Here is a 72,089-nt window from a genome sequence, read left to right on the forward strand (position 1 = left end):
TATCTATAGGGTTAAGTCACTTTCAGAACCCCCAAGTTATCCTTTAGATCTTCAAGTAGATACCATGACGCCAACTTAAAAGGTGACATAATTCTTAAGTATTCCTGACACTCTATATAATTCAATATAAACTTGCGCCAAGTTAGATATAGTTTTTTCCCTAATACTTCCTTCTGTTGCAATGCCTCAAGCCATTCTAGATGGAATATGTGTTTGAGCTGTGCAACAACCATAGAGACAGAAGGGAACTGTGGCTGTAGCCATAACTTCAGTGAACACTTTTTGGCCGCTAATAGAATTTTATGTCCCAATGGAAATATAGATGTTGTTAAATAATCATTTGACTGATCATTTCTGATAACCTGGACATGCAATATTGCCATTGCAGAGGTAATATCTGCCTCCTTTCCACCGCACTTTTTCATAAGGATACTGAGGTCACTCCAATAATCCCCAATCTTCGGCAACTCCATAGTCCATGGAACAAGTCCGACTTCGGTATTTTGGGCATGCAGTCAACCTATCCTGATTTGAGCAGGATCTAGGGATGTCAAACCCGTAAATAGCATGGTGTAAGATCTTTAAATGGGTTTCCCGCCAGTATTCGTTTGGCATGGATTTATGTAAAGCCTCTATCCCTGCGGATATAGGTTTATGTATTCCTTTGATCTCTAAGACTGCCTCCCACCTTTGGAACATTGTCCTAGGATCTATCCTCTCCAACCGTTCCCTAAGAGATTGGTAAATAAGTGAGATCGACGGTCTAGTTTTAACTTTCAGAGGCAAGTCAAATTAATTTGATCCCCATTCTTTGGACAGATCCTTGACCAGGCTTCTACCGTATGTCACAAGCTGGAGATACGGGAAAAAGGTTGACCCCATCAGATTCCACTTCTCCATCAATTCTGCCTGTGCTTAAAGGGAGTCTGTCACCAACCTGACCGGTTTTAAACCGATCACATAGTTCAGTGGGACACAAAGACATGACACAGATGTTACCTTTGTTTCGTTTTTCAGATCATCCAAATCGCCCAAAAAGTAGTTTTTATGATTTGTGGTCGGGGCTATGTGTGAAAGAACCTACCCCCTAATGTACGCCCCAACAGAACTAGCGGCTTGAGTTGTGCCATAACCGCTTCCGTCGAGAGTACACCTGAAAGAGGGCATACCCTGTGGGAGAGTGAAAGGAAAAGGGCGGGCTGGGAGGGGAACACTGCTGCCGTCCGTCCCCTCTGGAGAAAGGTGCGTGCCAGATATAGGGCATGGCGCCCCTCCCACAAATGCAGGCCAATTAATCGGCCTTAATACTTGTGGTCGGGGCTATGTGTGAAAGAACCTACCCCCTAATGTACGCCCCAACAGAACTAGCGGCTTGAGTTGTGCCATAACCGCTTCCGTCGAGAGTACACCTGAAAGAGGCCAAAAACCGAGCATGAAAATACAAAGCGTGTTCATTGACGTATTACAACGCCAAATTCTGAAAGGCACAAGAAATCTCGCTAACGGGGTTCGGAACATAACGGCTGTAACAAGACGAGCGCCACCGGCCCAACTTACGGATAATGTGTGCTGGCACCTGATTCCTGAAGCGGCCGAGGCTGCCCCAATCCTGAACGAATGCCCTGACACCGTGAGGGGGGCAAAACCTAGATTGACCGCCAGTATACGCGCATGCGCTATGAATTGGGAGGTGGACAACGCTGCTGTCCTGAAGGGTAACAGTGGGGTGTTAGTGCCGCGACCGGCCAGTGCCCCTGACAATCCCTGCAGGACGTGGATCGGACCCCATTTGTGAGACGTGGGGGAAGAATTTGACCTGGGTAGGGGGACCTGACTGGGAGGTCTTGGTCATTTAGACCACAGTACGGCCTGTCCAATGGTTACCCTAAACATGCGCTGCTGCCACCACGGGATACAGGTCCTTAGCCTCCGTTGACTGGAAATTCCCGTGGCCTCGCAAAACTCCTCCGGCCACGCCCCATTCAGCCAATGGGGGCCAAAAATAGCAGCGAAACCAGTGCTGACCCCGCTGTTGGAAAATATGACGGGGGAATTGTGGGAGACCGCCGGGACAAACATGGACAGTGGGAATAACCGAGACACGGCTGGATGACAGCCATGACAGTGGGAATAACCGAGACACGGCTGGATGATAGCCATGACAGTGGGAATAACTGAGACATGGCTGGATGATAGCTATGACAGTGGGAATAACTGAGACACGGCTGGATGATAGCTATGACAGTGGGAATAACTGAGACACGGCTGGATGATAGCTATGACAGTGGGAATAACTGAGACACGGCTGGATGACAGCTATGACAGTGGGAACAACAGAGACACGGCTGGATGATAGCCATGACAGTGGGAATAACTGAGACATGGCTGGATGATAGCCATGACAGTGGGAATAACTGAGACACGGCTGGATGATAGCCATGACAGTGGGAATAACTGAGACACGGCTGGATGATAGCCATGACAGTGGGAATAACTGAGACACGGCTGGATGATAGCTATGACAGTGGGAACAACTGAGACACGGCTGGATGATAGCTATGACAGTGGGAATAACTGAGACATGGCTGGATGATAGCTATGACAGTGGGAATAACTGAGACACGGCTGGATGATAGCTATGACAGTGGGAATAACTGAGACACGGCTGGATGATGGCTATGACAGGGGGAATAACTGAGACACGGCTGGATGATGGCTATGACAGGGGGAATAACTGAGACACGGCTGGATGATAGCTATGACAGTGGGAATAACTGAGACACGGCTGGATGATAGCTATGACAGTGGGAATAACTGAGACACGGCTGGATGATAGCTATGACAGTGGGAATAACTGAGACACGGCTGGATGATAGCTATGACAGTGGGAATAACTGAGACACGGCTGGATGATAGCTATGACAGTGGGAGTGGTAACAATCTGGCTACGAAAACCTACCCTGAGGAATGACGCGCATCGCAAAATTTATATGCCTAACAACGACTGCAGTTCCACCTTGGTGGTGACCCTACCAGTGATGAAACTGTGAATGGCTGCGCGGACCCTAACCAACTTGTCTTCCGGCAACCTAGCTGACATGCTCTCTGTGATTGTAAAACAAGCAAAAAGACGGACCGTCACTACCACTGTTTAGCAACAATTTGACTACCACCCGTGCCTTGACACCACCACCGCCACTGCAGAAACCATCATGCAAAGGTAACTGACCCTGGTGACCACCTGACAGCTGAGGTACGGAGAAAGAGGAGACGTGTGACAGTGGAAAATAAATTGGAGACAAAGAAGGAGGACCTTACCAGAAACCGGACACGATGCTGATATGAGAAGAACACAAGGAACCAACCGTGGAAATAGACCTATCCGCATGAATTAAGCAGAATAAGTATTATTATTATTTTTTTTTTTAACAACGCTTGCGCCTGCGTTCAGGTGACCCGAAGCTGGGTGACGAGACACGATTGTCAGATTGCCGGGGTTCTCACGGAGTTGGCTGAACGGCTGACGTGCATATGCCAAAAATAAAACACAGCTATCTATGTAGCAAGCAAATTGCGACAAGTGTATAAAGACAGGCAAATGAGAAACCTGCCCATCTGAAACAGAACAATGAAATAAAATGCCATACAATGTGAAGGGTCTGGCGTGCCCCTGCTGGCCTACGTCTAGGGGCGCCTGTTACTGGGGGTACTACCCCCAACAACTCATCACCATCACGCTGTATGGCATTAACCCCCTACCTAACTGACAGCACGGCGGCCCGTGCCAGACTTTGCCCCCCATATAACAGTCATGGTGAATATACAAAATTCGTCTTGACAGAAAAGTTAAAAACAGCTAGGCTGTGATTAATCAGGCAGATTGAAACTCCGCCCTCAAAGACTAGCCTTCTCATTGACATTCCCCCCCCTCCCCCCGTCCTTACTCCCTTACAAGCCTCCCCCAATGCAGAAAGATAGAGCCTAATGCGAGTAGCCCCAGCAAATATACGAACAGAGTCCCGCTGACTCCTGCTACCTGCGTGCAAGTCACGTGGGAGCGGGGCGTGCTGCCAGACTGCCGTTCCGGTGTGGGGATGTCCCTCTCATACTTTAGAGGGACCGACCCCACCGACCGGACTAAGGAGCCGACACTGCGCTGAGGCAGCAGCTACTCACGCGCCGCACGAGGAGGAACAGGACGCCGGACTGCAGGAGGAAGCGCCGACCGGAAGTGACGCTCTGTCGCCTAGGAGATGCTGACGCCGCCGGCTGTAACAGGAACACTGCTGCCGTCCGTCCCCTCTGGAGAAAGGTGCGTGCCAGATATAGGGCATGGCGCCCCTCCCACAAATGCAGGCCAATTAATCGGCCTTAATACATGCTAATGAGTTGTCGCAAGTGCCCAGGGGCGGAGAGTTTGCTGAAAGTGCCCAAGTTCCCCTGCCTCATTCGCGCCTAACTCCGCCCCTCAGTAAACTCTGGTTAATAAAAAAAAATTTAAATTTAAAAACCTCGAATATACTCTATATTTCACCATCCTCCAGTCCACAGAGTCACACTATAACTCCATTTTCTTTTTACCGCTACTCATTCAGAAACCTCTTAATGCAGCAAGCTGAGTGGGAGTAAGCCTTACAATACAATCTTACAAAACCCAGGGATGGATAAAATACTGGAGAATTCGGTAACCAGTTAGACCACCCTGGGACATTTTCGGTGGACAAGCAATAAACATATTAATATACATCAATAGCAAAGAGAGCCAAAAAAGTTAAACGTCAGCCAGAAGAATGTCTTGTCGGGTCATTCACAGTGTGAAATAGACAACGAATAGCTTTGGAAATCCTCAGAGAAAAAATATATACATTTAATGTATAAACCAATGCAGCTGAAATAAAAATACATATGTCATGTAACCACTGATAAGGAAGCCTTTAGATGTAGAAAATATTTTGCTGTTAAAGGGTTTCTGTCACCAGAATTAACCCTATTAAACTGGCTGACATTAGATGTCCTAATGTCAGCAGACCCTAACTCTCCTAATCTTATGCTTATAGATGCCCCCGTTACTGCACAATTTTAACTTTGATGATATGCTAATTAGGAGCGTGGGGCGTTGCTCCTGCTCCTAGAGGCTCCATTCGCCCACCTCAAGTCACGCCATGCCGTCCTTGATTTGAGGTGGGCGAACTGAGCCTCTAGGAGCAGGAGCAACGCCCCACGCTCCTAATTAGCATATCATCAAAGTTAAAATTGTGCAGTAACGGGGGCATCTATAAGCATAAGATTAGGAGAGTTAGGGTCTGCTGACATTAGCACATCTAATGTCAGCCAGTTTAATAAAGTTAATTCTGGTGACAGAAACCCTTTAAGAGCAGCAAAATGAATATATAAAAATGCACTAAACATATTTGAAGACATTGCAGGAGACTGATTTCCACCATCCCACAATATTACGCACACGTCTTTCTTTGGTAAGTAGTATCATGATTCTTCCTTACTGGCAGCATCTGTAATACCCATTGTTTAAGAGCTCTTGCTTTGACCATTTTTGTTTCGCACCACTGCATCAAAATGTCGTTTTCCATCCAAATACAACATTGACTCTGTAAAATGCAGACAAAATGCAGATCAGCAACTTGGTATAGATCCAGATGATAAAATACAGTCTCATAGAGCGCCATGATAAAGGACTAGGTGCAATCAAGTACGGACCAGATTCTACTCGTACCAAAACTCTTCTGCACCTGCGCTGGGCAGGTTAACGGTACTGGCTATTTACTAATTTACTGGGACACACTATCTGTATGGTTCAATGTGGCTGGGACTTCGTGATGAGGGCTACTTGCAGCTAATACATGGCCTGGTCAACCTGAATTAACAAAAGGAGAGTTAATTGAAAGATCTAAACATTGGTGCCTTGGTTGATCATCATAAATTAGGAACATCCTCCAGCAGCACATGACCCCCAATGATGCTAATGACAGTGTGAAACGAGATATTATGAATTAAAGGGGTTTTCCAGGCTTTTAATATTGATGGCCTATCCTCAGGATAGGTCATCAATATCAGATCGGCAGGGGTCCGACACCCCCGCTGATCAGCTGTATGAGGAGAAGGCACGCACCATGTGCACGCAGCCATCTCCTGTCTCTCTTCCTGCTCGCTGCTGCTATGTCTGTGGCAAGCAGGAAGAGAGACAGGAGACGGCACGCGCACATGGCGCGCGCCTTCCATTATACAGTTGATCGTCGGGAGTGCTTGGTATCGGACCCCACCAATCTGATATTGATGACCGATCCTGAGGATAGGTCATCAATAGTAAAAGCCTGGAAAACCCCTTTAAGTACGCTATTGTACAGCAATGTACTGTATAATAATGCAGTTGGAGAGTTATGAAGATGCTCAGATAACATCTTAGAAGTCTCTCAAGTCAATGATCAGCAAGTTATTGGAGAGATGTAGTGAGTGAATTATATCCATAGACTTGAATGTAATCTTTGCTGCTTGGCAAATAGCTAGGAGACAGGCAGAGATGGCGGATGCAACCATTGTGCACCAGGATTGTATTGTGCCAGCTTGTCGTTTGGTTTTTATGAAACTTTGTAGCGCACAGTCTCACTGCAGCGTTGTCTCTTCTCCCCGCCTGTTGACATAAGTCTCTCCAGTATGAGGAAGCCTATGCAGTCTTACAGCAGGCATATAAGCTACAGTAGAACGCACCTGTCAGACCAGTTTTAATCTATTGTTTTTTTTAATAAGAAGGATAGGATAATTTCTTATAACAAATGATTGCCTCATACTCACCTCCGTACGTCTGTGGAACAACCTGTGGCACTTCTTGATCTGACATGTATGTAAAGTGGAAGATGTTAGTTGTGTGGTGTTCCCGAGTGATAGGATCGGAAACCTCGGTGTGCACTCTGATCTGGATGTAGTTGTTCTCTGTGTAACACACCTGTATGGAATAGCAAGACACTCAGGATGCATGGAAGGAAATAATAATATCCATCAGTTGGCATTATACTTTACAGCAACTTTTTTTCCTCCATAAATCCATAAACAGACGGCTCTATGAGGCTCTCAGTACTGGGAAGCACACCGATCGGCAATAAGCCATCACTTAGATGCAGAGCTCCCTGAAATGAACAGAGCGGCAGGTCAAGCATGCCCTCTGCCGCTCTATTCATCGGTCTTGGACTTGATGGAAATAGCCCAGTGCCAGTAGCCATATTTGGCTATTTCCAACAGTCCTATAGAGATAAATGGATCAGCAGTGCACGTGCTTGACCTGCTGCTCCATTCATTTCAGTGGGCTTTTGGGGTACAGAGCCCCCATTCTCATGATTGGGGGGGGTTCCCAGTGGTGGGATCCCACCAATTTAATAGTTATCCTGTGGAAAGGGATAACCAGATATTGTAATATTGTATAAGTCTTATTTGACAACGGTACATTATGAACACAGTCTGTACATATGAATTCTATATTACATTGTATCCCGGCAAATCACTAAGAGCAATGGTTCCGATTGTTTAGATCATGATGACCGTGCTGCCGGTCTCATTACAGTCCACTATAATTTGCAGGTCGCCCATTATTGATGTAGACTCCAGCCCCTTACTATACATTTACTACATGTAAGAGAATGTATTGCTTGTAATAGGTGTGCCCTCTGCTGGCCAAAATATGAAAGAAAGGTCCTACCTGAGAGGAAAGGAATAGCAATGACCCAATCTCCACTGGTCTCTGGAACATGATGTCATCAACAGCTACAACATACGGCCTTGTACCACTGCAAAGGAAGGTTCTGCTTGAAACCAAAGATCACAATAATCCTGGAAATTAATTCATTTGTATTTTTAATAACTCAGCTGTTCTGTAAAATGGAATCTATGATGTGCTTGATCAGTTTTGCAGTCAGTATTCTGAAAGGGATTTCTCTGAGGTGATGAAAAATCTTGGACAAACAGCCTAATTGGCTAAAATTAAATATGATGTTATACTCCCTGCACCGCCTGTTCACTCCTCCTGCTACCGCTTGTTTACAAACTGCATCGCTGATGTGTCGGTATACGGTTGTTTTGGGTATCGAATTTTCAATACCCAATCAATACTTTTGCCTGGTATCGACCTCAATACCAGGTTTTGCCTTTTTTCGATACTAGGCTTCGCTATTGTGCAGTCTAGTATGAGAGAACAAGGAGCGCGCTGCACTCCGTGTTCTCCTCAGCAGCACAGGGGAGAAGGAAGCAGTCTCTCCCTCCCCACTGTGCCGCTGCCACCATTGAGGAGAGAGGGGCGGGCGCACTGAGCCACTAATGAAAGTAAATGTTTAATACAAATCCCCGAGGCGGGTGCTGGCGGGGAGCTGCGATTAGCAGCAGTTAACACCTAAGGTGCAACCGCCTCCTGTATTAAATGTTAATTATATTATCATTGGTGGCGCAGTGCGCCCTCCCCCCAGTATAAAAATCATTGGTGGCGCAGTGCGCCCCCTCCATCCTCCCCAGTATTAAAATCATTGGTGGCGCAGTGCGCCCCCCTTCCCCAGTAGAGCTCTATCAGGGTGAACAGGACAAAGGATTAAAAGATCCCAGGTTCTGGCCCCTAAGGGGGAAAATAGTTATTAAATAAAAAGTAAAAAAATAAATAAAATATGTAAAAAAAAGAATCTAAAAATTAAGTATAAATCACCCCCTTTCCCAATTTTACATATAACATATATAAACAATAAATAAATAAAACATATCGCCACGTCTGAAAAGTTCAAACTATTAAAATATTTTTTTTAAATGTCCTATGCGGTGAGCGCCAAAACACAAAAAAATAAATAAAAGCGGCGCGATTCACAATTTTTTTAAGTCACCTTGATCCCCCAAAAATAGAGTCGGACTGTTCTATCATGGGCCGGACGTTCTATAAAATGCGGAATGCACGCGGCTTTTGTTGGTGTTTTATTTTTTTCGCGTGGTATCGAATAGTATCGAGTATTGCAATACTTTTTTATGGTATCAAAATGGAATAAAAATTTTGGCATCGAAACAACCCTAATGTGACCAATGCATATTCTTGTGTTGTATCTGTTGTACCCACAAATCAATGTGCACTTCACGATATTTACCTTTTTATTTTTATGTCAAGGGAGTTGTATAAGGGGTTGTTTTTTGCAATTTAAGTGGTACCATTCTGGGCTTTTTTGGGAAGCTGAATGATACATTTTATTTTGGTTCCATATGGGACACAGCCAGTTTACACAGTCAAATTTTCCAAATTTTCCAAATCTGACATGTGCTACTATGTGGTAATAACTTTGGAATTCTTTTACTGGTCTGTTTTTTGTGACACATTGTACTTTATGTTAGTGGTAAATTTGGGTCGATAGGCTTTATCCTTATTTATAAAAAAAAATCTAAATTTACAGAAAATTTGAAAAAAATAATTTTCAAAATTTGCATTTTTCTGCTTTTAAGACAGTGATACCTCAAAAATTGTTATTAATTAACATTCACCATATATCTACTTTATGTCGTTATCATTTTGTATTTTTTTCACAAGTTAGAAAGCTGAAAATTTTAGAAGCAACTTTTCAAAAATTCTCAAGAACATTTCCAAAACCAACTTTTTAAGGACCACTTCCAGACCGGGCCATTTGCCCCCTTCCTGACCAGTCTTAATTTTGCAAATCTGACATATGTCACTTTATGTGGTAATAACTTTGGAATGCTTTAACTTATCCAAGCCATTTAGAGATTGTTTTCTTGTGACACATTGTACATCATGTTAGAGGTAAATTTGAGTCAATATATTTCACCTTTATTTATAAAAAAAATTCAAACATTAACAAAAATTCACTGTTTTCATCATTTGAATCTCTCTGCTTTTAAGACAGATAGTGATTTTCTATTTTAATATTTTTTTTTTCTGTAACACATCAAGGGTTAACAACAAAAGAAACCTCAATATTTATTACCCTGATTATGCAGTTTACAGAAACACCCAATACGTGGTCGTATACCGCTGTATGGGCACACGGCATGGCTCAGAAGGCAAGGAGCACCATATGGAGGGTAGATTTTGCTGGAATGGTCTTAGGGCGCTATGTTGCATTTGAAGAGACCCTGAGGTACCCCACAGTGAAAACCCCCAAAAGGTGACCACATTTTGTAAACTACACCACCCAAGGAATTTGTAAGGGGTGTAGCGAGCACTTTGACCCAACAGGCGTTTCATAGAATTTATAACCCTTGGCTGTCAAAATGAAAAATTACATTCATTTTTTGCAAGAAAATGGTGCTTTAGGCCCAAACTTTCTTTTTCACAAAAGATAACAGGAGAATATCCCCCCCCCCCCACAATTTGCTACCCATTCTCTCCTAAATACAGTAACACCCCAATAGTGGTCGTAAACTGTTATTTGGGGATATGCCAGGGCTCAGAAGAGAAGGAGCCGCATCTGGATTTTCTAACATGGAATTTTCTGTCATTGTTTTTAAGAGCGATAACTTTTTTATTTTTTTGTTGACTGAGCTGCGTGAGGGAATCCTTTTTTGCGGGACAAGCTGTAGTTTTTATTGTCACAATTTTGGGGTACATTTGGCTTTCTGGTAGCTTTTTATCTCATTTTTTGGGAGGTGAACTCACAAAAAAAGCTGTTTGGTGTCATTTTTCTATATATTTTTTTTTACACCATTCACTTAGGGTAGATCATGTGATATTTTTGTAGATCTGGTCATTACGAATGCAACAATACCAAATATGTCTAGTTGAGCGCTGTGTATACAATGATCTAGAAGGCAGGGACACCCAGGAACGGTCCCTGCCTTCTCTCTGGGGTCCCTGACAGCGGGCCCCCCGCTCGGCAGCTGTACGATTAGCGTGCAGCTGCCTACTCTGAAAGGACGTTTCAGAACGTCCATTCAGAGATAAACCCGACTCCCCAGGATGTTTATAGTCAATGGGCGGTCAGGAAGTGGTTAAGGGGATTACGTAAGAGAAAACATCCATAAATGACTCCATTTTAGAAACTACACCGCTCAAATTATTCAAAACTGAATTTAGAAAGGTTAACCCTTTAGGTCTTCCACAGGAGTTAAAGCAAAATAAGGGTGAAATTTTAAAAAATTTTTTTTTTCAGATTTTGCATTTTAATGTTTTCTTGTAACACAGCAAGGGTTAACAGCAAAACAAATCTCAATATTTATTACTCTTAGTCTGCAGTTTACAGAAACATCCCATATACGGTCATAAACTTATGTATGGGCAAACGGCACATCTCAGAAGAGAAGGAGTGCCTTATGGCTTTTATAGGGCAGATTTTGCTGGAATGGCAAAAAAAAGCCCTCATATGTCTATGTGAACATAAAAATTAAAAAGGTTATGGCTTCAGAAAGGGGCCGAGTGAGCATTTTTACACCACAGGTACTTTTCAGATATTAATGCACAACGGACCATGCAAAGTGAAAATTGTAGGTAGATATAGCATTTGAGTGCACAGTATGTTGTTCCCAGCTTGTGCCATCTGAGACTCAGGGTTCAGAAAGGAAAGATCACATTTTGGCTTTTGCAGCGCAGATTTTGATGCATTGATTTATGGGCACCATGTTGCTTTTGACCAGCCTCTGGGGACCAGTACAGCCATTTTATGAGACCCATACGTTTATTTTTCTCTCAACAGAGCTTTGTGAGGGCTTATTTTTTGTGGGATAAGTTGCCATTATCATTAGTGTTATTTTGAGGTACATACAACTTTTTGATTGCTTTTTATTTTGCTTTGTGGGAAGCAGGATGAAGAAAATGCAGCAATTCTGCCATTGCTTTTTGGATTTTGTTTTTACGGGGCACATCCTGATAGAAAAATGACATGTTAACTTTATTCTGCTGGTCAGTATAATTACAGAGACACCAATGTTTATATATATATATATATATATATATATATTATTTTTTTGTACTTTTACAAAAGCCATATTTTTTTTACATTTTACGTTTTTGCAGACCTTAAAAAAAAATGGTCGTGTGCATGAGGCCTAAATCTGATGGTCAGCAATATATATACATAAGCTAAGCGAGTTTTAGGCAAAAAAAATTATATTTACTCATGTACCTAGTTCTGTTCTTGCCTTTTGTTTACATGCAGATGCAGAGCTGAGGGAGCGTGTAACAACAATCTCTGAGGTTTTTCTCGTAAATATTTGTGGGTGTCAACAAAGACTGCCTTTCCCCTCCCCCTACACTGCAAAGTGAATAAAAGTGCTGCCCTGTCTGCAATCTAACTGCTGGGATACTCATGTTGTATGTGTAGGACTATAAGTCCCAGCTGTACAGGAAAATGACATTGCTGATACACACAGGATCTTCCAACTACCAGTTCTTGTGCAATACTCTGCAGACAATTCCACACAGCAGGCAGAAGAGTACAGAGGAGAGAACTCCGCCGGTCTTTGTCAGCAATGTGTTTGCAGGCTGAGAAGAGGAATAAGAGGAAACCCTGCAGCTGCTCAGTACCTGAGGCAGAGCCGCCAACCCTGAGTCTGTGCTGCTGATGGAAGAAGGAGTTAAACTTTGCTACAGAATTTAGTAGGAGGGGAGACACAGGGCAGATCGGCCGTGCAGGGGTGTGTGGCTTGTTACGCCAACCAATACAGCCTTCTCAGTGACGTTCCTTGCACAGAGGCAGACCTGCTTCTCCTGCTCCCTCAGGCTTGTGCACAGGAAAGAAGCTGACATCACAGGTCATGTGACATCATCTAACTAGGAGAATGGGGCCACTGTGGATGAAGTCAGTGAACTGAAAGTCCCTTACATTTTCTTAGTTAGAAACATACAAAGAACAAAAATAAATAAATAACTTGGACACCCCTTTTAATGACTGCTGATTTTGTAGTATTAACCTCTTGGGGACACATGACGTACCGGTACGTCATGTGTAGTTCCGATCACCGCCGCACGGCTGGCGGTGATCGGAATAAGGGGACCGCTCAAATCATTGAGCAGGCACCCTGGGACAATGCGCGAGGGGGTCCCGTGACCCCCCCCGACCCCCCCCACCCCTCCCCGTGTCGGCGATCGCCACAAACCGCAGGTCAATTCAGACCTGTGGTTTGTGGCTTTTACGGGAGTTGCGGCGGGCGGTCGGAGGTGCCATTGGGTCCCTGTGCGGCTGTAAGGGGGACCCGATGACATGGAAGGCAGCGCGATGCTTTCCTTAGGCATCGGCGCTGACTTTCGGTGACGAGCCTGTGAGATCCAGCCCCCTGGATCTCACAGTCAGGAAGATGTATGAGTAATACACACTGTATTACTCATACAGCCAATGCATTCCAATACAGAAGTATTGGAATGCATTGTAAAGGGGATTAGACCCAAAAAAAGTTGAAGTCCCAAAGTGGGACAAAAAATAAAGTGAAAAAAAAAGTTGAAAAATTTAAGTTTTCCCCCCAAAAAATTAAAAGTTTCAAGTAAAAATAAACAAAAACGTCATTTTCCACAAATAAAGTAAAAAAAAAAAATTGGAAAAGAATAGGGGGAAAAAAGTAGACATATTAGGTATCACTGCGTCCGTATCGACCGGCTCTATAAACATATCACATGACCTAACCCCTCAGATGAACACCGTAAAAAATAAAAACTGTGCTAAATAAAAAAAAAATTGTCACCTTACATCACAAAAAGTACAACAGCAAGCGATCAAAAAGGCGTATGCCCACCAAAATAGTACCAATCTAACAGTCACCTCATCTGGCAAAAAATAAGCCCCTACCTGACACAATTGCTCAAAAAATAAAAAAACTATGGCTCAGAATATGGAGACACTAAAACATTATTTTTTGGTTTAAAAAAAGCTGCTATGGTGTAAAACTTAAGTAAATATAAAAAGTATACATATTAGGTATCGACGCGTCCATAATAACTTGCTCTATAAAATTATCACATGACCTAACCCCTCAGGTGAATAAAAAAATAAATAAAAATGGTGTAAAAAAAAAAAGCCATTTTTTGTCACCTTACATCACAAAAAGTGTAATGGCAAGCGATCAAAAAGTCATACACACCCCAAAATAGTGCCAATCAAACCGTCATCTCATCCCGCAAAAATCATACCCTACCCAAACTGAAAAAACTATGGCTCTCAGACTATGGAGACATTAAAATATGATATTTTTTGTTTCAAAAATGAAATCATTGTGTAAAACTTACATAAAAAAAAAAATTGTATACATATTAGGTATTGCCGCGTCCGTGACAACCTGGTCTATAAAAATACCACATGATCTAACCTGTCAGATGAATGTTGTAAATAACAAAAAATAAAAACGCTGCCAAAACAGCTATTTCTTGTTACCTTGCCTCACAAAAAGTGTAATATAGAGCAACCAAAAATCATATGTACCCTAAACTAGTACCAACAAAACTGCCACCCTATCCCGTAGTTTCTAAAATGGGGTCACTTTTTTGGAGTTTTTACTCTAGGGGTGCATCAGGGGGGCTTCAAATGGGACATGGTGTAAAAAAAAACAGTCCAGCAAAATCTGCCTTCCAAAAACCGTATGGCATTCCTTTCCTTCTGCGCCCTGCCGTGTGCCCGTACAGCGGTTTACGAGCACATATGGAGAGTTTCTGTAAACTACAGAATCAGAGCCATAAATATTGAGTTTTGTTTGGCTGTTAACCCTTGGTTTGTAACTGGAAAAAAATTATTAAAATGGAAAATCTGCCCAAAAAGTGAAATTTTGAAATTGTATCTCTTTTTTTCATTAATTCTTGTGGAACACCTAAAGGGTTAACAAAGTTTATAAAATCAGTTTTGAATACCTTGAGGGGTGTAGTTTCTAGAATGGTGTCATTTTTGGGTGGTTTCTATTATGTAAGCCTCACAAAGTGACTTCAGACCTGAACTGGTCCTCAAAAAGTGGGATTTGCTTCTAAACTTTTAAGCCTTGTAACATGTCCAAAAAATAAAATGGCATTCCCAAAATGATCCAGACATGAAGTAGACATATGGGGAATGTAAATTAATAACTACTTTTAGAGGTATTACTATGTATTATAGAAGTAGAGAAATTGAAACATGGAAATTTGCTAATTTTTCCAAATTTTTGGTAAATTTGGTATTTTCTTATAAATAAAAATGAATTTTTTTTACTCTATTTTACCAGTGTCATGAAGTACAATATGTGATGAAAAAACTATCTCAGAATGGCCTGGATAAGTCAAAGCGTTTTAAAGTTATTACCACATTATATACATTTGCAAAAAATGGCCTGGTCCTTAAGGTGAAAATGAGCCCGGTCCCTAAGGGGTTAAACATCTAAAATATTGCGAGTAACTATGAGACCATACATTTTTTATATGCAGACAAAAAACAGCACTCACCCATAAGAGCATGCAGTTGCCCATGCCAATTCATATGCTTTCCTCATTAGAAAACCACCAAAGATCCTGTTGAAGATGTTCCTTTCCTGAAGACAAATAGAGGCATTTAAAAGGCATTTTCCAGGGGAGTGATTTTAAACTAAAAATAGGTTGAGAGTAGGGTAAAATAACAATCGTCACTCATCTTACCGATCCCTTCGCTCCTTCCTCTACTCCTCTTCAATTTTTGGTCTCGGGCTTGACACAACAACCAATCACTGGCTGAGGCGTGTCACCGCTGCAGCCAATAACTGAGTGGCCTGACCAAACCATTTCTGGCGTGTCAGGCCCGAAACCAGGAAGTGGAAAGAATCAGGGACTGGAGCAGTGGCCAAACTAGGTGACATCTGGCTGCAGATCCCGTTTTCTAAATATAACTATATGAGCATGGCCTTGACATGCTAGATTCCATTACAAATAATATATAATTATAATCTGTTGTTTGCTTTGGTTTTCACATTTGCCTTTCATAAAAATACCTGAGGGTGACAGATTTCCAACCCCTTAAATTTAGCATCTTCCATCCAAACTGAATTAGGTGGCAAAACACGGCTCCTGAAGCTGACTGTCCTGTAAGACACACAATAAAACTCTTTAGCAAATCACCATTTGAAAATTAGCCATGCTGGAACTTCTTCAAGCATGCCACTTGCCATTCAAGCACATGTAACCGCTGAGGCCAGTGACTGGCTGCAGAGGTCACTGAACCAAGCCACTTTGGGTCTGGCCAGGATAATAAACAGTTGGGAACGGGGCAACGACGCTGGGAATGGGGACAGATTTTTTTTTGTTTAATGGGGCACATCTTCCTTTAAAGCATCTGCTACTAATGTCTTGGTGCCAGATACCACACGACACATTCAGACAATTTGTGCAGTCAGTGCTTCAGTAGGTAAAAGCTGCTTTAGCAACAAAAGATGAACACATGCAATATTAGGTGGGTGGTTTCAATGCTATGGTTGATTGGTCTATGTTTGTTTGTGAAGAAATGGTACAAAACAATGTTGAGAAAGACACGTGTGTGAATACAGTCTTAAAGAGTTTGTCCATGCCAAAGCCACTATATGTAACAAAATAAAAAAATGAAGCTACACTCACTAGTTACTCTCTTGTGTTTCCAGTGTCCGGTTCTCCCTACTGGTGATATATCATATACCTCACATGGCCGCTGCAGCCAATCACTAGCTAAGGGTACTTTCACACTAGCGTTTTTCTTTTACGGCACTGAGTTCCGTCAAAAGGGCTCAATGCCGGAAAAGAACTGATCAGTTATATCCCCATGCATTCTGAATGGAGAGCAATCCGTTCAGGATTCATCAGGATGTCTTCAGTTCAGTCATTTTGACAGATCAGGCAAAAGATAAAACCGCAGCATGTTACGGTTTTATCTCTGGCCAAAAAAACTGAAGACTTGCCTCAATGCCGGAGGAATATATTAGTGCCGGATCCGGCATGCGCAGACCGAAAAAAAGGTGAAGAAAATAAATGCTGGATCTGTTTTGCCGGATGACACTGGAAAGACGGATCCGGCATTGCAATGCATTTTTCTGACTGATCAGGCATTTTTAAGACTGATCAGGATCCTGATCAGTCTTACAAATGGCATCAGTTGGCATACGTTTTGCCGAATCCAGCAGGCAGTTCCAGCGACGGAACTGCCTGCCGGATTCCTCTGCTGCAAGTGTGAAAGTAGCCTAAAGCAGTATATGACACAAGACCACTGAGGCGAGAGACACAGGCCGGAGGTGAGGACCAGAGTATTGGCACTGGAAATAGCAGGGGAGTCTGTGACAAGTGTAGCTTCCTTTTTTTATCATTTTTTATTATCTAATAGCTTCGGGCAGGTTTTTAAGCATAGGTTCACACATAGCAAATTTCCGTCTTAAGGTAACTGCACACATTGCGGATTATGTGTGTCTTTTCTGCACAGATTTTTATCTGCGTAATAGAGTACCAGCGAAGCGAATGAGATTTGACAAACTTGGAAATTCACCTGCTGTGTGGATCTTAAAATCTGCAACATGCCACTTGTTTGTGCGATTCCGCTCCTTCTATATAGCGGTTTTCCCCACTGACTTAAACATAAGCAGAAAATCCACACCACAACCGCAATAAATAGTGCAGATTTAGGCTACTTTTACACTAGCGTTCGGGGCTCCGCTTGTGAGCTTCGTTTGAAGGGTCTCACAAGCAGCCACGAACGGATCCATAGAGCCCCAATGCATTCTGAGTGGATGCGGATCCGCTCAGAATGCATCAGTCTGGCAGCATTCAGCCTCCGCTCCGCTCAGCAGGCGGACATCCGAACGCAGCTTGCAGCGTTCGGGTGTCCGCCTGGCCGTGCGGAGCCAAACGGATCCGTCCAGACTTACAATGTAAGTCAATGGGGACGGATCCGTTTAAAGTTGACACAATATGGTGCAATTTCAAACGGATCCGTCCCCCATTGACTTTCAATGCAAAGTCTGGACGGATCCGTCTGACTAACTTTCACACTTAGTTTTTTTTCTGAAATATAATGCAGATGGATCCGTTCTGAACGGATCCCAACCTTTGCCATTATAGGAGCGGATCTGTCTGTGCAGACACCAGACAGATCCGCTCTGAACGCAAGTGTGAAAGTAGCCTAATGTGTGTTTTTTGTGCGGATGTCAATTGGATTTTCTGCATAAAATACACAACGTGGCCTTAAGCATCCATCCCATATATTTGAACTGAGTAAAAATCTTATTCAAATGCTGTAGAAACAACTCTATTCAGAAGTATGGCGCATGAACTTACCCACAAGAAGACAGAGCATGTCTAGAGATATAAGAAAACGCAACTTTCTTGACCCATTAAGATAGGCCTAAAATGACCGAAAAGCACCACTATCTCATGTTCATTGTTTTTTGTTGGCCCTTACTTTGTATCGAGTGTGTTTAGAAACATGTCATGTACAATCTTCCTTTCTTCAGCAGTTGGAGCCATTTTTAGTAAAGATGCTGTGCTGAATTCGACCCTTCTCACCTTGTTCACTAGGGGTAACATAAATGACAAGATTTAATAAATGAGCTGGCCAATATATAAAGATAGTAGAGAAAAGTGGTAAAAGAACAAGCAGGCTCATACATTCTCCTTGGTGGAAAAGGCTTTCCTCTTCAGGACCATCCGGAACTAATGGATTGACAAATGCAGGTCTAAAATTGGGAAGAAATAATTATTATTTTCAGAATGTATAATCTGATTATCATCTATTACAAACTGTCACAGAATTGGACGATTTTAAACTGTTCACGTGATCTATCTAATCACCTATCTACTCAAAACTACCATTATGCACGCCAGTTAAAGGGACCATGTCATCATAGTAATGCAGTGCAGTCTGCAGGCAGCATGTTATAGAATAGCAGACTGAGATATACTTTTCTGGGTAAAGAATAAGTATAACTTGTATGTCATTCATGAACATCTCTGCTAATTCTGAGTTAAAGGGGTTCTGCACTTTGTTTAAACTGATGATCTATCCTCTGGATAGATCATCAGCTTCTGATCGGCGGGGGTCCGACACCCGGGACCCCCGCCGATCGGCTGTTTGAGAAGGCAGCGGCGCTCCAGCAGCGCCGCGGCCTTCTCACTGTTTACCGCAGGCCCAGTGACGTCACGACTAGTATCAACTAGTGTGGGCGGGGCTAAGCTCTGTTCACTTGAATGGAGCTTAGCCCTCCCACACTAGTTGATACTAGTCGTGACATCAGTGGGCCGGCATTAAAGAAGGCCGCGGCACTAATGGAGCGCCGCTGCCTTCTCAAACAGCTCCAGGTGTCGGACCCCCGCCGATCAGAAGCTGATGATCTATCCAGAGGATAGATCATCAGTTAAAAAAAAGTGCAGAACCCCTTTAAGGAGTCATGTGGACGGTCCTAATCAGTGATTGACAGCCTTCCTTGTGCAAGTGTGTACACAGAGACAGCTGTAAATGACTGATTAGGACCACCCACGTGACTCTGTAGCTCAGACTGAGCAGAGATTTAGATTACTAAATTACAAATTTACTGAATCTTTTCCCATAAAACTATACCTCAATCTGCTCAGCTCCTCCTGCTCTATAACATGCTGCCTGCAGATTAAGCTGTATGTTCATGGTGACAGATTCCCTTCAAATCATGAAAACAGATGTGGAGCAAAGAGCATGAACTGTCAGAACACAGAACGAGAAGTACTGTCATGAGGACTCTAGAGGTTAGGAGTTATAGTCACTGGACCTGCAAAACAGTGATAACCTGCCAAAGAGGTGAACTAACATTGTTTCCTATTATTTCCTAGTAATGTCCTCAAAACTGCCTAGAAACTACACTTTTCATGCATAAAATGAACTTCTTTGCAGTCCTTTTTGAGGGGCAATCCCATGAAAAATGCCACTGCGGGGAGATATGCTATTGGACCTTTATATAGTAGTTCTTCGCAATCTAAAAAAAAGTAGGAACTTCCTCAATGTATTTATAAGGCAAGAATATCGTTCTGAGAGCATATCACGTATAAACATACCTCTTGTTCTCTGGATCTCTGGCCACCATAACAAATGTTGCATCCAAAACTGGACTGTAAATGCCATTATGGAGCTTTAAAGAGGAATAAATAAGGATGCTTTAATAAACTGAAATCACACACCCAAAATACACTGCCCAAATGAAAGCACACTGGAGAACATTATGACTGGTGCTTTATGTGCCAGTATTAATCCATACTTCGTTGGGGTAAAATCTGTCAAATTTGGTATTTTTGGCTGTCCTTACATCAGAAAGTTGAAAATGGCTGCTCTAATAATCTTTGTAGAACAGACGAACAGCACACACCCAAAATATACTGCCCCACTAAAAGGGCAGTGGGGAGATTTATTAGGACTGATGCTTCATATGCCAGTATTAATCCATATTTCTTTGGAGTAAAATGCCCAAATTTGACGCCTATTTGGCTGTCCTTAGATCTGCACCAATTTTTGCCATGATAGTCAATCGGTCCACTGGAGGTCTGTCCTCTTCCACCAAGATCTACCAATTTTTCTCATCTCTCCAAACAGTGATACAGGCAAGAAATTGATAGCACAGATATTGCATACATCATAATTTGTGACTTTTCTATGCCATAAATAAATGCATGCAACCATTGATAAATTCCTCCCTATAATGTCTACCAACAAGACACTTGTAAGGGTAAATAAGACAAAAAGCACACGCCAGAGACCCACGGTTCCCCTGGGAGCTGGGGTGTGGATATGTACTACTTCTGTGGCCCCACTGATCACATGGGCACTCGTGATGACCACTCTTGTCATTCGTTGGCAAACAGTTAATAAGCAGATTATTGTCACTTCAGCCAGTGAATCTGTCATGAATACAAACAAGAACTATACCATGAAGGAATCTTTTCTAGTTCATCTCTTGTAGACCAACACTGCAACATGTAGATTCAAATCATACAAGTTCCTTATGCTTCTCAAACTGAAGAAGACAGGAGTTGTCCACCATGTCTGACGCAAAACAGGCTTTCTCAACTACTGGAAAGCTCCCCTGCATCCTGTTCTGCCATACTATTCTAGTTTGCTAATGGCCAGGGACATGTTGACTTAAAAGGGTTATCCAGTATCTACAACAGCCCCCCCATGGGAATATACTTACCCCGCTCCCTGCGCCACTCCTGGTCCCCGCACCGCTGCTGATGCTCCTCCATTCTGCCTTCTGCCATTGGTAGCTCCTACCCCGACACCGGATGTTTTCATTTGTGTATAGGGATAAGCAGCGGCGGTGCGGGAACCAGGAGCGGCGCAGGGAACGGGGTAAGTATATTCCCACGGATGGGCCCGGCACATGGGGGGGGGCTTTAAAGAATAAACAATTCCAGTGCTATCTCCTAGTGGAGGAACATGCCAAGCATTTATGTGATAGCATTTCTGAATATGTTTCAGTGACTATTGCTTAGTATATTACTATTGTAGCCTACCAATGGCAACCTTTGCTCTTATTGTAGAAGGCTGACTTTCTGGTAGGGGCCTGCAATGCAGTACCTACACCCCACCCACCTGCGATGGGCAATGCCTGCAGAAACGTGAGGCAATACCTCAAATTTGTGTGGCTATTGGCCACCATGGGTAGGTAATACCTCAAATTTGTGTGGCCGTTGGTCTCCATGGGTAGGCAGGGTTGTGGTCACCACAACCTGGGCGCCTGGTGGTTTAGAGACCTGTGATTTATATATTTATAAAAACAGTTCTAGGGAGAGAAGAGGGGTACAGTTTCCCGGAGGAGAACATAATCTCTCTCTATCGTCTCTTGAATGTTTCTGCATTGGTTTAAAAAAATTTAAAATGATAAGCATATCCAAATGAACCTCAAGTCTCACGTACCTGTAACATGTGCATTTTAACTTCCATTGAGGTCTTTCCAACCCAAGACACATGGCCTGTAAACTTGATATCACAATCAGGAGAAATACTCTGCTTACGAAGATCTGAAATAGATTGCCAGGAAGAGGAATCCAAAACATGTTATATTATTGTATATTATTATATTGACAAAAAGAAATAACGCACAGATAGACGTGTCAGATTGCTGCTGCAACAAAAAGGCTCTCAGAGACTACTTTTGGGTAGTGTACCTCTTGGTGAGAGATCGTTGACTGCTAGACATGCCTCTATGATGCACTCAAAGAGATTTTGCCCAGTTGACAGACTTTGAGGAAGGGGGGGGGGGTGCATCTTTTAAATGAGAGAAGCAGGATGGTCATTTCGCCAAATTTACTGCCATCTAGGATGTTCTGACTTAGATGTTAGAAAGTGTTGGGAACAGTGGTTACATAAGGGCATGTACACAAGGCAAACAGGCACCGGAAAATCCACCAGACCACCAGTAGAAAGGATATTTTGATCCAACGACAACTCCCACAGTTTCGTTCCCCACCATCCAGACACAGGTAAGGCTACTTTCACACTCGTGTTTTGGGTGGATCTGCAAAAACGGATCAGTTACAATAATACAACCGCATGCATCCGTCATGAACGGATCAGTTTGTATTATTTTTAACATAGCCAAGACGTTTTCTATTGTGCCAGATTGTGTCAGAGAAAACGGATCCGTCCCCATTGACTTACATTGTGTGCCAGGACGGATCCGTTTGGCTCAGTTTCGTCAAGCGAACAGCAAAACACTGCAGGCAGCATTTTGGTGTCCGCCTCCAAAGCGGAATGGAGGCAGAACGGAGCCAAACTGATGCATTCTGAGCGGATCCTTTTCCATTCAGAATGCATTAGGGCATGGACCATTTCCAAGCACTTAGTAGAAGGAAATTTAGTGTCACTGTGCCCATTACGTGTCCGACCATTGACAGCCAGCCACTGTTGCCTTTGTTTGTAGCTGCGTCATGAACAAGAATCCTGGACTCCTATGGGCTGGAACTGCATCATCTGTTTGGGATTCCATGACAATCGGGTTTGACTATGGAGGCCTCGTGGTGAGCACTTCAATCCTGCCTTTGATGTGGAGTGAAAGACTGTCCTAACTGCTGGTGTAATGATCTGGGGAGCCATCACATGTAACAGTCAGTCATCCCTTGCAGTGATATGATGGACATGAACAGCTCCCCGATCTGTGCAAGACATCCTGCGGCCACATGGCAGGGCTTCCAGCATGATAATGCTCGTCTACACACACAGCAAGGACTGCAACACTTCCTTGATCTGCCTGGTTGCCAGATTTATCGCCAATCCATCATTTATGGGACCAGGTGGGACGCCAGCTTCGGCAACCTACGAGTGTGCAGGATCTACAGGCCCAGCTGCAATATCTGTGGGCAAATGTGCTGCAGGATACTATACGGAACCTGTATGGCTCCATGCCGAACCATATCTTATCTTGTATCCAGGATAGAGCTGGCCGAACAAGGTACTAGAACCTCCTTTCAATTCTACAGTTTTCCACAATAAACGTGGAATAAAGCCGTTTGGATTACTACGATCTGCTGGAGATTTGTGTACTTTCATGGTTTGGTGCACTGGAACTGCGGTGCACCCGGGAGGCATAGGATGCAGATTAGGTGAGCTGACCATGTGTTGTTTATCTGCGTGTAAAAATCCAAAGCGTAATCCACCGCAAAAATTCAAGGGTGATGCTTGGATTTTTTTAGTGGATTTGCGGTCTGATCTGCTGTGGGTCAGAACGTGGAACAGTCCCGTTACGTAAATTTAATCCATGTGTGATTACCCACTGCCATTCCATGTGAAATCTTTGTTTGTTCACATATGAATAGCAATGCAGATTCCCACTAAAAACAATGGAACATGTATTTCAGCATGGAATATACAGTCTTGCTCATTGTTATTGGCACCCATGAAGTTTAAGTACATAATATTGGGAATATCTCCTGAAAAAAATTAATCAAGTGAAACAGCTTTTTTGTATACAGCGCTGTTTTTTTGTATAAGGATAAAACAACAATTTAAAACCAAAAACAACTGGAGGGAAAAATAGAAAAACCTAAAGCTTTATGTGAAACTGGTATTGGCACCCTTTACATTTAATTAGTATGGAAACACATTTTGACTCGCCTGTGATAAATCACAAATGAGAATCACTTGTAAAAAATTGTCGGTGCCCATGTGACATAAATTAGCCAATGAATGATGACTTCAGTTTTTAAAAAAGCCACATGTTGGGCCCTGTTCCTTTGTCACAATGGTGAAGACAAAAAGGAGCTGTCTGAGGACATCAGAACTGCTATTAGGAGCAAACACTTCCAAAGGGTATAAGGCCATCTCCAAAGACCTTGGTATCCCAGTTTCAACAGTGCACAATGTTATTAACCCCTTAGTGACCACTAATACGCCTTTTTACAAAGAGGGTTTTAGCTAAACAGCTGGCTTTAATCAATCATTGCATGTACCCAAAATGGTGCATTGAAAAGTAAAACTTGTCCTGCAAAAAATAAGACCTCATACAAGTACATTGATGAAAAAACAAAAAAGTTATAGCTCTTGGGATGCAATGTTTAAAAATATTTGCGTTGTCACTAAGGGGTTAAGAAGTCTGCCAAGCATGGAACCGTCAAGAACCTCCCTGGACATGGGGGAAAGAAGAACATTGATAAGAGAGGTCTTCGAAGGTTGTTGCGAATGGTGGAAAAAAACACCACGTCAAATATCCAAAGACTTAAAGGCCAACCTGGAACAGTCTGGGGTCATGGTTTCAACAAGTACTATACGCTGCACACTAAACCAAGAACAGCTTTATGAGCGAAGACCAAGGAAGAAACCATTGCTGAAGAAAAGACTTTGCCAAAGAGTACCTTGACAAACCACAATCATTCTGGGAAAATGTTCTGTGGACAGAAGAAACAAAAATCGAGCTTTTTGGCAATGCAAAGCAACAGTTTGTTTACAGATGGTGCAATGAAGCTTATAAGGAAAAGAACACCCTACCAACAGTTAAGCATGGTGGACGATCCGTAATGATGTGGGGTTGCTTTGCTGTGTCTGCTACTTGAGGCCTTGACCGTATCACAGGAATCACGAAATCAGAGAATTTTTAAGAGATTTTAGAGCGAAATGTCCTACTCCGTGTAAGAAAACTTGGTTTGAGTCGAAGATCATGGGTCTTCCAGCAAGACAAGGACCCAAAGCACACATCCAAAAGTACACAAAAATGGTTGAAAAATAAAAAATGGACTGTTTATAAATGGCCAGCAATAAGTCCTGACCTCAATCCCATAGAAAATCTTTGGGGTGAGATGAAATCTGCCATTGGGAAAAAAAAAAAAACTGCCAACATTCAAGAGCTAACTGCAAAGGAAGAGTGTGAGAAAATACCAGATGAGAAGTGCGAGAAGCTTATAGATGGCTACAAGAAATGTTTGGAGGCAACCAAGTATTAATTAGGGGGGCCTTTATTGCTGCGCATGCTCTTTATTCTGTTTCTTCTTTGAAATTACAACATGCAAGTTGAACAACAATATTTTATTGTTGTATTACTGTGGCCCACTAATTAAAAAATCATGAGGATATAACTTTGGAACATTTCCATTTATTTCTGAAGATATTGTACAGTCTATAAAAAAAAAGGGAAAAAAAAATGAAGGGGTGCCAATAATGTTGAGCAGCACTGTACATCAAAATAAGCATAGAAGCGTTTTTTTGAACATACCCTTATGGTGTCAAAACTTTTAGTTTAACATAAAATTTTCAATGAAGTTTGTCACAGGTAAAACAATTTGTCACCAAATTCTAGTATTCTAGAGGGCAGAAACAATAGCATTAAAGGGAACTGGTCACCTCCTAAATGCATGTAAACCCGCCAGCAGTACCTCAGGGTAAGGCCTCTTTCACACGGGCGTCATGTTTTTGGCCTGGATAAGATGCGGATGCGTTGTGGGAAAATGCGCGATTTTTCTGCGCGAGTGCAAAACACGTTTTTCACGCACGTGAGAAAAATCACCATGTTTGGTACCCAAACCCGAACTTCTTCACAGAAGTTCGGGTTTGGGATCAGGGTTGTGTAGATTGTATTATTTTCTCTTATAACACGGTTATAAGGGAAAATCATAGCATTCTTAAAACAGAATGCATAGTACAATAGGGCTGGAGGGGTTAAAAAAAAGAAAGATTTTTTTTAACTCACCTTAATCCACTTGTTCGCGCAGCCCGGCTTCTCTTCTGTCTTCATCTTTGCTGTGCAGTAGGAATAGGACCTGTGATGACGTCACTGCGCTTATCACATGGTCTATCACATGATCCATCACCATGGTGATGGATCACGTGCCGGACCATGTGATGAGCGCAGTGACGTCACCACAGGTCCTTTTCCTCACAGATGAAGACAGAAGAGATGCCGGCTGCGCGAACAAGTGGATTAAGGTGAGTTAAATTTTTTTTAGTTTTTTTTAACCCCTCCAGCCCTATTGTACTATGCATTCTGTTTTAAGAATGCTATTATTTTCCCTTATAACCATGTTAGGTCGCTGCTCCCTTGACTTCAAGCTGACATGCAAATTAGAGCAGACGGAGGATAAAAGATCGTTTTCTGACCTTATGCATTATCGGACTGCAGGATGAAAAAGTATGATTAGTATCATACTGCGGGCTACCCTGAGGTACTGCTGGCGGGTTTACATGCCTTTAGGAGGTGACAGGTTCCCTTTAATTGCAATAAAGTAAGTAATAAAGTAAAATAGGATGAACATTTTTTAGTTTATTCAAGCTTTCATCTGTATTCTTACCTATCTTGTCCACCAGAGCAGTGACTATTGACAGAGGAGACATATTTCGTGACTCTGACTTTGTGTGAGTATAACAGATGAGAACTAGAACAAAAAGAGAATAAACCATTATGATTTTCAGTATAAAAAAAAATGACCAATCACTAAAAGTCCCTGGACCTTTGAACTTTCAAAAGAGTAATATTGCAAATGAAATCTCATATTACAAATCTATTTCTAAAGAGGCTTCAGTTGGCTTTGGGAGACAAAGAGGAGGGGGGTGCAGCTGCAGTTTCTCAGTGTGTATGTGAGGGGACGGTATGCAGAAGGTGGGGACTTCCAATTGGCCCAGGGAACACCGCACACCAGGAAGAGAATGCCCACTAACTAAGCATGCAAAGAGAGAAAACAGGTATCTACTAATAGCATTTGATCATTATTTCCAGCCTGAAGCCTTTTGAAAAATTTCAGTCTGTGGATAGGCCAGCGATCACTTCTACTCCATATTCTCCCTAAAAGGGCAGCTATTGAAGAACAAATATCCCACTGGTACAGGTGGTCAGTAAGACATACATGTCCTAAACCTCCACAGGGTCCATTACAATAATGGACATGTAATATCAAGAGCTGATTACAATGTAAAGTACCTCCAAGGCTGTCCAGGTCTTCAAGGATTCTCCCAAACCTACAGTACAAACACAACATCAGAGGTCAAACTAAAACTGTGGCTTCAAATGTCTTAACGGTTCTTCTGGTCTCCCCAGACCAGCCCCTTGCGGGTTTGTAAATTTGTTCTTGTTCAGCTGCTCAAATAATTTCTGCATGGGAAATATTATTTTTGAGGGAAAGTACAGCCTCCTTCCATGCACTGCTAAGACCCAGAATTCCAGGATTTGAATCCAGAAACTCAGTAGCTCTTCTCGGTGATTCTGGACATATCCTTTCCTTAATCTGATGGATAGTTTCTTCCCCAATTAGCTCCACAGTTGGACTTTCTATTTAAGCCAGGCCTTGCCACGTCCTCCTTGCCAGATTACTGTGCTTCCAGCCTCTATTTCTAGCTACTGCTCTCGAGCTTCCTACAAATTGTTGTTGTTTTTTATCTGTTAGTGAACTTGGACTAATACCTGACTACACCTCTGCCTCACACTACAACTATTGCCATTCATACGTTACCGAACTTGCACCGTTATTTGACTACGACTTACTTCAGGAAACTCCGGTTATCTGGATTGTCACAGCCACTAGACTCCTAACACACTTTCCAGATCTTGACGATTCACCATATCAGGTGAGTAATTGTGTGAATACTATTACACAGAATCTTCTCCAGATATTCAGTGATCATGCGATCGTCAGGATGGGAGCAGGAAACATCATGGCCACTTCTTGAACTATGTTTGCAGCACTCTAAAAGGCAGGGACAGACCTAGATCTAGTCTGACTGTCTCCGATATCTGGCTTCCCTCTCCTACAGCCACAGACTCAGCTAGAACATTTACAAATGTCATCTTATGTGAGGTTTTTTTTTTATGTCATGTCTGGACCAGTTGGACATTTTAAGATGTTTGGTGGTCCCCAAAAATGAACATTACATGTAAGTATTTCAGAATTCTCACCGGACATTGTTGTATACATTCAGGTACTTTTCTCTCAGCTGTGGTTCGCTACCAAGCGGCAACATAACCTCAATGTAACTGTCCTTCATCCCACGAGTAGGGAGATCTTCTTGCTTCTTGGCCAGAAGAGATTGTAGAGTCTTCCTTTCCTCCATGGCTTGTACATGATCTCTAACATGATCCAAAAAATAGACAAAAATAAACACCATGAGAGCTATTGGAATTCTATTAAAATGGCCTGGCCGTACAAAAAAATGTAAATATATTACAAGTGAGAGACAAAATTATGAGATATCATCGAGGTCATACATGGGGAATCTGGAACAGAAAAAATATATAAATCTCTGTTTTCATAAAAAAATCTGAATCAGAATACTGATCCTAATTCCAGTAAGGCTACTTTCACACTAGCGTTTTAGTTTTCCGGTATTGAGATCTGTCATAGGGGCTCAATAGCGGGGAAAAAAACGCTTCAGTTTTGTCCCCATTCATTGTCAATGGGGACAATAACTTCCATAAAAATATATTGAGACGTGGGAATCTAGAGTAAGAATCAGTATAAAGCGGTGATTTAATACCTCCAGTTTGTAGAGGCTCCAACTATTTCCCTCAGTTTATTACGCACTGAAAAAGAATGAGATGGACATCATTACTAGAGAGGACAAAAGACTAGCGCACAGCGACAGGCAAGACCAACAGAAATGAAAAACCGGACAGAAGAGACAGACAGTACTTAGACAGTCCCACCTGCTAACCTCTGTAGAAACTCTATCCAGAAGTAAAGCCAGGATGCAGACCTTATGTGTATTAATGGGAGTTAATTTTTGGGTGTATGTCTTATTTCTGGACTTATTGTGCTGTTTTATTTTCAGATTTACATCAATTACCAATTTTTTATTTTTTTATTTGGAAAACTGCACATGAAACTGTCCTGTCTAGTGTGACTGAGCCCTTATTATGAACCCTGCAGGTAAATGGAAACAAGCCAGTAACATGGCAGATTTTATGGTCACGTGGATCAATCTTCTCAGCTGACAAGAGAATAGGATGCTACCCTTTATTTCCAACACTAAGGAATCTCAAGTAACCAGAAAAAGATAAGGATCTAAGCAGGAGCACAAAAAGTGAGACATGAGCAGATGAGAACCACAGATGGAGACCAGAAGTAGGATGAAGATGCAGATATAGAACGTAAAACCTTGGCTGAACTGGGCATGAACACAGGATACGTGCAGAGATGCATTTTGCTGACTGGATCACACATTGCAGACACTTGTACAAGTCTGGGTTATACAGGAATCCGTGAGGTCCCTAATAAATACAACTTTGGCCTCCAGGCAGCAACGTGGCTTGGCAACTCAGGGCATGGCTAAATGGTGACAAATCCAGATCTCATGCTCATGTGGAGATTGAGGGGCTCAAGTGCCCGAGGTGCCTTCTATGTCCATCACTTTTCTGCCATTAGTGCACATTTGAAAGATATGTGCTGGACTAGAAAAACATGGCTATTTTCTTTCAGAAGCAGTGTTATACCCATCCATGGGTTGTGCCGGGTATTGCCACGTAGGTCCACTGACATGGACGTGGGGTTGAACTGCAATACCACACACAACCTGTGGACAGTTGTGGCTCTGTTTTTGGAAGACAGCAGCCATGTTTTTTCTAATCTGAAATAACCCATTGGGTGCATCCATGGCATACAGCTCCACCTGGTGTTTAATAGTGGTACTCAATTATTTATTTTTCACTTAAAGGGGTTGTGTCATAAAGCATATTCTACATTTTTCCACCCAGCACCTGGTTCGGAATACTTTTGCAATTACATTTAATTAAAAATTTAGTATAGCCACTGAGTTATTCAATAAAATGTCTCTGTATAGCGCCACCTGCTGTTTGTTCTTTTCCTTAATTTTTCTCCGTCTCACTGAACTGGTGGAACGCGCTCAGTTTAAATCTTCAACTGTCACCAGCCATACGTTCTGTTAGAAGCAGTTACAGGGGGGAGAGCTGCAGCAGAAAGAACACGCCCCTGAGCTGCCAGACTGAAGATAATCCAGCAGAGCAGTGAACATGGAGATCTCTGGACCCATGTGAGGTACAGGCCTGGTTCTAGCTTTGTAAGAAATAGATTGTCATGTACTATATGATGTCAGATATATATTTTTTTTACATCAATCATGGCCTAAATTGTCCGTCACATACGTTGTAGCTAAGATCGCAGTATACAGCTGCAGTATCATAACTAGTTAATGAGAATAAGGGCACAAGATGAGGCACCCACAACCAGACAGGCACAAGAAACCCAAAACTGCTGGATTTCTTAAGACTGCTGAGCTGCAATAACTTGGGAGAGCAATGCAACCCCATTAACGTTAAAGCATCCCTGTCCCCTCTCCTGACATGTCTGTTTGCAACTATTTGCATCCTCCATGTAATAACAATTCTGAAGCATGTATTTTTATCACTCTATGTTGTGCCATTCCTTTCTTATTCCTGCTAGAAGTTATGAATGAATTACTAGCAGTTTGCAGTGAAGGTCCAGATAGGTGTTACCAGTTGGGGGCACAGTTTGACATTATCCAATCAGTGATGTGTCAGACTGTGCAGGACACCCCCATCCCTCCCTCTGGATCTTTACTGCAAAATGCATAACTTCTATAATGCAGCCTAGGCAGGGTGCTGAATCTACTTAAATACATCAGTCCTGTATGGAGACTTACTGGAAGTACTCCAAGGTAATGAAGACTTATTGGCAATGCTCTATGGGAAACGGATATGCAAAGGGGTATCTGCCGCTTGCGAGATGGTTGCTCTTTCTTTGGAGATGTCTCTTTGCAATATTCCTTTTTATATGAAGCATTGCCAATAAGTGTCCATACCCTGGAGTAATTCCAGTAAGGCCCCTTTTACACGGGCGAGTTTTCCGCGTCAGTTGAACGCATTGCACCCGCACTGAATCCGGACCCATTCACTTCTATGGGGCTGTGCACATGAGCGGTGATTTTCACGCATCACTTGTGCGTTGCGTGAAAATCACAGCAGGCTCTATTTTGTGCGTTTTTCACGCAACGCAGGCCCCATAGAAGTGAATGGGGCTGCGTGAAAATCGCAAGCAAGTGCGGATGCGTTGCGATTTTCACGCACGGTTGCTAGGAGACGATCGGGATGGGGACCCGATCTTAATTATTTTCCCTTATAACATGGTTATAAAGGAAAATAATAGCATTCTGAATACAGAATGCATAGTACAATAAGGCTGGAGGGGTTAAAAAAATATAAAAAAAAAATGTAACTCACCTTAATCCACTTGTTCGCGCAGCCGGCATCTCTTCTGTCTTGTTCTGTGAGGAATAGGATCTTTGATGACATCACTACGCTCATCACATGGTCCGTCACATGATGATGGATCATGTGACGGACCATGTGATGAACATAGTGACGTGATCAAAAGGTCCTATTCTTTACAGAACAAGACAGAAGAGATGCCGGCTGCGCAAACAAGTGGATTAAGGCGAGTTAAAATTTGATATATATTTTTTAACCCCTCCAGCCCTATTGTACTATGCCTTCTGTATTCAGAATTCTATTATTTTCCCTTATAACCATGTTATAAGGGAAAATAATACAATCTACACAACCTTGAACCCAAACCTGAACTTCTGTTAAGAAGTTCGGGTCTGGGTACCACATTCAGTTTTTTATCACGCGCGTGCAAAACGCATTGCACCCGCGCGATAAAAACTGAACAACGGAACGCAATCGCAGTCAAAACTGACTGCAATTGGGTACCTACTCGCACGGGTTTGCCGCAACGCATCCGGACCTTATCCGGACACGCTCGTGTGAAAGAGGCCTAAGGCTACTTTCACACTAGCCTTTTAGTTTTCCGGTATTGAGTTCCATCATAGGGGCTCAATACCGGAAAAAAACACTTCAGTTTTGTCCCCATTCGTTGTCAATGGGGACAAAACTGAACTGAACAGAACGGAATGCTCCAAAATGCTTTCTGTTCCGTTTAGTTGGTTCCCATACCGGAGAGCAAACCGCAACATGTTGTAGTTTGCTTTCCGTCCTGGAATGCGGAGCAAGAGGGATCCAGCATGACCCCCAATGCAAGCCAATGGGGACGGACTAGTTTTCTCTGCCACAATCTGGCACAATAGAAAATGGATCCGTCCCCCATTGATTTTCAATGGAGTTCATGACGGATCCGTCTTGGCTATGTTAGAGATAATACAACCGGATCCATTCATAACGGATGCAGATGGTTGTATTATCAGTAACAGAAGTGTTTTTGCTGAACCCTGCCGGATCCAGGAAAAACGCTAGTGTGAAAGTAGCCTACGTCTCTACATAGGACTGGTCTCTTTAAGGAGAGCCAGCACCCTGCCTAAGCCGCTTTCATGGCATCGCGCTGAGAAACTCTGTACTGACGAGGGGCAAGAACCCTGAAACAGCTGTCTATGGATGGATATCTGGCTTGGCTATATTCCCTTGTCAATTGCCAAGGCTTGTTGGAAAGTCAGATCTTGACTCATAGGAAGTCCCTTCCAATAGGTGGCGTGGTGAGATGGTTCTCTTTCTTGGGAGATATCTCTTTGTATAACTTCTACAACAGGGGTGGGGAAACTCCAGCCCGCGGTCCGTAAGCGGCCGGCGGGACCATTTCATGTGGCTCCTGCCAAAACATATTGTGAAAATGCTCATGACCGCTTCCATAATAGCATGCGGGAGGCACAAGAAGGTGAGAACGGCGCATTGCCAGCGGTACTCACCTTCCCTGGTCTTCTTCCGGGCCCCCCTCTGTGTCCTGACACGTACAGAGTCAGGACGTAGTGCACTTAGACGCGCACTATGACCTGACGCTGTGCGATGTCCGGTCACACTACAGCGCGGCAAGAAGACTAGGGAGGGTAAGTGAATCTGCCAAGGGGCAGTGCCGTCCAGAGCTGGAGAGGTAAGTTTATTTTTTTAATCATTTTAAATGTCTGATCTGAGGTCTGATTGAGGCTGATCTGAGGCGGGGGGGTTTGATGGGGGCTGATCTGAGGGTGGGGGGGCCTATTGGGGGTCTGATCTGAGGCTGGGGGCCTATTGGGGGTTGACCTAATGCTGGGGGGGTCTGACCTGAGGCTGGGGGGCCAATTGGGTGTGTTATCTGAGGCTGGGGGGTCTGATGAGGGTCTGATCTGAGGCTAAGGGGTCTGATCTGAGGTCTGATTGAGGCTGATCTGAGGCTGGGGGGTTTGATGGGGGCTCATCTGAGGTTGGGAGGTCTGATGGGGGTGTGATCTGAGGCTGGGGAGGGTCTGATGAGGGTCTGATCTGAGGCTAATGTAGGCTGGGGGGTCTGATAGGAGGCTGATTTGAGGCTGATGGAGGTGGGGGGCAGATCTGAGGCTGAGAAAGGGACAAAGGCAGGGATAGTTGCGAAGAAAGAGGCAGGAACAGTGGCAGGGAGAGTGAAAGCTGGCTGAACCCCTCTCTGGACCCCTCTGGGTTTAGCTTGTCTGCCATTAATGCCAAATAAAGAACTAAATATATAACATTCTCAACTTAAAAATTAGACTGCTATATGTGGTTAAAATGGCACCTGTACTATTTTTAATATATAGTGCAGGCGCTATTTTGTGCTGCAAAAATACAGTGCTCTGGATTTTTTTAATTGAAGTGCAATTTCTGTAACTTACCCCTAAGTCACTTATATGTTAGACCAAATATAGCAGTCACATTTTTAAGGTGAGAATTTTGTATGGCCCCCGAACGATGTTACAAATATCCAAATGGCCCTCGGCAACAAAAAGGTTCCCCACCCCTGTTCTAGAAAGAATAAAGGAATGGCACATCATAGAGTCATAAGAAATAAGAATAGATGCTCCTGAAATGTTATTACATGGGGAATGCAGTAAGTTACTAAAGAAGACATGTCAGGAGTGGTGACAGATCCTGTTTAATTCTACTGCAATGTACAGTATAAGGGTCCATTCACACGACCGTATCTGTTTTAGTGGACGGCAAATCGTGGATCTGCAAAACACGGATACTGGACGTGTGCGTTCTGCATTTTGCGGATCGAAACATTCTGCCCTATGATAGAAATACCTATTCTTGTCTGCAAAACGGACAAGAATAGGACATGTCCTATCTTTTTTTGCGGGGCCACGGAATGGAGGTGAGGATGCAGACAGCAAACGGTGTGCTGTCTGCATCTTTTGTGGCTCCATTGAAATGAATGGCAAAATTGCAGAATGGTTGCGGAAGGAAAAATACGGTCATGTGAAGGGGCCCTAACTGTAATGCTGTGATCTTTGGCTGCACAACGAGTGGAGTGTAGCCCCAGCTGTACGCTACTAAAGGATTTGTTAGCACGGATCAGTAACTGATCAATGGACACGTACGCTTCCTGGAATCTAACCTGAGAGCCGCCAATTTTATGTCCAGGGCAACTCCTTTTGGAGAATACTGCAGAAGACATAGACAGTTATTTGTATGGAGAACAAAGGTCGGTTTCCACCACCTCATAAGGTGCATTGTGCACAAGCCCCAGCCTAATTCTGTCTCTGGTAAATACCAGAATAGGACACGATTTTATGGGCTGTAAAAGGATGATTTTGTTTTATGGTTTAGTTTTAGGATTTGATTGTTTAAATTAAATTAAATGTAATCAAATTGGAAGAACACAATTGTTTTAGGCCGGTTCCGCACTTGCGTTGTGGCTTTCTGATTATGAGATCTGGCAGAGGATCTCAAAACCGGAATTAAACGGATCCGTACCATTTTATGCAATCTTTTCGGCTGGATCTGATTGTATTAAATCTAAAATCAACAAACTGGATCTGGTATGAAAATGGTTGCCAGGTCAGTTTTTTTCGCTAATAAAAAAAATGGAATCGGCACTATTGACTTACATTGATTTACATGCCAGATCTGGTTTGTGCTGTTTCGCAGACCGGACACAAAACTGCAGCTTGCAGCGGTTTTGTGTCCGGTCAAAAAAACGGAACAGAATGCATCCTGATCATTGACAATGAATAGAGACTAAACTGGTCTGTTTTGGCCCTGTCTTCAGCTCCTCTGCTGGATCTCAAAACCGGAAAGCCACAACGCAAGTATGAAACAGGCCTTAGTTGACCAGTAGACTGTGGGTAACTATCCCAGCCTATCGACTATGTTCAAGTGTCTCTGCAGTCCAGAACAAAATACACAGGAGAGGTTTAAAGCAAGGGGAGCTGCTAAAAACATGCATGAGATTACCACAAACCATTATTCACATGGACTGGTATGCATCCTGTAAGGGAAGACAAGTTTATACAAACAATGTACGAGGCAACACACATCATATGCATCAGATGTCCTGCCCCGCGTACTCTGCCCTGCCCCGCGTACTCTGCCCTGCCCCGCGTACTCTGCCCTGCCCCGCGTACTCTGCCCTGCCCCGTGTACTCTGCCCTGCCCCGCGTACTCTGCCCTGCCCCGCGTACTCTGCCCTGCCCCGTCCACTCTGATACCATGCGGTGCTGTCTTTGCTCCCTGGTTTTGCAGAGGATCTCATCTATTTTTATAGTGTTCAAACTGGTTGAAGGGCCTTGAAGCCAACGAATCCAATGGTCAGAACCAGTGCCCAATTAAAAAACACTCAGCTGTCCTCAGTCCAAATGTCCCCAAACGGTTGCCCCATTTCCAGCCACTTCCCAGAAAGTGGCTTGATCCCATAACTGCTGTGGCCAATCACTAGCCTCAGTGGTCCAATGTGATAAAGCGGCGTTTCATTAGCAGCGATGTGCTGTTTTAGCACATGTGAACGCAGAGGCCGGTGATGGGACCAAGCCACTTCCAGCAGCACAGAAACTGAGGACAGATGTTTTGGGCACAGGTTAGGGGAAGTTTACATCACCGTTATGTTTCCGTAAGTTCTGATCCATCAGAAGAACAGAAAAAAACGTATCCTGTGCATCTGTTATGCACATTCGCCATCCATTTTATGCAGACAAGACTTATAAATAACGGACCCGTAACGGAAAGGGCTCTAACGGAAACAAACTGACACTTTTTTGCCACCATTGAAAGGAATGGCATTTGAGACGGGTCCGTTCTATTCCGTTATTTTGAACAAAAATAACAGAAAAGTATAAGGGTACATTCACAAGACCGTGCCATGTTTTGCAGTCCACAAATTACGAATCCAAAAAACACGGATACCGGCCGTGGGCGTTCTGCATTTTGCGGACAGGGCAGGCGCTATATAGAAAATGCCTATTCTTGTCCGCGATTGCAGACAAGAATAGGACATACTCTATATTGCGGAACAAAAAAACTGAGAAGTCAGCGTGCCGCTCCAGGAACTCATGATGCGCTAGCGAGTACATGTGTGGAAATGATGAACATATGTCCTTAGATGTAAATGTGTCAATTAGAACACATGCAACCTGATCGAGATACATACACTGCTAATACACTAAGTACATTACGCTACATGCAGCGCCAGCTATAACTGAACGCTCTCGCCATGAACGGGACATGTTAACATGTTAATTTTGTAAAATTACATTCTGTTATGAAAATGCTCGAGTTGTGAGATATTCTATTTATGTCATTTTAATGATGCCCCCTGTTAAAATGTATAGTAATGGGTACTGAGGTGGTCACACATGCTCAGTTCCAGCCTTAAACTGCTGCCAGCCCTATCTACTGTTAGAAGGTGTGACAGTTACAGGGAGAGAGATGCAGCAGACAGGACACACCCACTGAGCTGCCAGCCTGAGAAAAATCTAGTCGAGTAATCGAGAAATGCATGGGATAAGCTCTGGATCCATGTGAGGTACAGGGCTGGTTCTAGCTTTGTTAGAAAGAGACTGTCATGTACTATATGGTGTCTACTTTTCCAGCTCCTTTCTTTTTTCCCCGAGGGAGAGTTGAGAGGCCTTCATACACATTACATGGTTGGCCGATCCTGCCAAGATTGGCAGGTTCATCTGACATTAATCTCATATGTACGGCCATCTTAAAAAACAACTGCTATCCAGGGCGCATAGTCATCAGGATCCTTTGTGTCTCCTATCAGTAGATGCTGAAAAAGCATTCAATAGGGTACATTGGAGATTTATGATAGCTTCCCTGAAACAAATAGGATTAGGGCCTAGCTTTGTGGATAGAGTCTGTGCCCTTTACACCAACCCCACAGCTAATGATATACTAGCACCTTCTTTAAATATTAGAAATGGGACTCAGCAGGGGTGCCCTCACTCGCCCCTACTGTACGTCTTGGTAATGGAACATCTAGCCAATGAGCTGAGAAGGAATCCGGACATTACTGGAATACGGGTCAGGGATTGCCAGCATAAACTGGCACTTTATGCGGATGATCACCTCCTGTATGTCTCGAGCCCTCATACCTCTCTCCCATCTATTCTCAATGAATTACAGCGGTTTGGCTATCTCAGCAACTTCAAGATTAACCTCACCAAAAGTGAAATGCTGAACATATCACTCCGTGCAACTGATGTGCTCCATGTACAGAGCAACTTTTCTTTTTGCTGGCAGACTCAGAGCCTTAACTACCTAGGGTTACAGATCCCGACTCACTTACACCTACTATATCCGCTCAATTATTTACCATTGCAGAGGAAGACCCTAGAAGACCTGCAGAGATATTTATTGAGATCTCTGTCATGGTTTGGCAGGATGAGTATAGTCAAAATGGATATCTTACCGAGATTTTTGTATCTCTTTCAAACAATACCCATCTGTGTACCAGGTATATTCTTGTGGACTCTTCACAGAGCCATAACACGCTTTGTCTGGGGTACGAGCAAACCCAGGATAAACATTGACCAAACCCAGAAGTAGAGGGGGGAGCGGAACTGCCAGACCTAAAACTGTACCATGCCTCAGCGATCCTCATGCGGATCTTAAATTGGTCTAATAGGTCATCTCTGAAACTCTGGGTCCAGCTGGAACAAGAACTCTCCCCGATGGACGTGTTGATTGCTCAATGGGTGACTCAGGACGATAGACCACCATTAGAGGAATGGCCCTTCCTAGTTTGTCACGCTCTTACTCAATGGGACAGCTGGGTCTTGAAGTTTCAGATATCACAGAGACCAGGTCCTATGGAGCCCCTCATGGGCAATCCTGCTTTCACTCCTGGATTAAGGGTAGACAGGTTCCTAATAAGGAATAGATCTTCGTATCCCAGGGTCCGCAATGTCATGAAGAATGCAAAAGTAGTGTCCTACGAATCCCTTGATCTGGATGACAGGCTTAAAGGCTTTCTGTGGCTCACGTATGCTCAGCTAAGATCGTACCTAAATAGCTTACTCAGCCAAAAGCTTTGTCATAACTTGACGGACTTTGACGCCCTTTTTCTAAAAACCGAAATTCACTTCAGACTGTTATCACAGATGTATAAGATTCTACTGGACCAGAGCAACCCAGATGTAGCTACCTATTTTCGAAAATGGGAAGTAGACCTACAACTCACTTTTTCACCGGAGGACATTCTCAAGATGTGTGCATTCTCTCATGGATTGTCCATAGCAGCCCACGCAAAAGAAAATAATTTTAAGATTCTCTCCAGGTGGTATTACTGCCCAACGGCCCTTCACCGAATGTTCCCTAATGTATCCAGCTTATGTTGGAGATGTGGACAGGAGGAGGGAACCGTGTTACATATATGGTGGTCCTGCCCTATTATAAGCAAATTCTGGGACCAAGTGCTCCAGGTTTACGGAAAGTTTTCAGTGAAGAAAGTACCCAATCTACCCAAAGTGACTCTTATCTCACTAGTACCAGGGACTTTAGCCCAAATGAAGAAGAGTGCTCTGAGGTTTTTCCTCACAGCAGCACGATTAGTGATACCGAGGCACTGGAAGTCGAGGGTGGCGCCCTCTCTCTGTGAATGGGCTGCTGAGCTCCGACATTTATTTAGAATAGAAGAACTGATTCCATACTCTCATGATCAGGGGGATAGGTTCTATACGAGATGGAACTCTCTCTCTTTGTTCCTTTATCCACAGAGTTCTCCAGGCTTTTGGGAGAGCTTTCCAAGTGATGTTAAGAAACTGACATCGTGGCATTATCATATATCGATAAGACTGGGGCGAGTGTGTCATCTAGGCATTAGCGAAAGGAGATGGCATAAATGACTCCCTACCTCCTCCCTCTGTCCTTCATTCCTTCCCCTCATTACTCTCTATAACACTTACACTATTCCCCCCCCCCTTTTTTTTTATTCCACTTCTTTTCTTTATTCTATATGGTTATTGGTTTTAGCTATTTCTGATGACATTTAAAGAATTGCAATAACTGTCACTATAACTAATATATTTCCACCTTATGCCTTGTTTTTTCACTGATATAGACTGTACTTCTGAATGTATATGTACTAGGTGATTTGAAGCCTATGTATCTGGATATTACTTTTGTTTAATAAAATGAGAGTAAACAAAAAAAACAACAACTGCTAACCTAAAAATATGCTCAGAGTTTTTTGTTTGTTTTTTTCTATGATCCATCCTACAAACAGTGTAGAGATTTAGGCAGTGTATAGGTGGCACCAGCCCCAACCGTGGTGGAAGCCGATTTAGCCTTCACATCCAAAATAATTTTAGTTACAATTGACTCATAAAATAAGCATGAACAAAAAATCCACACTTACCTTCATTCATATCTACTAGCTGGCCTTTAGAGTGCATGGTGCTTGCTGTCATCAGAGATCTTAGAAATCCAGACCTTTGACAGGTCACACCAAGTCTGAAATCAAGAGAAAAGACAAGTAAGAAAACAGAAGGCTCCTAGTCTAAAAAGTTAAAGGACTTGCTCTTAGTCTGAAGAAGGGGCCTGTTCGGCCCTGAAACGTGTAACATGTAAGAGAAAATTTAACAATAAAGAATACTGTAAAACCACTACATCTTTCTTCACCTGGTTGCGCCGCCGCTGATCCCGTTCTTCCTTTACTCAGTCTGAAAAGTTAGAGGTTTTCCCGGAGGACAGGAATTTATGGGTTGTAGGTTAAAAATAAAAAGAAGCGTTACTCACCTCACTGATCCCCCACTGATGCCCCTCCTGCTCTGTTCCATGCAACTCTCCACTTACTGTTCACAACTCCCATAACTGGAGATGCTCACTCAGCAGTGGTGACTCACCTTGGCCAAAGCAGAGTGTTGTTGGTACAGCAGCAATGGTGGAATCGGTAAGGTATCCTTTTTTATTTTTAACCCATTCTACCCTATTTAAAACTAGAAGATAAAAAAAAATCCCCCCTCCACTTTTGGACAGCCAAAATATATACAATTTAGCAGATAAAGCAGTTAGGTCTGGTTCACACAGTTGATTTTGCCTTTGTCAAAATCCACCATAGTTTTTCAATTTGAATGCAGGGGACCCGCTCGTGGTTTAGCCCCACTAAATGAATGAAATATCCTTTCTTGGCGCGGTCACAATAATAAACTACGGCCGCACGAACAGCAGTAAGGCCTCCCATTGAAAACAACGGGAGGCGGGTTTCACACTACCGTTCCATGGTTATTGGCAAGAAATAGGTGTGTAGATGGGGCTTTATATAAGCCTGTCAGCAGAGCAGTGTATGGGCCTATTTACATGGGCCGAGGATTGGGACAATATTGGGGACAAATGTGCGTGTTGTGTGAAGGTGCTGCCAATCACCAGAGTGAGTAAACGCATCTTGCACATTGCTCTGCGCAAATAATGATTGTCTGTGGAGACGCGCAAGCACATTTTGTTAGTGGGCAGCACATTGTGCAAAGTATTACACTGCTATTTTTTTGCACGTAATCCACATTGTGTACAGGTAGCCTTATGCAGATTTCAGTCCTACAGGGATGCCAATAAATAAAACACAAAAAAAACACCAGAAAAATAGCATACCTAGAGCTTGCTCCATTTTCACCCAAAAAGTTCAAAAAAGCCACCATAACACCTCCCCAAAAAACCACAGTGGTCCACATTTACTAATCCTATAGCTGGAGTGAGGTTAGCCAGGCTGTCTAGCCCTATTGCAGATATATCACAGGGGCTCAGGCTGGATAATGAATCTGGAGAAGGGGCAGACACTTTTCTCTGACTCTATACCAACTACTGGTTGGCTTATTTAGAGATAGATTTTTACGCCAGAATTTTGGCACAAAATGGTGCGAACTGCAGATCCACCAAAAATGTGGATGCAACACAAACCGCATCCATATTTTGTTGATCTGCCATTTGCGGACTGCAAAATGGATACTGCTGTGTGCATGGGGCATAAAGGTAACGCCATGTGCACCAAATTTATGAACGTGGCATACAACACTTGTTGAATTTAGCACAGGCAAACTATCACATTCTGACTTATTTTCATCTGCCACGACTATGGCAGGTCAGGAGTGGAGCTGAGAACATTTCTGGGGACTTTCCCAATGATAAATACGACCAAAAACCAACGTGCTCTATAGGAGCTCCCACAAAAAGCTGGCTTTCTAAAAGTGACTTAACTTTGGCGTGCTGCAGACTATTGATATATTTGTCTTACAAGTAAAACGACAAAAAAAAACCCTCACATTTTACTCCGAAATAAAGACAAATTCAGTTTGATAAATCAGGGCCTAAGTGTCTTTTACCACTTTCTGCTGCCATCACTGACCGCAGCATAAAGTGTATAACAGGTTTCCTTAAAAAATTAATAAATAAAAAAATAATAATAATATAACACCACAAAAAAAAAAAAAAAAGTCACAAAAAAAAGTGAAGGAAGCTTAAACATGAACCTGCCAGTGTGGTATCTATGATAAAGACCTCTACTAAAATACAAGTGAATGGGGTACGGCAGCACAGATATGAAAGGTCAGCTTGAAGTCAATGGGACCTTGCATTTACAGACTGACATGTCACAGCTGGCCCCAGGGGTGTACGGGAACTAAAAATGGCCTAAAAAAAAAACTAAAAGTAGCCCCCATGTTGTAGGGGTCCAAATTGACAAAAGACTAGGCAACATCCAGTAGATGAGGCCAAGACTGGTAGATGAAGCCAGCACAAAATAGTGTCCCAGTAGAACCTACTGCCTCATCAGAACAAATACCTCCCCAGAAGTTGTCCCTCTGTGGTGGCCATCAATAGCTGCCACGTTCTGTCCTCCTCCAATAGTCTCTAATTAAGTTTTGGTAAAACTTTTGATATGTTATAGAGACATATCAAAAGTTCTCATCAGTGGAGGTCTAAGTTCTGAGATCCCCCAGAGATCCACAGAATGAGGAGAAAAAATGTGCTCACTCTCCTCGCTGCAGAAGATGGAAACAAGACAGGCCCATAGACTTCTTCTGAGCAGCGAGGAGCTACAAGACTTTCTACTGAGCTTGTCTCCTGTGCACACTTCTCTCTCCTCGTTCTAGGGATTGGCGAGGGTCTCAGTACTCAGACCACCACTGATCAAAACTTTTGATATGTCTTAGGAAGTATGTACAGTATGTGATGTTAAATACTTGTGTTAAATATAAAAGTATTTCAGGAGTTATACCTTTATTGGCTAACCTGAAAAAAGTCATATTGCAAGATTTCAGAGCACAAAGGCTTCTTCTTCAGGCTTGATGATTTTTTCTGGTTAGCCAATAAGGGTCCATACACACATCCGTATGTGTTTTGCGGATCCGCAAATTGCGTTCCGCAAAACACGGACACAAGCAATGTGCGTTCCGTATTTTGCGGACCGCACATCGCCGGCACATAGAAAATGTCTTTTCTTGTCCGCAATTGCAGACAAGAATAGGACATGTTCTATTTTTTTGCGGAACGGAAGTGCGGTGAATGTTACTAGTGTGGCACTGGCACACTAGTAACATTCACACACTGGCATGTTACATCTGGCACTGGCAGACTAGTAACATTCACACACTGGCATGTTACATCTGGCACTGGCACACTGGTAACATTCACACACTGGCATGTTACATCTGGCACTGGCACACTGGTAACATTCACACACTGGCATGTTACATCTGGCACACTGGTAACATTCACACACTGGTAACATTCACACACTGGTAACATTCACACATTGGCACACTGGTAACATTCACACACTGGCAACACACTGGCATGTTACATCTGACACTGGCACGCTGGTAACATTAACATACTGGCACTGGCACACTGGTAAAATTCACACACTGGCATACTGGTAACACACTGCCATGTTACATCTGGCACTGGCACACTAGTAACATTCACACACTGGCATGTTACATCTGGCACTGGCACACTGGTAACATTCACACACTGGCATGTTACATCTGGCACTGGCACACTGGTAACATTCACACACTGGCACACTGGTAACATTCACACACTGGCATGTTACATCTGGCACTGGCACACTGGTAACATTCACACACTGGCTTGTTACATCTGGCACTGGCACACTGGTAACATTCACACACTGGCATGTTACATCTGGCACACTGGTAACATTCACACACTGGCACACTGGTAACATTCACACACTGGCACACTGGTAACACACTGGCATGTTACATCTGGCACTGGCACACTGGTAACATTCACACACTGGCACACTGGTAACACACTGGCATGTTACATCTGACACTGGCACGCTGGTAACATTAACATACTGGCACTGGCACACTGGTAACATTCACACACTGGCATGTTACATCTGGCACTGGCACACTGGTAACATTCACACACTGTCACACTGGTAACACACTGGCATGTTACATCTGGCACTGGCACACTGGTAACATTCACACCCTGGCACACTGGTAACACACTGGCATGTTAAGTCTGGCACTGGCACACTAGTAACATTCACACACTGGCACACTGGTAACATACTGGCATGTTAAGTATGGCACTGGCACACTAGTAACATTCACACACTGGCATGTTACATCTGGCACTGGCACACTGGTAACATTCACACACTGGCATGTTACATCTGGCACTGGCACACTGGTAACATTCACACACTGGCATGTTACATCTGGCACACTGGTAACATTCACACACTGGTAACATTCACACACTGGCACACTGGTAACACACTGGCATGTTACATCTGACACTGGCACGCTGGTAACATTAACATACTGGCACTGGCACACTGGTAACATTCACACACTGGCATGTTAAATCTGGCACTGGCACACTAGTAACATTCACACACTGGTAACATTCACACACTGGCACACTAGTAACATTCACACACTGGCATGTTACATCTGGCACTGGCACACTGGTAACATTCACACACTGGTAACACACTGGCATGTTACATATGGCACTGGCACACTGGTAACATTCACACACTGGCATGTTAAATCTGGCACTGGCACACTGGTAACATTCACACACTGGTAACATTCACACACTGGCACACTAGTAACATTCACACACTGGCATGTTACATCTGGCACTGGCACACTGGTAACATTCACACACTGGCACACTAGTAACATTCACACACTGGCACACTAGTAACATTCACACACTGGCATGTTACATCTGGCACTGGCACACTGGTAACATTCACACACTGTCACACTGGTAACACACTGGCATGTTACATCTGGCACTGGCACACTGGTAACATTCACACACTGGCATGTTACATCTGGCACTGGCACACTGGTAACATTCACATACTGGCACACTGGTAACACACTGGCATGTTACATCTGACACTGGCACGCTGGTAACATTAACATACTGGCACTAGCACACTGGTAACATTCACACACTGGCACACTGGTAACACACTGGCATGTTACATCTGGCACTGGCACACTAGTAACATTCACACACTGGCATGTTACATCTGGCACTGGCAGACTGGTAACATTCACACACTGGCATGTTACATCTGGCACTGGCACACTAGTAACATTCACACACTGGCATGTTACATCTGGCACTGGCACACTGGTAACATTCACACACTGGCATGTTACATCTGGCACTGGCACACTGGTAACATTCACACACTGGCATGTTACATCTGGCACACTGGTAACATTCACACACTGGCACACTGGTAACACACTGGCATGTTACATCTGACACTGGCACGCTAGTAACATTAACATACTGGCACTGGCACACTGGTAACATTCACACACTGGCATGTTACATCTGGCACTGGCACACTAGTAACATTCACACACTGGCATGTTACATCTGGCACTGGCACACTGGTAACATTCACACACTGGTAACATTCACACACTGGCACACTAGTAACATTCACACACTGGCATGTTACATCTGGCACTGGCACACTAGTAACATTCACACACTGGCATGTTACATCTGGCACTGGCACACTGGTAACATTCACACACTGGCACACTGGTAACACACTGGCATGTTACATCTGGCACACTGGTAACATTCACACACTGGTAACATTCACACACTGGCACACTGGTAACACACTGGCATGTTACATCTGACACTGGCACGCTAGTAACATTAACATACTGGCACACTGGTAACATTCACACACTGGCATGTTAAATCTGGCACTGGCACACTGGTAACATTCACACACTGGTAACATTCACACACTGGCACACTAGTAACATTCACACACTGGCATGTTACATCTGGCACTGGCACACTAGTAACATTCACACACTGGCATGTTACATCTGGCACTGGCACACTGGTAACATTCACACACTGGCATGTTACATCTGGCACTGGTAAACTGGTAACATTCACACACTGGCATGTTACATCTGGCACACTGGTAACATTCACACACTGGTAACATTCACACACTGGCACACTGGTAACACACTGGCATGTTACATCTGACACTGGCACGCTAGTAACATTAACATACTGGCACTGGCACACTGGTAACATTCACACACTGGCATGTTAAATCTGGCACTGGCACACTGGTAACATTCACACACTGGTAACATTCACACACTGGCACACTGGTAACACACTGGCATGTTACATCTGGCACACTGGTAACATTTACACACTGGTAACACACTGGCATGTTACATCTGACACTGGCACGCTAGTAACATTAACATACTGGCACTGGCACACTGGTAACATTCACACACTGGCATGTTAAATCTGGCACTGGCACACTGGTAACATTCACACACTGGCACACTAGTAACATTCACACACTGGCATGTTACATCTGGCACACTGGTAACATTCACACACTGGCACACTGGTAACACACTGGCATGTTACATACTGCCACTCCGCTGTGACTGCTGGTCCCCACCCTGTGTTGGGAAGCCTCACTACCTACCCTTTGCACAGATCTCTGGCTGGAGAGGTCACATTAGGGCACTGGACTGGGCGTTGTCACCTAGTTCATGGTATATGACAGAGAAGGGAGCTCCTACCTGACTGCCAGCAGCATGTTCCTCTGCATCATGGGCGCCGGGCGCTGACAGGGGTGACTACCAGGCACTTCTCCGGCTTCTCCGCAGCCCTCTGCCTATGACAAGCCCTCCTGTCAATCTACTCGGTCCTCCCGCACCATAGATAGCGCTGTGCAGAGCGCCCAGCTACCATAGAGCGTGGGGCATTCCAGTAACCGCTCTGTTACCTCAGTGCTGGAATTTTACAGAGGCTGCTGCTGCAGGCTGTGACTGGACTAGGATTCTATTCGTGTGTCCTTGCTTGCAGTTTGACTGGCGGTGCTGGAGTTGGTTTCTTATTCACATAATATGTATTAATTAATTTTGAAGAGAACTTATGTCTGTAATAAATTATATTGCACTGACTTGAAAAGAAAGCAGCATGAAAACAGAAAGAATTGGCAGAACTGGGCATCAAAGAAGAGTGTGACTGAAAGGGTTAAATGGCTTTGGACCCCTGAACTCACATTGCCACCATACAGAGGGCATGTTCCTGTACCAAATTCAGCTCCGTTCAGCCTGGCCCCAACAGGTTCTGGGAATAAAAGCTGGCATCCACCAGGGCAAAGGGACATTTTTTTACTGATTTGAATAACTGATGCTTTCGGAGCACTGATGTCCCCCGCACACAGAGGGTGATGTCCCATATTAAATCCAGTTGAGGTCAGCCTGACACAACCTGGGCATAAACCTGTACTGGGGTCAAGGTGCAGCATCAGCCTGTGTGCCAGCAGTGTAAGGCCATGTCCACATCACGTTCTTCAACACATTTACCGTATACATTGGGGAAGAAGAAGATGTAATAAAGTAGTAGACTACGCTGCTCCGTCCTGCAGAGTCCAGCAAAAAAATCATACGTTAAACAGATAGAACCCTATGGTGATGGATGCCACCGTACTGCATCCGCCCGAGATATCCTTTTAACCACCTCAGCCCCCAGTGCTTAAACACCCTGAAAGACCAGGCCACTTTTTACACTTCTGACCTACACTACTTTCACCGTTTATTGCTCGGTCATGCAACTTACCACCCAAATGAATTTTACCTCCTTTTCTTCTCACTAATAGAGCTTTCATTTGGTGGTATTTCTTTGCTGCTGACATTTTTACTTTTTTTGTTATTAATCGAAATTTAACGATTTTTTTGCAAAAAAATGACATTTTTCACTTTCAGGTGTAAAATTTTGCAAAAAAAAACGACATCCATATAGAAATTTTGCTCTAAATTTATAGTTCTACATGTCTTTGATAAAAAAAAAATGTTTGGGTAAAAAAAAAATGGTTTGGGTAAAAGTTATAGCGTTTACAAACTATGGTACAAAAATGTGAATTTCCGCTTTTTGAAGCAGCTCTGACTTTCTGAGCACCTGTCATGTTTCCTCAGGTTCTACAATGCCCAGACAGTACAAACACCCCACAAATGACCCCATTTCTGAAAGTAGACACCCTAAGGTATTCACTGATGGGCATAGTGAGTTCATAGAACTTTTTATTTTTTGTCACAAGTTAGCGGAAAATGATGATTTTTTTTTTTTTTTTTTTTTTTCTTACAAAGTCTCATATTCCACTAACTTGTGACAAAAAATAAAAAGTTCTATGAACTCACTATGCCCATCAGCGAATACCTTGGGGTCTCTTCTTTCCAAAATGGGGTCACTTGTGGGGTAGTTATACTGCCCTGGCATTCTAGGGGCCCAAATGTGTGGTAAGGAGTTTGAAATCAAATTCTGTAAAAATTGACCTGTGAAATCCGAAAGGTGCTCTTTGGAATATGGGCCCCTTTGCCCACCTAGGCTGCAAAAAAGTGTCACACATCTGGTATCTCCGTACTCAGGAGAAGGTGGGGAATGTGTTTTGGGGTGTCATTTTATATATACCCATGCTGGGTGAGAGAAATATCTTGGCAAAAGACAACTTTTCCCATTTTTTTATACAAAGTTGGCATTTGACCAAGATATTTATCTCACCCAGCATGGGTATATGTAAAAAGACACCCCAAAACACATTCCTCAACTTCTCCTGAGTACGGAGATACCAGATGTGTGACACTTTTTTGCAGCCTAGGTGGGCAAAGGGGCCCATATTCCAAAGAGCACCTTTCGGATTTCACAGGTCAATTTTTACAGAATTTGATTTCAAACTCCTTACCACACATTTGGGCCCCTAGAATGCCAGGGCAGTATAACTACCCCACAAGTGACCCCATTTTGGAAAGAAGAGACCCCAAGGTATTCGCTGATGGGCATAGTGAGTTCATGGAAGTTTTTATTTTTTGTCACAAGTTAGTGGAATATGAGACTTTGTATGAAAAAAAAAAAAAAAAAAAAATCATCATTTTCCACTAACTTGTGACAAAAAATAAAAAATTCTAGGAACTAACCATGCCCCTCACGGAATACCTTGGGGTGTCTTCTTTCCAAAATGGGGTCACTTGTGGGGTAGTTATACTGCCCTGGCATTCTAGGGGCCCAAATGTGTGGTAAGGAGTTTGAAATCAAATTCAGTAAAAAATGACCTGTGAAATCCGAAAGGTGCTCTTTGGAATGTGGGCCCCTTTGCCCACCTAGGCTGCAAAAAAGTGTCACACATCTGGTATCTCCGTACTCAGGAGAAGTTGAGGAATGTGTTTTGGGGTGTCTTTTTACATATACCCATGCTGGGTGAGATAAATATCTTGGTCAAATGCCAACTTTGTATAAAAAAATGGGAAAAGTTGTCTTTTGCCAAGATATTTCTCTCACCCAGCATGGGTATATATAAAATGACACCCCAAAACACATTCCCCACCTTCTCCTGAGTACGGAGATACCAGATGTGTGACACTTCTTTGCAGCCTAGGTGGGCAAAGGGGCCCATATTCCAAAGAGCACCTTTCGGATTTCACAGGTCAATTTTTACAGAATTTGATTTCAAACTCCTTACCACACATTTGGGCCCCTAGAATGCCAGGGCAGTATAACTACCCCACAAGTGACCCCATTTTGGAAAGAAGAGACCCCAAGGTATTCGCTGATGGGCATAGTGAGTTCATGGAAGTTTTTATTTTTTGTCACAAGTTAGTGGAATATGAGACTTTGTATGAAAAAAAAAAAAAAAAAAAAAAATCATCATTTTCCACTAACTTGTGACAAAAAATAAAAAATTCTAGGAACTCGCCATGCCCCTCACGGAATACCTTGGGGTGTCTTCTTTCCAAAATGGGGTCACTTGTGGGGTAGTTATACTGCCCTGGCATTCTAGGGGCCCAAATGTGTGGTAAGGAGTTTGAAATCAAATTCTGTAAAAAATGACCTGTGAAATCCGAAAGGTGCTCTTTGGAATATGGGCCCCTTTGCCCACCTAGGCTGCAAAAAAGTGTCACACATCTGGTATCTCCGTACTCAGGAGAAGGTGGGGAATGTGTTTTGGGGTGTCATTTTATATATACCCATGCTGGGTGAGAGAAATATCTTGGCAAAAGACAACTTTTCCCATTTTTTTATACAAAGTTGGCATTTGACCAAGATATTTATCTCACCCAGCATGGGTATATGTAAAAAGACACCCCAAAACACATTCCTCAACTTCTCCTGAGTACGGAGATACCAGATGTGTGACACTTTTTTGCAGCCTAGGTGGGCAAAGGGGCCCACATTCCAAAGAGCACCTTTCGGATTTCACAGGTCATTTTTTACTGAATTTGATTTCAAACTCCTTACCACACATTTGGGCCCCTAGAATGCCAGGGCAGTATAACTACCCCACAAGTGACCCCATTTTGGAAAGAAGAGACCCCAAGGTATTCGCTGATGGGCATAGTGAGTTCATGGAAGTTTTTATTTTTTGTCACAAGTTAGTGGAATATGAGACTTTGTATGAAAAAAAAAAAAAAAAAAAAAAAATCATCATTTTCCACTAACTTGTGACTAAAAATTAAAAATTCTAGGAACTTGCCATGCCCCTCACGGAATACCTTGGGGTGTCTTCTTTCCAAAATGGGGTCACTTGTGGGGTAGTTATACTGCCCTGGCATTTTACAGGGGCCCTAATGTGTGGTAAGTAGGTAAATGACCTGTGAAATCCGAAAGGTGCTCTTTGGAATGTGGGCCCCTTTGCCCACCTAGGCTGCAAAAAAGTGTCACACATCTGGTATCTCCGTACTCAGGAGAAGGTGGGGAATGTGTTTTGGGGTGTCATTTTACATATACCCATGCTGGGTGAGAGAAATATCTTGGCAAAGACAACTTTTCCCATTTTTTTTATACAAAGTTTGCATTTGACCAAGATATTTATCTCACCCAGCATGGGTATATGTAAAAAGACACCCCAAAACACATTCCTCAACTTCTCCTGAGTACGGAGATACCAGATGTGTGACACTTTTTTGCAGCCTAGGTGGGCAAAGGGGCCCAAATTCCTTTTAGCAGGGCATTTTTAGACATTTGGATACCAGACTTCTTCTCACGCTTTGGGGCCCCTAAAATGCCAGGGCAGTATAAATACCCCACATGTGACCCCATTTTGGAAAGAAGACACCCCAAGGTATTCAATGAGGGGCATGGCGAGTTCATTGAAAAAAAAAAATTTTGGCACAAGTTAGCGGAAATTGATTTTTTTGATTTTGTTCTCACAAAGTCTCCCTTTCCGCTAACTTGGGACAAAAATTTCAATCTTTCATGGACTCAATATGCCCCTCAGCGAATACCTTGGGGTGTCTTCTTTCCAAAATGGTGTTATTTGTGGGGTGTTTGTACTGCCCTGGCATTTGAGGGTCTCCGCAATCATTACATGTATGCCCAGCATTAGGAGTTTCTGCTATTCTCCTTATATTGAGCATACGGGTAATGAGATTTTTTTTTTCCGTTCAGCCTCTGGGCTGAAAGAAAAAAATGAACGGCACAGATTTCTTCATTCGCATCGATCAATGTGGATGAAAAAATCTCGGCCAAAAAAAGAAAAAAGGAGGGGAAAGGCGTCTGCCAGGACATAGGAGCTCCGCCCAACATCCATACCCACTTCAGCTCGTATGCCCTGGCAAACCAGATTTCTCCATTCACATCAATCGATGTGGATGAATAAATCATTGCCGGGATTTTTTTTTTTATATATACAAAGTGTTTGCCAAAGTATATGAACACCGCCACCTCCTCAGCTCATATGCCTTGGCAAACATATCTTTTACTGCAGAGGAGAAATCTCGTCTTGCAGCGCCGCATACACCGACTTGCGTGTAATCTGACAGCAGCGCAATGCTTCTGTCCGAATGCACATCAGTGCTGCAGCTGGTCGATCGGATGGTCCACCTGGAAGGTAAAAAAAACAAAACAAAAAAGAAAAAACCAGGCCGCAAAGCAATAACTTTATTAACTTTAGAACAGAACATATTAACTTTTTTAAACTTTTTTAACTTTTTTACTTACCGGTAATTTTTTTTTTGTTTTGTTTTTTTTACCTTTATAGAACAAACCTCTCCTTCCCCATGGGACAATGTGCAAAGCGCAAATCGCCCAAAGATGTGGCGAAGTACGTTATGCACTTTATCCCAGGTGAAAGGAGAGGTTTGCAGCAGCTGTGAGAGAAAGGGCCCTAATAGCCCTGTGTGCCTGTCCTGGTGAGATGTGATCCCTATGCTAGGTGTACCTGTGTGTGGTACTTCCGGAAACACTCTCCTAAGCATAGGGCAGGGTGGTCCGGACAGTCAGGACAGAAATAGCGGGTGTCACGCCTTATTCCACTCCTGCTACAGACACGACATTTTTTTCGGGGTGGCGGTTGGGTTGAGGTACCAGCAACGACACTGGGGAAATGTCGCTCGTGTAGACGGCTAACTACACTGGTGGATGGGGCCACGGAACCTCCTGGGTAAAGGAGGTTCTCGATGATCTCTTCCTGGAATTTGAGGAAGGATCGTGTTCTCCCAGCCTTACTGTAGAGAACAAAACTATTGTAGAGCGCCAATTGAATTAAATATACAGACACCTTCTTATACCAGCGTCTGGTTCTGCGGGAAACTAAATAGGGAGCCAACATCTGGTCATTGAAGTCCACCCCTCCCATGAGCGCATTATAGTCGTGGACTGAGAGGGGCTTTTCAATGACACGGGTTGCCCTTTGAATTTGTATTGTCGTGTCTGCGTGAATGGAGGAGAGCATGTAAACGTCACGCTTGTCTCTCCATTTCACCGCGAGCAGTTCTTCGTTACACAAGGCAGCCCTCTCCCCCCTTGCAAGACGGGTGGTTACAAGCCGTTGGGGGAAGCCCACGCGACTAGTTCGCGCGGTGCCACAGGCGCAAATCCGTTCTAGAAACAAATGCCTAAAGAGGGCCACACTTGTGTAAAAATTGTCCACATAAAGATGGTACCCCTTGCCGAATAAGGGTGACACCAAGTCCCAGACTGTCTTCCCACTGCTCCCCAGGTAGTCAGGGCAACCGACCGGCTCCAGGGTCTGATCTTTTCCCTCATAGATCCGAAATTTGTGGGTATAGCCTGTGGCCCTTTCACAGAGCTTATACAATTTGACCCCATACCGGGCACGCTTGCTTGGGATGTACTGTTTGAAGCCAAGGCGCCCGGTAAAATGTATTAGGGACTCGTCTACGCAGATGTTTTGCTCAGGGGTATACAAATCTGCAAATTTCTGGTTGAAATGGTCTATGAGGGGCCGAATTTTGTGGAGCCGGTCAAAAGCTGGGTGGCCTCTGGGACGGGAGGTGGTGTTGTCGCTAAAGTGCAGGAAACGCAGGATGGCCTCAAATCGTGTCCTGGACATAGCAGCAGAGAACATGGGCATGTGATGAATTGGGTGCGTTGACCAATATGACCGCAATTCATGCTTTTTTGTCAGGCCCATGTTGAGGAGAAGGCCCAGAAAAATTTTAAGTTCGGAAACTTGGACTGGTTTCCACCGGAAAGGCTGGGCATAAAAGCTTCCCGGGTTTGCGGTTATAAATTGTGTGGCATATTGGTTGGTCTCTGCCACGACTAAGTCCAAGAGCTCCGCAGTCAAGAACAGCTCAAAAAATCCCAGGGCCGTACTGATCTGAGCCGTCTCAACCCGAACTCCAGACTGGGCGGTGAAAGGGGGAACTACTGGTGCGGCTGAAGTTGGTGACTGCCAATCAGGGTTTGCCAGCACCTCAGGGATTCTAGGGGCTCTACGGGCCTGTCTGTGCGGTGGCTGCGACGGGGTAACTAGTGCACGTGCCACCGTACCAGCTTCAACTGCCCTTCTGGTGCTCGCTACTTCACCATGTTGTACGGCAGTGCTGGTACTAGGTCCAGGAAGGGCTGCGCTGCTGGTGTATGCCTCACCACGTGATCCGGCAGCGACAGCCCCACTCTGCTGCTCTTGAAGCGGATCCTGCATAACCTGTGGTCTAGCGACACGGGGCCGGGTACGCCTGGTGCTGCCAGGGACCTCAACCTCCTCGTCCGAACTTTGGGTCAGAGAGCCACTGCTTTCTACAGGTTCATATTCTGACCCGCTAGATTCATCAGATGAGGGTTCCCACTCCTCATCCGACTGGGTCAGAATCCTGTAGGCCTCTTCAGAAGAATACCCCCTGTTTGACATTTGGACTACTAAATTTAGGGGTATTCCCTGAGACTACCCAAGAAAAAAAGCAAGCCTGTCTTACAAAGGGGAGGCTAGCGAAGTACCGGAGGCCGCTGCGGTTGATAAAAAATATCAAAACTGATTTTTTTATCGCCGCAGAGCGTGTAAAGTGAATGTGCAGTGATCAAAAAAAAAAATTTTTTTGTCACTGCGGTGGGGCGGGCGTGGGTGAACGCACGTGTGGGCGACCGATCAGGCCTGATCGGGCAAACACTGCGTTTTGGGTGGAGGGCGAACTAAAGTGACACTAATACTATTATAGATCTGACCGTGATCAGTTTTGATCACTTACAGATACTATAAAAGTACAAATGCTGATTAGCGATACGCTAAACAGCGAATAAAAGTGACTGCGGTGCGGTGGGGTGGGCGCTAACTGACGCTAACTACCTAACCAAGGGGCCTAAACTATCCCTAAAACCTAACAGCCAATACTAGTGAAAAAAAAAAGTGTCAGTTTACACTGATCACTTTTTGTCTTTCACTAAGTGATTGACAGGGGGCGATCAAGGGGTTAATTTGGATGATGGGGGTGATGGATGGTGATCAGGGGCTAAGGGCAGTGTTTGGTGTGTACTCACAGTGATGTCTGCTTCTCTGCTGGATCCAACCGACGAAAAGGACCAGCAGAGAAGCAGAGAAGCCATATAACAGATCATATTTACTAATATGATCTGTTATCTGGCTTGTGATTCGATTTTTTAAAAATCAGCAACCTGCCAGCGACGATCATTGGCTGGCAGGTTGCTGATGAAATACTCCTCTAACTTTTGCCGGCCCGCGATGCGCATGCGCGGGCCGGCTGTGACCGAAATCTCGCGTCTCGCGAGATGACGCGCCGGCGCGTCCAGGAGGAATGAATCAACCACCTCCAGGACGCGTCTGTGCGTACAGCGGTCCGGAGGTGGTTAAAAGCTATGTACACCGTTGGAGGCAATTTTTGGTTATTATTGCATTTTACTCATTTTTGGCTAGAAATCATATTTTGAATTGGCCTTTATTAAAAATATTGAGCCGTTCTGTCACAAAGGGTTAACTGTTTTTCTAGCTGTGTGACTGGTACTTTCACTTTGTGCTGGTCATCTAATAAACCTTATCTCTTACCTACTGAGAGGTCATAAGCCACATTCTTATCAGTAAGATAAGGGTTGAGCTTTAATGAGTGTTTATAATGTCAGAGAGCAGAGATAAGGAGTCTGTCAGCTCCCCAACTGACGGAAAAGACAGAAAATCCACAGGAAGCTGCTAGTAGAGCATTTCAGCTCTGTACAAAAAAAGGGCTCCATATTTTGAATAAAGACCAATTGAAAAAAGGAAGTTTAGCTTAAAATAAGTACAATGCAATAATAAAAATTGCCCCCCAAAAGTGTACATAGCCTTTAAAGGGCTTCTGTCACCCCCCAAAAGTGTACATAGCCTTTAAAGGGCTTCTGTCACCCCCCAAAAGTGTACATAGCCTTTAAAGGGCTTCTGTCACCCCCCAAAAGTGTACATAGTCTTTAATGCATACGTCGTGTAATGTGAGATAAAAATGTGAACACAACTGGCAGCCATTTAATCCTTTGAAAACACCACTTAGTTACTTTCACACTTGTGTTAAGAGTTAAGAAATCGGCAGGTTGTTCTGGAACAGTCTGCTGGAGTTCTCCGCATACGGCCTAGCCGGATACAGCCGTTCACCGTCGGACCCCATTGACTATAATGGGAGCAGATGCTCCCCGGCTTAAAGGCCAGGATTTGGTCGAACAAAAACTGTTGCCTCAGCAATCCCATTATAGTCTATGGGGTGTGGCAGTGAACGGCAGTATCCGGCTAGGCTGGAGGCCGGGAACCCCGGCAGGCTGCTCCTCTGACAGCAGTGAAACTGGCCTTATTCAAATCAGCAAAAAGTATCCCTTTGTCCACTTTGATGCCACTTTTTATGCTCAGAACCACTTTGGGCCAGGCTGACCTTAAGACCCCTTTCACACGAGCGAGTGTTCCGCGCGGGTGCAATGCGTGATGCAAATGCATTGCGCCCGCCCAGAATCCGGACCCATTCATTTCAGTGGGGTTGTGTACATGTGCGTTGGTTTTAACGCATCACTTGTGCGTTGTGTGAAAATCGCAGCATGTTCTATATTCTTCGATTTTCACGCAACGCAGGCCCCAAAGAAGTGAATGGGGCTGCGGGAAAATCGCATCCGCAAGCAAGTGCGGATGCAATGCGTTTTTCACGGATGTTTGTATACATTCCGTTTTTTTTATCACATGCGTGAAAAACACATCAAAACGCATTGCACCCGCGCGCTAAAAACTGAACTACTGAACGCGATCGCAGGCAAAACGGAATGACTTTGCCTGCGAAATCGCGCATTTTTCACTGAACGCAAGGGTCCTAACTGAATTTGATGTGGGGCATCACCCTCTGTGTGCTGGTAGTGCAAGATCAATGGCCCAAATTAATTTAACCCTTCAAGGGGTTCTCCGGGAATAAATACTTTTTATGTACTGTCCTCAGCCTGCCTCTGTAAATAGAAGATTCATACCTAGATGCTCCCTGCTGCTCTGATCCTCTGTGCGGGCTCCCACATGTCCATATTTACATCCGACACTTCATGGACATGGTCACATGCTCCACTTCAACCAATAACTGGCTTCAGCAGTGACGTGGCCACAAGCGGCGCGTTACCGATGAAGCCAGTTATTGACGTGACTATGCACCGCCGGACGTAGACTGTGTTGAGGACCAGAACATGTGCGAGCCAACGCAGAGGACCCTAGCGACGGGGAGCAAAAAATATGAAATCTTCTCTTTATGGAGGAAGATATTGTAAATCACGGCCAGCTCCAGCAGGAATCCCGGGGCACAGGAGCGATGTGGGGCACCACAGAACAGCAGAATCCAGCCAGGGAGTAACTTTATTTAATCTTCAAAGGATCCAAATAGAAAAAAGGACACACAGAAAATGTCTTTATTCCCAGAGACCCCCTTTAAGTCACACTCCTGGATATCCACTTTGATTCCCATTTTTGTGCCAGTTATTTATGTTTTTGTGCTGTTTTTAACTTTATTCACCTCAGGACATCTCACTGTAATGCCATTTATTATTAAAGGGGTTTAACAGGCCTGTCAGAGAAGCCCGGAGGGTTCTGACCCCGTGGAGGAAAGAAGATGGACAGCGCCCCTTTAATAATAAGTCCGGAGGTATTCCTGAGTCTTTCAGATGAGCAGGAAGACTCAGGAATACATCTGATTGGGACCTGAGCAGAAGAGCCCACAGTCGGTCTGAGTGCAGCAGAGATTGCAGCATTGGCAGCCCGCTGAGGGTTAAAGGGGTATTCCGGTAGGTGAAAGTTATCCCCTGTTCATACCTCCTGCAGCCCCCCTGACATGACCAGAGCGGCCTGTCGCACATGTATGTCGCCGCTCCATTCATTTCTATGGGGATAGCCGAGTACAGCGCTCACCTATCTCTGGAATTCCCATAGAAATGAATGGAGCGGCGACGGGGATATGCAACAGGCCGCTCTGGTCATTTCAGGGGATCAGCAGGGGGTATGGGGCCACCGTTCTTGTGATTGGTGGGGGTGCCACCAGTAGGACCCCCACAGATCTTATAGTTTTCCCCTATCCACAGGATAACTTTTACCTACCGGAATACCCCTTTAAGTACTAGTGAAAGTGTCTTTCTCCACAAGGCCCGGAGAACCCCTTTAAGTTCTCCTTATTAAGAAGGCTAGTAAAAAAACAGATTTTTGTGAATAAGAAACCAACTTCAGCTTCGGTTGTGATTGTCAGTGCAATAAAAGGTATGGCTGCTGCTATTAGCAAGTCTCCTGCATCAACACTCATGCACACAGGTGTTGCCGTTTTTGCTGTCGGCAAATTACGGGTCCGCAAAACACGGATCCCGGCCCCTATTAGAAGAGTCCTTTCCTTATCCATAAAACGGAGAAGAATAGGACACGTTCTATATTTTTGCGGGGCCGCGGAACAGACATATGGATGCAGACATTGAAGTAAATAGGTCCCCAACTGACACGCAAATAATGTGGATCGGATGCGGACCAAAAATACGTTTCTGCACATGAGCCCAATGTTATCATATTACTTCACATGCGCCATTGCAGCCAAATACAGTATCAAACAGCGCTAATTTCCGTGTTGGAAAGGGATGCAACGTGTAAATTACAAAATGAACCCTTGTGGGTCCTAAAGTAACATGCTAGTGGATGGCAGGAGACATGAATATTATTAGTGACATTTCCACAACATGAAGAGTCAGAGGTATTTTAGCGCCTCATAAACGGATGTAACACAAAAGACACCAGGTGGCGCTGGCGAGCTGCCCAACTATCACTCTCCTGAGTCACAGTTTCCGGGATGTGTGACGTCAGTGGGCAGGTGTGATAGGGCGGAGCGGTTCCTAAAAGGAGTTACGCAATCCCATTTTCATTGGCTGAAACACAGAAGAGGGCGGTACCGGAGGCGGTTCAACGTCTATAGATAGGACACGTCGGGCTCGTTCCGCCATACTTCGTCGTTGACGTTTCTGCAGCACGGTGGCTCGTTCGTGGAGTCTCAGCCCGGTCAGGGTCCCAGACTGACTAAGGAGCGGTAGCCCCTGGGAAGCGAATGAAGAAACTCCTTCTACTTCTCTTCACGTACAGAGGACTTGTGAGAAAAGGAAAAAAGAACAAGAGACGAAAATGGCCAATTTTATCATACGGTCAGCTGTGCCCGGAGACTGTAAGGACCTATTGCGACTCATAAAGGTGCATTGACGTCATCGTGCTTTATCTGCGATTTTTATTTTGCTGTGTATGAATATTCATAAGATGGAAATTTTCTGTAATGGCCGCTTCTTCTAGATGTGATTAGCATGCACTTGTTATGTAAGGAATTCCGGGGTTATTGGCAGTATCCAGGGCCTTTGTCTCTTCTGAAGTCCTCCCCTCCCCCCTCCTTCTGAAGCCCTAAGGGCAGCGGATGATATAACCTCAGGATTACTCATCGGTTCTGAAGGACTTCATGTTTCCTGTTCATGTTATAGTGCCAACATATTCAGCAGCGATGTACAGCCTGTGATCAGGACTGCCCCGCTCATGTCCTGCCATAGGAAAGCAAGAAGTTGATCAGTATATATTTAGATTGTGGTTGCAAAGTGGATTTATTTATTTTTGGGTATCTGTTAATGTACATTATTTATTTTTTATTTAAGGAATTGGCAAAATATGAAGATATGGAGAACCAAGTAGTATTAACTGAGAAAGGTAGGCGGCCACTCATCCTGCTTCTATGAAGATCTTGCCCTGTAGTCAGTAGATCTGCGGTTAGATGGGCTCGGAGCACCTGCTGACTTGTACAGGGTTATTTTTAGCCTTGGCATGGCTTGTTTTGCTTCACTGATCCTAGAGCGGGCACTTGGCCAATCTGCTCCCATGAGCCTTTGGAACACTGCTTAGATAAATACAATGGTACATGGGGAGGGGGGAGGGGGGTAGTCTGCTTACCAGACCCTTGTAACATGCAATGCTAATGACTTCTCCTCCCTGTTAAGATCTTTTAGAAGATGGCTTTGGAGAACATCCCTTCTACCATTGTCTTGTTGCTGAAGTACCGAAGGAGACTCAAACTGTTGATGGTAACAAGTGAATTTTTGTTTTGTTTCTTAGCTTCTCCGACTTCGGCATTTCTTGTATTGACCCTATTTGTAAGCGGTTGCAGTATTTGTTAAATCACATTTTCTCTTTAATTTGTCCCAATCTTCAGGTTACAGTCTCTAGCTTCGCCGTGTACATGGATGGCCCTTCCGTGTACATGGGCGGGTGGGGAGGTAACTAAAAGATCCGTTACACAATAACATAGATGAGCATGAAACGAGGTAAGGCCATTAGGGACATCCATTCAAGAATAACCAACACGGTAGATCAGAAAACGCGTGCAGCAGATAAGGGTTCTAGTGGAGAACCTTCTCCACTTCAAGAGCAAATCTATTACCAACTTGAAAATTTGACCTGGGGGGCAGTGTTGGCTTTAAGAAATTCACGTTCCACCTTACAGTTCTTGTGTGGACACCAACTTTTTTTCTTTTTCAATGGTACAAATGGCTTTTCTCCTCATAAAGGGGTTATCGAAGAACTATAATGCTCTGTCCCTCAGATTGTACTTGCCTCGCTCCTTGGCACCCGCATCGCTTCTGAAGCCAGCAGGCCTGCCGCTGCATCTCCCTGTTACGCAGATGAAAACTGGCAATAGGGGGCAGCCAATAGTGGCTATGGAGGCTTGTTCCCATCGCAGCCTGCTATTGGTTCACCTCCCCACGCATCCAATAGCAGGCTGCGATGTGAACAAGCCTCCATAGCCACTATTGGCTGCCCCCCATTCCCAGTTCATCTGCGGTGGCCGTGCTGGCATCAAGTGATGCAGGTGCTGAGGAGCGTGATAAGTGCTATGTCAGGGACCTGGGCATTTGGGGGAGCATTGTCTTGGATAACCTCTGTAAATACCTGTGTACCTCCAAAAATCTGTAACGTGCTTAATAAGTAAAGCGATGTACAGATTATTTTATTTTTTCATTTTTGAGAGATGGTTAACAAAGGTGCTGTGGATTATTATTCTGAACTACCGTGTAAAAGGAAATCGTAGTATATTTCTATAGTGGATATCATGCCGCATTCAGTACATTAATATTGCCATGTGTGAGCTTGGCCTTATTGTATTTAAATGCATGGAATAACTGTTGGCACTGTCTGTTTTGGGTGGCTTTCTAAATGAGCAGCCTTCTTCTTTAACAGGCTATACGATTGTTGGCTTTGCTATGTACTACTTCACATATGACCCATGGATAGGGAAGCTTCTGTATCTTGAAGACTTCTTTGTAATGAATGAATTCAGAGGTATGTTTTCTAAAATCCATAGTGGTAGCTGCCAATGAGTGTTCATTTTCTATATATTGACTAGATTCCTTTTCCTAGGGTCTGGAATTGGATCAGAAATATTCAAGCACCTGAGTCAGGTGAGTTTTCTGTAAGGTATCATAAATGGCTCTGAAGTGGTAGAAAGATGCTAAAATACCTCCTGGCAAGTGGATTGCGACATTAGGACTTAGACTGACTGGGAATAACTTGCCTGATGGTGCATGGAATACTGGCACTTTAACCTCTTAAGGACATAGGGCGTACAGGTACGCCCTTGTGCCCTGGTACTTAAGGACACAGGGCATACATGTACGCCCTGTGTATTTTCGATCACTGCCGTGCGGCTGGCAGTAATCGGAACCCGGTGCCTGCTCAAATCATTGAGCAGGCACCTAGGCTAAATGCGCGGGGGGGGGGGGGGGTCCCGTGCCCCCCCCCCCCCCCCCCCCATGTCGGCGATCGTGGCAAACCGCAGGTCAATTCAGACCTGCGATTTCTGCAGTTTCTGATCCTGCGGTCCCTGACCGCGGGGATCAGAAACTTTAGTCTTCCTAAAATATATCTGTATCCCCCCTCTTGCACCCCTGAGTGATTTTAGCCCGGGGGAGGGCTGTGGGAGGCGGGATCGCGATCCCCCGCCCGCCTCCCATTGAATAATCGTTGGTGTAGAGTGGGTATACCAGGGTGCCAGCACATTGCTGGCACCCTGGTATAAACGGCTGACATCTGCGATGCGATGTCAGCCGTTTAACCCTTTCCATACCGCGGACCGCTGTATGGAAAAGGTTAACAGCTCAGGGAGCTCCCTCCCTCTCCCATCGGGGGGCTGCTGTGCCTTTGCAGCCCCCTGATGGAGAGGGAGAGAGCCCCCCGACAGCCCCATCTGTTCAGACAAAGTGTAAAGTACAGTACAATATATATTGTACTGTACTGTATTATACAGACATCAGACCCACTGGATCTTCAAGAACCAAGTGGGTCTGGGTCAAAAAGAAAGTGAAAATAAAGTAAAAATCAAAAAACACATTTATCACTGATTAAAAATGAAAAAAATAAAATTCCCTACACATGTTTGGTATCGCCGTGTCTGTAACGACCTGATCTATAAAACTGTCCTGTTACTTTACCCAAACGGTGAACGCCATAAAAAACTATGATGAAATTGAAATTTTGCCCACCTTACTTCCCAAAAAAGGTAATAAAAGTGATCAAAAAAGTCGTATGTACGCCAAAATTGTAACAGTCATCTCATCCCGCAAAAATCATACCCTACCCAAGATAATTGCCCCAAAACTGAAAAAACTATGGCTCTTAGACTATGGAAACACTAAAACATGATTTTATTTGTTTCAAAAATGAAATCATTGTGTAAAACTTGCATAAATAAAAAAAAGTATACATATTAGGTATCGCCGCGTCCGTATCGACCGGCTCTATAAAAATATCACATGACCTAACCACTCAGGTGACCACCGTAAAAAAATAAAAACGGTGTAAAAAAAAGCAATTTTTTGTCATCTTACATCACAAAGTGTAATAGCAAGCAATCAAAGTCATATGCACCCCAAAATAGTGCCAATCAAACCGTCATCTCATCCCGCAAAAAATGAGACCCTACTTAAGATAATTGCCCAAAAACTGAAAAAACTATGGCTTAGACTATGGAGACACTAAAACTTTTTTTGTTCTAAAAATTCATTGTGTGAAACTTACATAAAAAAAAAATTGTATACATATTAGGTATCGCTGCGTCCGTGACAACCTGCTCTATAAAACTACCACATGATCTAACCTGTCAGATGAATGTTGTAAATAACAAAAAATAAAAACGGTGCCAAAACAGCTATTTCTTGTTACCTTGCCGCACATAAAGTGTAATATAGAGCAACCAAAAATCATATGTACCCTAAACTAGTACCAACAAAACTGCCACCCTATCCCATAGTTTCTAAAATGGGGTCACTTTTTTGGAGTTTCTACTCTATGGGTGCATCAGGGGGGCTTCAAATGGGACATGGTGTCAAAAAAAAACAGTCCAGCAAAATCTGCCTTCCAAAAATCATATGGCATTCCTTTCCTTCTGCGCCCTGCTGTGTGCCTGTACAGTAGTTTATGACCACATGTGGGGTGTTTCTGTAAACTATAGAATCAGGGCCATAAATGAGTTTTGTTTGGCTGTTAACCCTTGCTTTGTAACTGGAAAAAAAATATTAAAATGGAAAATCTGCCCAAAAAGTGAAATTTGAAATTGTATCTCTATTATCCATTAAATATTGTGCAGTTTCTTATATGTGGGCACTTTTATGGAGTTTCTACTCTAGGGTTGCATCAGGGGGACTTCAAATGGGACATGGTGTCAAAAAACCAGTCCAGCAAAACCTGCCTTCCAAAAACCATATGGCGCACCTTTCACTCTACGCCCCGCTGTGTGGCCGTACAGTAGTTTACGGCCACATATGGGGTGTTTCTGTAAACGGCAGAGTCAGGGCAATAAAGATAGTCTTGTTTGGCTGTTAACCCTTGCTTTGTTAGTGGAAAAAATGGGTTAAAATGGAAAATTAGGCAAAAAAATGAAATTCTCAAATTTCATCCCCATTTGCCAATAACTCTTGTGAAACACCTAAAGGGTTAACGAAGTTTGTAAAATCAGTTTTGAATACCTTGAGGGGTGTAGTTTATAGAATGGGGTTATTTTTGGGTGGTTTCTATTATGTAAGCCTCGCAAAGTGACTTCAGAGCTGTAGTGGTCCCTAAAAATTGGGTTTTTGTAAATTTCTGAAAAATTTCAAGATTTGCTTCTAAACTTCTAAGCCTTGTAACATCCCCAAAAAATAAAATATCATTCCCAAAATAATTCAAACATGAAGTAGACATATGGGGAATGTAAAGTCATCACAATTTTTAGGGGTATTACTATGTATTACAGAAGTAGAGAAACAAACTTTGGAAAAATTAGCAAATTTTAAATTTTTGTTAAATTAGGTATTTGGTGCAAAAAAAATAAATTTTTTGACTTCATTTTAAGAGTGTCATGAAGTACAATATGTGACGAAAAAAACTCTCAGAACGGCCTGGATAAGTCAAAGCGTTTTAAAGGGATCAGCACTTAAAGTGACTCTGGTCAGATTTGCAAAAAATGGCCTGGTCCTAAGGTGTAAAAAGGCTGTGTCCTTAAGGGGTTAAAGGGCTTCTGTCACCCCAAAACCTTTTTTTTTTTTTTTTTTGGGCTTGTTAAAATCCTTTTATAACGACTATTTCCTACATAGGGCTCTTACCTTTTGGCTTCTTTTCCTCACCGAAAGAGAAGACGTCATCGGCGCAGGCGCACTGAGGGAGTGCTGAGGAGGCGAGCCTCCTTCTCTCAGAGCGCCTGCGCCGAATGAAGACAGGTGCGGGATTTGAAATGATGACAGGGCCATCCTGAGGAGGAGAGCACTTGCTGGCCCTGTCAATCAACAGGACGAGGGGGTGGTTTTTTGCAGCGGCTACCAGAAAGTAGACGCCCTTCTTGCTGGTAGTGTACTTGCTGGTAGTGAAGTGATTTGCATATTTTAAAAGTTTTTTTTTAAGGAAAAGAAGCCACAGCCAAAGGTAAGAGCCCTATGTAGGGAATAGTAGTTATAAAAGGATTTTAACAAGCCCCAAAAAAGTGTTTTGGGGGTGACAGAAGTCCTTTAAGCAAAAATATAATTGTACAGTATCTGCCACTTAACTGCATTTTGGATTCATGGTTACTAGTGCATTCACATTACAACAGAGCAAGGCTCTCAACTTGTGACTCTCTTGTAAGAGTGCAATAAAATGTATGTGGAAAACTACAAAGAGCAATGTAGACAGGTTGATGGGTAAAAATATGTATTAAGTATCTATCACTAATAGGATGTATATAATATAATGGGAGGGGGATCATCTGCATAAATTCATAGGATTCAATTTAAAATGTAGTGATCAATGATTGTGATCACCTAAAAAGGCATAAGCGTTGGAGGATCAAACACAATGAAAAATATATAAATATATATTTTTATTTTTCATTGTGTTTAATCCTCCAACTTTTATGCTTTTTTAGGTGATCACTATCACTACATTTTAAATCGAATCCTATGAATTTATGCACATGATCCCCCCCCCTCCCATTATATTATATACATCCTATTAGTGATATTGATACTTAGGTTGATGGGTAAAAATACATATTAAGTATCAATATCACTAATAGGATGTATATAATATAATGGGAGGGGGATCATGTGCATAAATTCATAGGATTCGATTTAAAATGTAGTTATAGTGATCACCTAAAAAGGCATAAAAGTTGGAGGATTAAACACAATGAAAAATAAAAAAATATATTTTTCATTGTGTTTGATCCTCCAACGCTTATGCCTTTTTAGGTGATCACGATCATCGATCACTACATTTTAAATTGAATCCTATGAATTTATGCACATGATCCCCCTCCCATTATATTATATACATCCTATTAGTGATATTGATACTTAATAAATACGTATTTTTACCCATCAACCCATCAACCTATCTACATTGCTCTTTGTAGTGCACTACCAGGTGAAGAGTGCCGGTTTCCACATACATTTTATTGCATACTCTTCCTTCCTGATTAAGTGAATCAGTCAAACCTAGAGCACCTACACATTGTATTGGCCAGGTGAGCGACCAGCAACCCGTTATCTCTTGTAAGATACTGTCTAAAACAAACTTGACTTGGCCCATCTTACATGCTTAACTTGCCCTTTCTCACCAGATTGCTGTGAAGTGTCGCTGTAGCAGTATGCACTTCCTGGTAGCAGAGTGGAATGAGCCATCTATCCGGTTCTACAAGAGACGTGGAGCATCTGATCTTTCCACCGAAGAAGGCTGGCGCCTGTTTAAGATCGACAAAGAGTACTTGACCAAGATGGCAGCTGAGGAGTGAAACCCAATATATCCCAGAGGAGATCATTAAATAAAATTTATTTTCTTTGCTTGTTATGTAGTGTTTACATGGTAACTAATTCAGAAGCTTTAGTACCAGTGGCATTGTAGCATGAGGTTATCACTCACCAGCCCCCCCCCCCCCTCAAAATCCTTTATGGTCCAAAATTGTTCAGAGAGCCCTCCAAACATAAGATCCTCAGTTACATGTAAATATAACTTAATTCTTGTAAGTCGTGTGATTGTGTACAATGTACACACTGGTATTTAAGGTTTTTGTATAATTAACCTGTTTTTACGAATTAAAGAGCAAAGTTTGTTCTGCCTTCATGGTTTTTGTGGAGTTTTGACTATAATTGAGTAGTCTTCTCTAGTCATTGCATGAAACATCAGGTGCAGACTATAAATGACACTTTCTATTAGGCTACATGGACACGAACGTTGTTTCCATGTCATTCCGTTTTTTGCAGATAGGATGTGGACCATTCATTTCAATGGGAACGCAAACACAACGTGTGCTGTCCGCATCAGTATGTCTGTTCCGTTTCCCCCGCAAAAAAATAGTGCGTGTCCTGTTTTCTAGTTTGCAAACAAGGATAGGCCTCGCAATGGATCGGCAAAAAAAAGATGCCATACGGAACGTCATCCTTTTTTGGCGGACTGCAAAACACAGTTGTGTGCATGTAGCCTTAAGGTGTCTTCACACATGGCAGATATGCTGCAGTTTTTCCACTACAGAATTGGAGGCAAAGAATCTAATGTATTGAGACTGCAATTAAGGCCTCATGCACACAACTGTTATGTTTTTTGCGGTCTGCAAACCACGGATTTGCAAAAAACTGAAGCAGTCTGTTGCCTTCTGCAATTTGCAGAACAGGCACCGGCAATATAAATGCCTATTCTTGTCCGCAAAGCGCGGACAAGAATAGGACATGTTATATTTTTTTATGGGGCCACAGATGCGGACAGCACAGAGTGCTGTCTGCATCTTTTGCAGCCCCATTGAAGTGAATGGGTCCGCATCCGAGCCACGAAAACGGCTGCTCGGATGCGGACCCAAACAACTGTTGTGTGCATGAGGCCTTATACTGTGGATATTGCCTTCAAATCCGTGTGAAACCTGCAGCAAGAGTGCATGTAAAATGACAATTTGTGGTCCCCCCCCAATGACAGTCAGATAGCTCCTTGTGACTTTAGGGTATGTGTTCATGTGACTGACATGCAACAGATCTGCTGCAGTGTTTGTGGAAAATCCACAGCTGAAAATTAAAGATTAAAAAAGTGCAGGTTTCAGTACAAAATGCTGATTTGACAGATCACTTTCCATTAGAGGGGATACGATCCAACAGCATAAATTGACATTGCAGATATTGAATCTGGGCCACTGGTTGGTTTCTGTTGTGAATTTTTTTCTGCAGTGCGTGGATGAAGTGCAATGTTGCAGGCCTGCAGTATTTTCGGTCACATGTAGCCATAGTTTTAATGGGGTACTCTGAGACTTAAAGGTGTTGTCTGGGTTCAGAGCTGAACCTGGACATACCTCCATTTTAACCTTAGCAGCCCCCCTAACTTGAGCTTTAGAGTAGTTCATGCTCCGATGCTCTCCTTTGCCCTGCGCTAAATCGCACTGGGCAAAGGCATTTTTCCAGGACATCCCTCCATGACAGCACCCATGGAGGTTGTCCTATTGGTCTCTGTAGGGACAGGAAGCGAGAGAGATTAAAAGGCCCCCTCCCCTCCCACTCTCCAGTGTTCTTCCTGTCCCTACATGGATAGGAGCAGAGAGAAGTCATTACCTGCTCTGGGAATGAGAAGGATTTGGGGCCGAATCTGGTTGGGGGGTGGGGGGGTGGGTTTAACCTCTCCTCTTTAGATTCTGGAGGCCTAACGCTAGCACCTCTCGGGGTTGAGGTCCCCTAGCTGTCCCCGATACCTTTTTTCCTGTACCTACTTTGGCTGCAGTATCGTGGGGGGGCTGAGGCCGCTTCTTCCGGTTGGGAGCTCTGGGATCGGCTGCGGCTCCTGCTCGGCGTGCAGATCATGTGACCGGAAGTTGAGGTCACATGGTTGGAAGAAGATGATGGTGCCCAGGGAATGCTAAACCCGGTGTGGCGGTGGCATGCAGGGGGGGTTGACTCTTCGTTTGAATGAGTTCTGTCCCCCCCCAGGAAGTGAGGAGGCGGAGCTGCGTGGCAACAGGTTGGACATAAATTGAGTCAATTTTTTGTCTGGGTGAAGCATGGAGGTCCAGATGTCAGCTATGCAGGACACTAGCGCAGACATCCCTGTCCTGGGTCATGTAAGTGCCTGAGGTGGCTCAGATCCCTTTTGGTTTTTGTTATGCAGTACAATTCAGCTAACGGACTCTCTCTCTTCCTATGTAGGGAGAGAGAGACTCTACAGTTAAATCTCTGGGAGAACAAAAAAAGGAAGCCAGAAGATGTGCTTTATGTTCAAAGAAAATGCCAGAGTCATAAAAAAGCTTTATGTAGTGACTGTCTGGCGAAGATTCTCAGAGGAGCAATCGTCTCTCCTGTCGGACTTAAGAGTGATTGTGAAAGAGGAGATCCAGGCGGCCAGTTCCAGTATGGTTTAGAAACTGTGTGCTGGTTCCCCTCCCCCAAAAAGACCCAGAGTACTAAGGGAGTCAGAGTCTGAAGAAGAGGGATTATCTCTTTCAGAAGAGATGGATGAAGATCAGGGTTTGTCTTATATGGCGGATGATCAGAAGAGATATCTTTCTTTCACAAGATTTAGATCCCCTTCTGTCGGCTGTAAGGCAGACAATGGATATTGAGGAGGAAGAGCAGACTTGCTCAGTGCAGGACGAAATGTTCGGCGGATTTAAAGCAAAGAAAAAGAAGTTGTTCCCGGTGAACGAAAACTTAAAGGATTTAGTGATCGACGAGTGGGCTGATGCTGATAAGAAATTATATATACCTCGTGAATTTAAAAACAGATTGTTGTTCAACCCTGAGGATACAAAACTGTGGTATGTGGTCCCTAAGGTGGATATCCAGGTAGCAAAAGTGGTTAGAAGAACCACACTACCATTTGAAGATTCGGCCCAATTAAAGGACCCAATGGAAGCAAATCAGCATAAGGGAAAGAATGAACTCCTTCAGATTAAAGGAAAAGCGGACACTATGAGAGGCCATGCAAATCCTAGGCCTAATGACCTCGTGCATCACGACAGTTCCCTGGGCCCAGTTCCATTCAAGAACTCTCCAGATGGAGGTCCTCTCATCTTGGGACAAAGACCACAGATCGTTAAACTCCAGGATAGCTCTCTCAGACAGAGCAGTAGACTCCCTCTCCTGGTTTGGTAACAGAGAACCTGTCAAGGGGGGTTTCCTGGAATATGATACCACTCAAGACAATAACCACGGACGCAAGCAGCCAGGGTTGGGGTGCTCACTTAGAGGATCAGTTTTTTCAGGGCAGTTGGTCCAGTACAGACGCCCTAAGTTCCTCAAACTACAAGGAACTAAAAGCGGTTTGGGAGTCCCTGAAAGCCGCGGAACATCTCCTCACAGGCCACCATGTCAGAGTCCTGTCGGACAATATGACGACTGTCTGTTACATAAAAAGACAGGGAGGGACAAAGAACCCTCAACTTCAGGGCTTAGCGAATATCATCTTCAGGTGGGCAGAAAAGAAGGTCTTGTCCATTACAGCCACGCACCTGAAGGGGTCTCTCAACTCCACAGCGGACTTCCTCATTCGACACAGGGTCGAACCAGGGGAGTGGAAGTTAAACAAGGAAGTTTTCCAGATGATTTGTCAGGAATGGGGAAAACCTCAAGTGGATCTATTTGCGTCCAGCAGAAATACTCAGCTGGACTATTTCTTCTCGCTAGACCCAAGAGGGAGACCATTGGTGGTAGATGCTCTTTCCCAGAAGTGGGACATGAGTCTAGCTTACGCTTTTCCTCCATTTCCCCTCATACCATTAATCCTGAAGAAGTTGAGAGTGAGTTCAACCACGCTGATTTTGGTGGCACCAGCTTGGCCCAAGAGAGCCTGGTTTTCAGTTCTAAAGATCATGTCCATCAGAGAACCGATGACCCTTCCAAAAAGACAGGATCTCCTGTCACAAGGACCGCTTCTTCATCCCAATCTGGACAAACTGAATCTTACAGCCTGGATCCACAAGGACCGCTTCTTCATCCCAATCTGGACAAACTGAATCTTACAGCCTGGATCCTGAAAGGCAGACCTTAAAAAAACAAGGGGCTCTCAGATAAGGTAATCTCAACTCTACAAGGCTGCCGCAAACCCGTCACGAGAGCTATATATAATAAAATATACAATTAAATGTCGCACTAGGGAAACCCGGGCCCCACGTAGGTGCACCCGTCAAATCGAGAACACTCACTCGATTAGAGAAAAAGGGATATGTCAGTCAACGATAAAATCAATAACGAATAACAGCTAAAGATGTATATATTAGCTCTATATATAGATAATAGGTGACAACCTCATATAAATGTGGACAATATTACAAATATACTAAAAATCAAATTATTGAGTTGAGACCATACATACATTCAAAATGACAAATGCAATAATCGGTAAATATTCGATAGATAGTCGATAATATATAATCGATAGAATATTCGACCCAGTGTCCATAAAAGGGATATTCACCCTAAAAACGATAATAATAAAAAAATCGGTTCTGATAAAAATCGGTTGTGTGCAATGTCCTGCAGAAAGTCAATTAATAGTATCCGATGAATTCAAGACCACAAAACTATGTTCATATGACAATTTACCCACACCTGGAATAGCCGTGTCCCGCTTAAACAGGGTAGGTAGCGGCGTCCCGCTACTCAATAACTTGCAAGTCACTTTACCTTTCAATTGACTTCACCTATTGCCAGACCTTGAGATGTTTCTCACTCCCCAAACGTGCCTCCATTGTTTGTAGCACTATTTTATCTGGAGATAGAAGATAGTCAGTCCTCGAGAATTCTGTGCTTTCAACTTTCGGCGATTAAAGCAACACACCTCTAGTCAATGGCAGTTGATATTCGGTAGTCAGTCTTTCCGTGCAGCAAAAGTGGGGGATGTAGCACCAGACGCGTTTCGGGGTCCCAATGTTCACCCCTTCCTCAGTGGTATCAATACCAACCATCATACCACTGAGGAAGGGGTGAACATTGGGACCCCGAAACGTGTCTGGTGCTACATCCCCCACTTTTACTGCACGGAAAGACTGACTACCGAATATCAACTGCCATTGACCAGAGGTGTGTTGCTTTAATCGCCGAAAGTTGAAAGCACAGAATTCTCGAGGACTGACTATCTTCTATTAGCGAAAATCTCCTGATAAAATAGTGCTACAAACAACGGAGGCACGTTTGGGGAGTGAGAAACATCTCAAGGTCTGGCAAAAGGTGAAGTCGATTTAAAGGTAAAGTGACTTGCAAGTTATTGAGTAGCAAGACGCTGCTACCTACCCTGTTTAAGCGGGACGCCGCTATTCCAGGTGTGGGTAAATATGAACATAGTTTTGTGGTCTTGAATTCATCGGATACTATTAATTGACTTTCTGCAGGACATTGCACACAACCGATTTTTTTATTATCCTCGTTTTTAGGGTGCATATCTGTCACAGCCACGGTTTTGGCCGTGACTCCTTGGGAGCCGCATACTGTTGCCCGCGGTTTTGGGTTGTAGTGTCAACCGCAGCTTGAGGCATAAGGTTGTTAGCCTCAAGTGCGGTTGCCGCGGACAACAGCTATGTGTGCGGTTCCCTCAGAGTTGTGTGCGCGTTTGTAAGCACTTTTGTATGTCTGTGTGCACTTTGTTTATGTTTGGTATGCGCTGACATTTTCCCTGCACTGTGGCTGTCTGTGGCAACGTTTGGTGGTATGATGTACATGTGGTGGCAGTGTCTCGGCCTTTGGGCTGACTCCCAGGACACGCTTGCCACCCATGTCGTTGCCTGCGGCAACAGCCACAGTGTGTTTGTTGTTTGGACACTTCCCCT

At 43.8% G+C, this 72,089-nt stretch overlaps 2 protein-coding genes and 1 long non-coding RNA gene across 3 annotated transcripts; 1 reads left to right on the forward strand and 2 right to left on the reverse strand.

Annotated features, from left to right (window-relative positions):
* Positions 1-5,263: 5,263 nt before the first annotated feature.
* Positions 5,264-46,794, reverse strand: ACOT9 (acyl-CoA thioesterase 9). Its single transcript, XM_040423648.1, has 17 exons — positions 46,638-46,794; positions 39,908-40,002; positions 35,513-35,539; positions 28,830-28,875; positions 28,252-28,422; positions 27,280-27,317; positions 26,654-26,737; positions 21,795-21,898; positions 19,940-20,013; positions 18,524-18,591; positions 18,318-18,429; positions 15,892-15,982; positions 15,374-15,459; positions 7,706-7,793; positions 6,808-6,958; positions 5,462-5,606; positions 5,264-5,429 (listed from the first exon to the last, which is right to left on the reverse strand). Exons 1-16 carry the CDS (start codon positions 46,667-46,669, stop codon positions 5,527-5,529), a joined length of 1,347 nt encoding a protein of 448 aa, XP_040279582.1. The 5' UTR covers positions 46,670-46,794; the 3' UTR covers positions 5,264-5,429; positions 5,462-5,526.
* An 11,959-nt stretch (positions 46,795-58,753) lies between these two features.
* SAT1 (spermidine/spermine N1-acetyltransferase 1) lies at positions 58,754-66,417 on the forward strand. The gene is made up of 6 exons (XM_040423649.1): positions 58,754-59,011; positions 59,458-59,509; positions 59,797-59,880; positions 61,034-61,135; positions 61,214-61,254; positions 65,922-66,417. The coding sequence occupies exons 1-6, from the start codon at positions 58,946-58,948 to the stop codon at positions 66,090-66,092; spliced, it is 516 nt and encodes a 171-aa protein (XP_040279583.1). The 5' UTR covers positions 58,754-58,945; the 3' UTR covers positions 66,093-66,417.
* On the reverse strand, positions 61,488-67,039 carry LOC120994823. Its single transcript, XR_005777476.1, has 3 exons — positions 66,917-67,039; positions 65,210-65,216; positions 61,488-61,500 (listed from the first exon to the last, which is right to left on the reverse strand). It is a non-coding gene; the product is annotated as an uncharacterized LOC120994823 (long non-coding RNA).
* Between the last annotated feature and the right edge of the window lie 5,050 nt (positions 67,040-72,089).

The sequence above is a fragment of the Bufo bufo genome, chromosome 3, assembly GCF_905171765.1.
Source record: "Bufo bufo chromosome 3, aBufBuf1.1, whole genome shotgun sequence".
Taxonomy (NCBI): Eukaryota; Metazoa; Chordata; class Amphibia; order Anura; family Bufonidae; genus Bufo; species Bufo bufo.

Bases quoted from the DNA above. Each gene is read 5' to 3' on its own strand.
- ACOT9 (XM_040423648.1), bottom strand. From the start codon at position 46,669: ATGATGCAGAGGAACATGCTGCTGGCAGTCAG. The intron at 26,738-27,279 runs GTACTTTACATT...TTTTTGTTCTAG, and splicing joins AGACCTGGACAGCCTTGGAG to TTCTCATCTGTTATACTCAC. The intron at 7,794-15,373 runs GTGAGTGCTGTT...CTTCCTTTGCAG, and splicing joins GCAACTGCATGCTCTTATGG to TGGTACAAGGCCGTATGTTG.
- SAT1 (XM_040423649.1), top strand. From the start codon at position 58,946: ATGGCCAATTTTATCATACGGTCAGCTGTGCCCGGAGACTGTAAGGAC. The intron at 59,881-61,033 runs GTAACAAGTGAA...CTTCTTTAACAG, and splicing joins GGAGACTCAAACTGTTGATG to GCTATACGATTGTTGGCTTT. The intron at 61,255-65,921 runs GTGAGTTTTCTG...CTTTCTCACCAG, and splicing joins TATTCAAGCACCTGAGTCAG to ATTGCTGTGAAGTGTCGCTG.